Source organism: Macaca nemestrina, chromosome 16 (assembly GCF_043159975.1).
Source record: "Macaca nemestrina isolate mMacNem1 chromosome 16, mMacNem.hap1, whole genome shotgun sequence".
Taxonomy (NCBI): domain Eukaryota; kingdom Metazoa; phylum Chordata; class Mammalia; order Primates; family Cercopithecidae; genus Macaca; species Macaca nemestrina.
In genome coordinates this window covers 23,649,886-23,721,974 of record NC_092140.1, presented here as the reverse complement: position 1 = coordinate 23,721,974, position 72,089 = coordinate 23,649,886, and the positions used below count along the sequence as shown (strand labels likewise).

At 35.5% G+C, this 72,089-nt stretch overlaps 1 long non-coding RNA gene across 2 annotated transcripts; it reads left to right on the top strand.

Annotated features, from left to right (window-relative positions):
• Nucleotides 1-18,847: 18,847 nt before the first annotated feature.
• On the top strand, nt 18,848-67,777 carry LOC105477063 (uncharacterized). 2 transcript variants are annotated; one of them, XR_011614688.1, is made up of 6 exons: nt 18,848-19,020; nt 20,969-21,021; nt 40,231-40,302; nt 41,419-43,235; nt 48,143-48,250; nt 67,655-67,777. It is a non-coding gene; the product is annotated as an uncharacterized lncRNA (long non-coding RNA). The 2 variants fall into 2 exon arrangements; XR_011614687.1 differs by lacking the exon at nt 67,655-67,777 and adding an exon at nt 59,886-62,103.
• Nucleotides 67,778-72,089: the final 4,312 nt, after the last annotated feature.

The window sequence follows — 72,089 nt, the reverse complement described above, 5'->3', positions numbered from 1 at the left end:
AAAGTAATCCTCATGTATCCTCATAAATAAATGTGCAATTTAAACAGAATGATTATAGCAAAACAAATTTCCACTGGGAGCTGCAGCAACACCAGAGTAGGAAAAGAAATGCTTAGTTATATCAATCATAAAGCAATGCCCACAGACACAATTACACTCACAACTGTTGCATCATATTTAAGGTAGCTTCACTTTAGTTGTGAACAAAATAGAAGCTAGGGTTAAAATTTGTCTCAATTCATGCTATGAACTTAATCTTCTCTTATTGTAAACACTCTCTGAACTTAGAAAAGAGATGTTGATTTATGTTCAATCAAGGATTAATTATCACTTTAATTAAAGTGCCTTAATTAATGGAATTAATTGGAAATTTATGGTCTACCAGAAATCCCCCATGTTTCAAATCGTGAGCTGCCAAAATGTAATAGAAATAATTTTTTTTTGCTGGAGGCCCTGCTACCCGAGGATTCCTTTAGTACTTTAGGATGCCTATCTGTCCAAAGCTAGTCTACGAAAGTAAGTAAGAAAAGACTCCACTGTGGGCTTAGATTCTCTCCTCAGAGTGCTCTCTTTTTTACTCTATCATCAATTCCTGTATTGAAACTAGAGGTATTCAGAGGTCCTTTATGTGTTAGTATGTAAGTAAAACTAAATGATCAACCACACCATAACATCTATTTGTAATAATAGCTTTAGGAAATTTTATGTATTTAATAGGTTAAGGCAGATCTTTGTCAGATTTTAGAGAATAATTTTTTCATTATATCTCTTTTCAGAAATTTCTAAAATAAATGACTAGTACATAAGGAAGTGTGAGTAATGTTATATTGTCATTGCTCTATTGCTAAGGTATGTCCTGTTTATGAAGAGGTTTTTAAATCATTTGTTATCTCACTAATGATTATTTACAACAATGGGTTTTGTACATATCTTTTAAACCTATGTACATATTCTCATCTACGTAGGTACTAATAGTATCATCCTTGCTTCCTATTATGACTTTCCAAATCATTGACTGTTTCTGGAAAATCTGCTCTATTTGAAAACCGTTAGCTCCATTTGAAAAAGACACTTTACACTATGCTCCCCACGTATTTCTGACACGTGTCAACTTCTTTGTGACTACTCTTCTTAAATGAAGACTTTTATTCCTGAGTCAAATGCTCCATATTTTCTAATTCTGCATCATTCCTAGTGATTTTACACTGTTAAATATACACGGTAAATCATCCAATATCCTGGACTCTGCTTTTTGAGCTCATCATTATTATGATTACTCTCTGATTACTATAGTCTGTCATTAAGTTTTTCCTTCTACAAACCACTAACTTAACTTATTTTTTCTAAACTACTTGACTTCACTTTTTTTGGTCACTATTCATCAGCCTTCCTGTGTTCAGCACTCTTCTTGTCCAGACTTGATTCACTGCCTATCGCACGACTCACTCATCAGTCAGTGCCCTCAAATCACCTGTGCATTTTTCATTCCCTTTCCCCACACTGAAAAAAAAAAATGGATTTGTCACAACAAATGCCTCTCTATTCTGTATTTGAATTTATATTGGTTAGGAAAGATAACACAAGTGAAGAGACTGTTTCCTCTTTTATTTCAGGAGAAATTCTATTACTTTGTTTGACATTTTCCAATTCATGATATTAAATTATTATACAAGCTTTTCTATCCCCTTACTTCCCATTCTCTATCCACTACATCTCAGAAGATATCATCTTCTCTAAGAAAAAAGATGAGCCTAGTTGTGCCCTCGTTTGTCTTCCCACACCCAAGACTACTGGATTAGTTTCCTTTTCCTGCTGCCTCAAATTGCCAAATACATAATGGCTTTAAGAATCATAAATTTATTGTTTTACAGTTTTGGACATCAGAATTTCAACAGTGGGCCTAAATGGAATAAAATTAAAATGTCAGCAGGACTTCATTCTTTCTGAGACTCTAGAGAAGAATCTGTTTCTTGTCTTTTTCAGTTTCTACAGGCTACTACATCTCTTGGTTTAAGGGCCCCTTCTAGCAAGGGGATCACTCTTACCTTTGCTTCCATCTTCATGTGTTCTTCTCTAATTTGGATTCTCCTGGCTCCCTGCAAGGACCATTGTGATCACATCTGTACCTATCTAAATAATGAAGGGTAATCTCCCATCTCAGAATCCTTAATTTGCTCACATCTGCAAAGTTCCTTTTGCCATCTAAGGTAATGCATTCACAGGTTTGAGGAATTAGAACATGAGCACCATTGAGGGGTGGGAAGGCATTATTCAGCCTACCATATCTACAAGACAACATGCATGTTTACCATCTCTCTTTCTTCCCTTCTATTATAATAGGGGGAAAAATTGTCCCTTTACCTATCAGAAAACAGTCACCCCACTTCCACTCTCTACTTTGGATCACATTTCCTCCAAATTTCAGACGGACATTGCTCCTTAATTTACTCTTATTTTCCTTGCAACAGCCATCACTATTTAACACAGAATTAGTTCATCAGTTACCAAATTTAATATAAAAATAATCCTTCCTTGATAAAACAGAAAATTTCAAAACAAAACTCTCTTGACCACACATCCCATTAGAGATACTGCCCCTATCATCTACTCTCTTTTCGAGCATTGTGTGTTCATGCTATTGTGCTTCTTTACTTCCCTTTCATTCAACTTTCCTCAAACTGACATACGTGCCCAACTTTTCTACTGATATTATTTATGTTACAATCAAGAAAACCCACCATTTGTTTAATGATACTAAATGGAAATAAACTAAATTCTCTTGTCTTACTTAGCCAAGTAGTACAAAATCAGCTTTCTTTGATTTTAAGAGCACTTCCTACTTGTTTTCATGTGAACTCACTGTCCACCCCACCTTAATTTTGTTTTCCAGCTCCCTACTTTTCCACTTGATCCTATCAGCATTCTCCAGTGTTTTCTCCTTGACTCTATCCTATATCTGCACCATTTCCCTGACAATATTATCAGGACCCAAGGGTGAGGAATTTCCAGTTGTAATGTCTATCTTAACCACAGGTATTTTTATATGAGTCCTCCAGATTTTGGTATCAAACTTCTTGACATCTCTATTTGCCTGTCATCTATGTGCAAAACAATACAAAGACTTATAGAGACATACTTGCAAAGTTTTCAACACTACCACCATTATTATTTTTGTCAACGCAAACATAATTTGCCTCCCAGACAGTTAATTTGCATCCTATCTGGCTTCCTTTCTTCTACTCTCCACCCTGCCTTCATACCAATCAATCACTTCTATCAATGGTCAGCAGAGTGATCCTTTTAAAGTTTAAGTTATGGCATGTTCCTTCTCCACTCAAAATTATTTGATGTCTTAATATGCCAGAGCAGACTTAAAATTTCTACATAGCCTATAAAACCTGACCATACATTCGCTGGTGTCGCATCTCATCTATTACTGAACCTATCATCACCAGAGGTTTAATGCAGGTCTCTTGGCCTCCTAGCTTTTGCTTGAACACCCTAGTCTTCCACTTGCTATTTATCTGCCTGAAATGTTATTCCCCCAGTGCTATAGTTTGAATGTTTGTATCCTCTCCAAAATTCGTGTTGAAACATAATTGCCAAAGAGATAATGTTAAAACGTGGGGCCCTTAACAGGTGATTGCATCATGAGAAATCTTCCCTTTTGAATGGTATTAAGGCTCATATAAAAAAGGCTTCCAAAATTTTGGGGCCCTTTCCCTTACGACCATGTAAGGACACAATACTCAACATGCTACTACGGAAACAGAGACCAGGGTTTCTCAAGACACCAAACTTGCCAGTGACTTAACCTTGGATTCCCCATTCTCCCAATCTATAAGAAATAAATGTTATTAAAAAATAAAATAAATATACCATTTGGGAGACCGAGGCGGGTGGATCACCTGAGATCAGGAGTTTCAGACCAGCCTGGCCAACATGGTGAAACCCCATCTCTACTAAAAGTATAAAAATTAGTCAGACATGGTGGCAGGTGCCTGTATTCCAGCTACTCGGGAGGCTGAGGCAGGAGAATTGCTTGAACCAGGGAGGTGGAGGCGGCAGTGAGCTGAGATCACACTATTGCACGCCAGCCTGGGCGACAAGAGCAAAATTCTGTCTGAAAAATAATTAAATAAATAAATAAATAAATACAATATAATAAATAGGTAAATAAATAAATAAAGGTAACAGTCTCAGATATCTTGTATAGCAGCAAAAATAGAATAAGACACTCAGGTATCAACAAGCCTTGTTCTTTTAATTCCTTATCCCTTCTTTACTTTTTACTCCTTACTCTTTATTACCACTTGCTATATTAGCTGTTTTCCCATTTATTTTATGATACTTCCTGTAGAATTATGATCAGTGATGATAGAACTTCCTATCCTCAGTGGCCTGGCTTAACATATTTGGTGAATGAATAAATGTACTCATATCCCAAATCTCTGGCACCTATTACCTGTGTAACTGTTGATATGTTACTTAACAGGTCTAGGCTTAGTAATCTTACTTCTGAAATTCAAATGAAACTGGACCCTAGTATCATAGAATTCTAAGCAGGATTATGCAAGATAAACTATATAAACCATTTAGGCCAGTTAACCAATTTTAGCTCCCATGACTTTTTCCTATCATTCTGGTCTCCTATTCCAACTATGCTTAATGTTATCCTTCTGTATCATTTATAATAGATATATTCTAATATATTCTACTTTCATTAGTGCAATTCTTCCAAAACCAATGCATCTGGTTCACTCATCTAGTTTCAGGAAATTTAGTATAATTATTAAGAATAACATACATGGTTTAAACAGTTATTACTTTTACCTCTCTCATTCACTCACTTTCGCCTTGCTTTACCTATAAAGCCTCTCATATATAGGACTTTACACACAAAACATATAAAAACATTGAAAAGGTACATCCTTATTTCTCTTTTTTTTTAGAATTTCATGATAGACGGTAACCAGACACTTCTAGTCTACCTTCAAAGTTTAAATTATTTCTCTTAAAATGATCTGTCACCTGAAGCTTCCAAATGTCCAATGTCTTCTTATGTCTTTAAAAGACTGCTTGAAAATGATAGATGAGTAGCAACTAAGATAATTCTTCTATTATAATGTGCATATTGCACAATCAACCACTTGAACTGATAGTATTCTCATTTGACAACTAATTTCATTCACGACACCACAATGTACTGTAAAGATTGATTACTTATATCCCAAATTTCTAGGAAAGAAAAAGATATTGTCAAATTAGATTTTTTTTCATAACATGACTCCTATCAAAAGTAAGCAGAGAAACATAACTAAAGATGCATGAAACAGCAAACAGCAAAAGTTTATCTGAAGTAAAACATAAAATAAAGCACATAATTAAAATAATGTATACAATTTACTATATGTATCAGGAGAAATAAATTCCATAAATCCTAAACCTGATGAAAATTTACCATCTTATTAAATATCCCACTCCATATTCTTAACTCATTTCAACATACAAATTAAAAGGCAATTTCAGTCTTAAATTATGGTTGCTGATACTTTAAGACAAGAATGATACTAATGATTAGTATAACAAGATTTCTGTACCGTCTTAGTCAAATAAGTGTACTACAAAGAGTCCCATAAGGGGTTGATAAAGTTGCTGGTTTTGTATCAAAGAAAAGTTGCAATTATTTGTTATCTTTAGTGCCACATTTTATGACAGTAAATATTTCAGATAATGTTTACTGCTTCAAGCAAAATAATTAATTTACTTTAAAAATTTTGCACAGTAATATTTCCCAAATGTAAGTCATCCTGCTGAGTTTTTTAAATAGGGTAAAAAATTGAAGCTTTATGATAACTTTATGTTTCTTTGTTTCACATTAGTGCTGACTCTGGTTTAGAAATCTAGATGCCTCATTAGCAAGATAAAAAGAAACTAAGTTTTAATATTCCTATTTGTACCTAAATTTTGCATGAGGTGAAAAGTACATTGACCTCTTGGAATTAAACCCTTGGCCCAGGAAGAATATCAGGTTCTAAGTTTCTAGTTTTTATAATTGCCAATAAATCTGCTTTGTATGGAAACTTTCTTCTTATAATCCTCTACATTTAAAGCTCTGTGGTTCAGGAAAATCAAACCATGAAGAATTATTAATGAAGTAAGGATCAATATGTACATCCATGAATAAAAAATGTAAAATTGACTAAGTCCACATTATTTATGTATTTTTCTGTACTTACATTTTTTTTAGCTCATTTCTAGATCATGGACATTTAGTTGGTGGCAGCCAGTTATGTGAGGTAGGCCTTTTTGTGTAATAATTGAAAGGGAATTTTGGTAGGTTTAGTAAGAGTTTAATGATGTTCTTGCCCCAATAGTGGAAATCTACATATGTTACTTGCCATAGCAAAAAAAAATTTACAGACGTGATTAATTTAAGAAATTTGACATAGAGAGATTATTTGAATGTCTGGACAAGTCCAAATGTAATCACAATAGTTCTTCAAAAAGGGAGGGAGGAAGGTTAGAGTCAAAATATTGAGATTTTTAATGTAATATTTGATGTAATATTTAGTGTTTTTTCAAGGTAAAAAAATAAGTATAATGATAGAGATTGAAAAGAAAGCGAGAGAGAGAGAGAGAGAGAGAGAGAGAGAGACGGAGAGACTTGAAAATGCTAAATTTGGCTTTCAATGTGGAGGAAGGGCCCAAGAGCCAAGGAAAGCAAGTGATCTCCGGAAGCTAGAAAAGGCAGAGTTGGATTCTGCCCTGTAGTCTCCAGAAAGAACACAGCCCTGTTGGCCAAAATTTTTTTTTTAGGATTTTTGAACTCCAGGATATGAAAAACATTAATTTGTATTATTTTAAATCACTATATTTGTGTTATTTTGTCATAGTAGCAATGGAAAACTAATACAGAAAATATGGGTGGATTAAATATGAAATAAATTATAATAGATAAATATGTTAGAAAATAACTTCACTTTTAAATTACTGTATCAGATTATAGCATAAGTAATTGAATTAGTTGCTATAGATAATACTTATATCCCCTCAAAATCATATGTTAAAACCTAATTCTCCCCAAAGTGGTGGTGTTTACAGGTGAGGTCTTTGAGAGGTGATAAGATCATAAGGTCAGAGCCCTCATGTATGGAATTAGTGCCTTTATAAAGACTCCAGGAGCTTGACACAATAGCTCATGCCAATAATACTAGCATTTTGGGAGGCCAAGGCAGGAGGATCACTTGGGGCCAGGAGTTTAAGGCTGGCCTGGGCAACACAGTGAGACCTTCATCTCTACGCTTTTTGTGTTAATAGCCAGACATAATGGGACACACGTAGTCCAAGCTACTCAGGAGACCGAGGCAGGAGCATCGCTTGAGCTTGGAGCTTGAGGCTATCACCTAGGAGTTTGAGGGTGTCGCAAGCTATGATCTCACCACTGCACTCCATCCTGGTACTGGTGACAAAAGCAAGAAAGATATTGTCTCAAAAAAAAAAAAAAAAGGAAAGAAAGAAAAAGAATAGAGAAGTGTTACTGATGGTATTTTAATGAAGCGGCAGGAAATGTGACCAGTATCAAGGCTTAGACTTTACCTCTCCAGAAACAATCATATATGAAATCTTCTCTAGATGTGAGAGAAGAGGGTGCACAATACTGAAAAAGTAGCTTCATTCACAATAATATGTTAAAATATATAAAATGTATGTTAAAATGTTTACAGAAATTTTATTTCTTAAAAATCTCAAGTCACAAAGATATTGTAAACAGTATTACGATGTAGATATATATATGTTCTGATATATATGTCTAAATGTGTATTTTATATATGTACACATATATATCAGAATAAGTCTCTCAAGTCAGAGAAAAATGGTAAATGTGATTTGTGATATCTTAAGCAATCACAACTTCTCTCTCTATATATATATGTATGTATGTGTATGTATCAGGAGTATAGATACCATTTTAAAATAATTTTCTCTTAGATATCTAGAGGATAAAATAAGAAATCATATTCATGATATTGTAGTTTATTAATGAGTAAGGAATTTCATAATAAAATTCTATAGATCTTTTATAGAAGCAAATCAAGCAATTTAAAACTTCTTTGCATATTTCTATAAATAAAACGATTTCTGTAAATCGTTTTGATAATTTAGGACGTGATCATTTGTTTTCAAGACATTTCTGCTGTTCTGAAAATTTTTGCCATCAGGAACTTTAAGTCAGTTTTGGCTCCAGCTCTTGTGCCTTGGGGTGATAGACTGTGGGTAACCATCCAACTGCATCAGCAACATCTGGAGCCCAAATCTCCAACGAGAAAAAACAGCAGGGAGGACCAGCAGAAATTATGCCAGATGTGCTATAATTATCATATTTGTGAAATAAGTTGGTTTCATGTGCTTTATCAGTTTTAACACTTTTTAAATATCTGATAAATTTGGTGCTTCATTTAAGGTCTTTGATAGTATGAAAAATCTCTGTGAATTTAGTAACAAAAAGATAAATAATTTTACTATCACTTACTAGATTTGAAAGGAAAACCTGGTAAATAAATAGCGGATTGTTAGATACAGCTTAACTCAACACATGATCCAGAACCACTACTAAGACAGACTAATGGCACGGTCTTCTTGTTCCTTTGTTTTAAATCAATTGTTATTAGTGCCTATGACCAGAACAGGAGGGTAATTTTTATGACAAAGCACAGGAAACGTGATTCAATTTAATTCAATTTTCAAACTATTTAACAGTACTAGGTAAAATAATATAAAAAAGTAAATTAATGTGCCAGAATCCTCACAGAGTCTAGGAGCTAGAAATACTAAAATATACAAGAAAGAGTATAACACACCATGGCAGGCTCAGTACACTGCCTGGCCAACATGGGTTTACAAACCCCTCTTTTCCCATTGACTTTGTTCCAGGTCAACTTTGCTCACTCAGTAAAACTTAAGGTCTGTAGGGTCCAGCCCCACAGGGTTGGTGGTTTTCTTCCCCCGTGTGTGGAGACGAGAGATTGTAGAAATAAAGACACAAGACAATGAGATAAAAGAAAAGACAGCTGGGTCCCAGGGACCACTACCACCAAGACGCGGAGACTGGTAGTGGCCTCGAATGCCAGGCTGCACTGATATTTATTGGACACAAGACAAAGGGACAGGGTAAGGAGTTTGAACCATCTCCAATGATAGGTCAGGTCACGTGGGTCACATGTCCACTGGACAGGGGGCCCTTCCCTGCCTGGCAGCCAAGGCAGAGAGAGAGAGAGAAAAAAAAAGAGAGAGAGCGAGAGCTTACAGCATTGTTTCTGCATATCAGAGACTTTTATTACTTTCACTAATTTTACTACTGCTATCTGTAAGGCAGAGCCAGGTATACAGGATGGAACATGAAAATGGACCAGGAGCGTGACCACTGAAGCGCAGCATCACAGGGAGACTGATGTCAGGCCCTCCACAAGAGGTGAAGTAGAGTCTTCTCTAAACTCCCCCGGGGAAAAGGAGACTCCCTTTCCTGGTTCACTAAGTAGCAGGTGGTTTTCCTTGGCACTGAAGCTACCTCTAGACCACAGTCTGCTTGGCCACAGGTGTCTTCACAGACGCTGGCGTTAACACTAGACCAAGGAGCCCTCTGGTGGCCCTGCCCGGGCATAACAGAAGGCTCGCACTCTTGTCTTCTGCTCACTTCTCACTATGTCCCTTCAGCTCCTATCTCTGTATGTATGGTCTGGTTTTTCCTAGATTATACATGTAGAGCAAGGAATATTATACTATTGGAATAAGAAGTAATTGCTACAAGCTAATGATTAATGATATTCATATATAATCATGTCTATTATCTAGATCTGGTACAACTCTTGTTGTTTTATGTATTTTATTATACTGGAGCAGCTCGTGCCCTTGGTCTCTTGCCTCGGTACCTGGATGGCTTGCCGCCCACACAGGTGAAGTCTCCTGGGATGTTTTTGGTGAAATTTCTACTTTCTCACAAAAGTGAAAGGCAGAGAGTTTTACCTTCTTACCTTTACCATTTTATTCTATCTAATATTTAGATTTGATGTTAAGGATTGTGATAGCTCTATGGTAACCATAAGGTGATGAATATAGGACGACAGTAAAACAAAATCCTGTATGATTTTTGTTATGCACAAATAGATGCCAGCATCCACCACCCTCTAGCCTTCTTGGTAAGTGGGTTAATAAATTTCTGCATAGTTGAAGCCCCTATTAATTATGGCTCCTGTTTCCTTCAGCAGACTGCTTTTTCTGATGGTAAAGAAAATATAACTATCTTGTAGTCAAAAAGGGACTAAAATAATTTATTTAATTAGTGAGAATTTGTAAATTAATGAAATAACGTGGATATGTGTGTGTGTATTTCAGTAAATTTGTATATACACATGCACATATATACATATATTATATATGTAAATGTCAGTATATGATAAGTATTTTGAGAAAAACTTAATTGGATAAGGATATTGAGGTGTCACTTTGCATGAGGATTTTTCTGAGGGCATGACGTTAAAGTCACATGGATGAATGATATACTTATATTCTGTGCTTTTAAAATTAATTTTATTGTTCACTTTTAATCTATGGATCAGGAAATAAATCATAGCGGAAGGGCTGAACATTTTTCAAGAATAATGGAAGAAAATAGAAAACAGAAAATAGAAAATATGGTAAGAAGCAATATGATCTAAAAGCTATAAAAAAGTGATGACAGAAATATAGACATAAATATAAATAAGTAAATGTAAATATGACACACGTTCTTTGTTTACACCTGTTTATATTCAGTGATCTTAAATCAAATTTTCTGCCTTCCAAAATGATTTATTTGTGATAATCTATTTTTGACTAAAATGATTTAATAATATACATATTATAGAGTTTACGTGTTCCCCTGTCTAGGAGAAAAGATATAAATATTATAATTTTTATATTTTTTGAGTATACAATGAAATTATTCTTCATTGAATGTTGCTATTATTATTATTATTTTTTTTTTTGAGACCGATTCTCACTCTGTTGCCAGGCTGGAGTGCAGTGGCATGATCTTGGCTCACTGCAACCTCTGCCTTCCAGGTTCAAGCAATTCTTCAGCCTCAGCCTCCTGAGTAGCTGGGATTACAGGTGTTCACCACCATGCCCGGCTAATTTTTGTATTTTTAGTAGAGACGGGATTTCACCATGTTGACCGGGGGGTCTCGAACTCCTGACCTTAAGTAATCCGCCCACCTCCACCTATCAAAGTGCTGAGATTACAGGTGTGAGCCACCACATCTGGCCACAAATGTTACCATTCTTGAAAATAGAGCTACATATTACTTATAAGCACTTATTTTAAAAAATTCAAATAGATTATTTATCAGTAATTTGACACCTAATAATATAATTATCAAAATAGAACTTTGTAGTGTGCATCATAATTATCCAATATGTTTCATCATGGAGTCCTTTTAAATGTTGTTCAATAATTTTCCCTATTTGAAGGAATAAATCAGAGTTATGAAAACATCAGTCACCATAAGGTATGTATTTCTACTCTAGATATGACTTGTTTACTTACTTCTGTTCACTTTTGTTGAATATGCCACTTGATATGTGCATACTGTGGTCTAGGGCTAACCTGTGAACCTCTGAGTTCATTTCTCTAAACTTTTTTTTTTCAGAAACTTTGTGCTCCATGACTGGGGTTCCCATAAGATATTTTTCAATAGGTCACTGCTTAGTGTTACCTTCTCTATATTTCTCCCTTATTCCGAGCAAAGTTTATTACATCTGCTCCTTAGCCTCTCGCATTTTGCTGAAAAATCAGTGAAAGAAATGATTTTTAAGATCTTGTATCTATTACATAGACCATATTGCATCTGTATTTCAGATGTTTCTGGAGAAAATGTATGTACCTAAAAAGTGGAAGAAATTTCAGTCAATACAGCAAACCAAATGCAGAATATTTTTTATGGCAAGACATCAATACACTTACATGTACACTATATATGCAAAGTAACAGATTTTCTAGAAATAGTGAATAAAGAAATAGCAAATAAAAGTGTTATCTGAACCTCCCTTGACTGAATCACAGTTGGTGACTATATATTCACCTACAGTTAGTGATGCATTTCCAATGTAGTGTTCTTGAAAATAAACACTGGGCAGGCTAACAGTAATAAGAGCAAACCATTTTGAGGGCTTATTACAAACCACACATCGTGTTAAGTGCCCTACCTGGATTATCTCATTGACTCCTCAAAAGCACGCTACTTAGCACATGATATCTGTATTTTCAAAGTAGGAAAACTGAGGTGTATAGAATATAAGTGACTGAGATGAGGTCCAAATGCACTCGCTGTGATTCCAAAGGTCATACTCTTAACCTACATAACATATCCACATTCACATCTAGGTCACACAACATTGGCATAGAATTGAGCAGAAGGCTACATAAGGAAAACTCAACAGTTGGGGAAATGTGCATAGGGACAGTGAGAGAGGGAACTGGTTTGGTCAACCTACCAAAAAAAAAAAAAAAAAAACCTATAAGAAAGATTATTGATATTGGTTCACTGGTACTAGAAACTGCCAAATAAATAAACATGGTGATACACATGAACATAAAAGATGCCAAATTGCAACAAATTTACTTTGATTTGCTACTTGCTGACTTGGATTCCAGAAGTTGGGGTGGGATGGGGGTTATATGGAAGCACCATCACTTAATTTTTCCTGCAGTAGCTTGAAAGTTTTATTTGTCAGTGGGCATAAGAGAGTATATTATTCATATAATGGCTATTTCCAGTTTAAAGTGTCTGGTTTTATCACCATTATTTTATAACCAAGTCCTCAGCTAAGCATAGATGGATGTTGATAGTGCTTTTTTCCTTTCCTCATTACGCACTCTGAGTGCAATACACTGATGAATCAGGCTGAGCAATACCATGTCCTTTGAGCCAGTGTGAGGGGGACACATTTTTTTTTTTTTTTTTTTTTTGAGACGGAGTCTCGCTCTGTCGCCCAGGCTGGAGTGCAGTGGCCGGATCTCAGCTCACTGCAAGCTCCGCCTCCCGGGTTTACGCCATTCTCCTGCCTCAGCCTCCCGAGTAGCTGGGACTACAGGCGCCCGCCACCTCGCCCAGCTAGTTTTTTGTACTTTTTAGTAGAGACGGGGTTTCACCGTGTTAGCCAGGATGGTCTCGATCTCCTGACCTCGTGATCCGCCCGTCTCGGCCTCCCAAAGTGCTGGGATTACATTGGAACACAGGAATAAAATTTAAATAGAACACCATCTCTATTCCCTAGTGAATAAGTTTATATTCTTCCATGAAAACTGATAAATGTCAAAGTCCCCTTTGTTGATTGAAGAAAAAGAGCACTTTTTTTTTTCTTCACTGTCTTGTCTTTTCAGTGTAAAAAAGAAGTTGGAGAGAGAACTTGACAAAACACAGATAGATGCTCTGAGTCTGGTTGCAGAATATAAACATTCAAAGACTAAACAGATGAAATAAGTTGATGAATCGTTGCTAATATGACATAGAGGCAGACAAACAAAGATGCTGTGAGCTCCCAAGCTGAGTTTTGGGATACAGAGAAGAACCAGGCCACTAAAGGACAACCCAGGATTTTGTATTTGGAATCCACAAAAAAATTACATGAACAACAGTGTTGAATACCTAAAGTTTAGTATTTGTGGTACATTAAAACATACGCCACACACAAACACACAAAACCTTATTTTGTCAGAGTACCAAGTTGCTTTCTAACTCTAGGTTTGTTTTTTTGTCCACTATTTGTTTCAGCAATACTACAATGATTTGACTTACATCCATCTCTTTCTCAAACTGCTATTACCTTGTCAAAAATCTTATGGAATAAGACACGTTCCTGATAATATTTATCACTATTTTGCTATTATCTGATAAAGCTTTCGTACTATTACCAGAAATATCATTCTAGAATATTATTGTTATCATTTTTATTTTTTGCACATTTTAGTGACCTCCAGTGACCTGGATAATCTTTGAAAAAGAAACAAATTCTACAAGGTCCTATGACAATGATTACATTGCCATACTATTTCCAGCCTCTTTGACAACCTAACCTGGTACTGTAATTGCTCTGAGCATACCATAGATCTCCTCCAATTTATTCACTCTAATTCCTTTCTTTTTTCCATAAATATTTATTGAGCATCTACTACGTGGAAGGCATTGTCAAAATTGTTGTGACACAGTGAAAGAAAAAATCTTGCCATTTTGAAGTCTACAGTCCTGTGGGAGAAAGCAGGAGATAAATATGATAAATAAGTATATTACACTGTATATTAAAAGGTGAAAGGGCTGGGCGCAGTGGCTCACGCTTGTAATCCCAGCACTTTGAGAATCTGAGGTGGGCAGATCACGACATCAAGAGATAGAGATCATCCTGGCCAACATGGTGAAACCCCGTCTCTACTAAAAATACAAAAATTAGCTGGGTGTGGTGGCGTGTGCCTGTAATCCCAGCTACTTGGGAGGCTGAAGCAGGAGAATCACTTGAACCTGGGAAGTGGAGGTTGCGGTGAGCCGAGGTCATGCCACTGCACTCTAGCCTGGCAACAGAGCAAGACTCTGTCTCAAAAAAGAAAAAAAAAGTGAAAGGTGGTAGGAGTAAAAAAAATACTGAATAGGAGTGTATGCTGTTGTAGGAGGGGCTTCAAGAATGCATTACATTGGGGAATATATATTTTTTCTATCAATAATTTTGTTCTACAACTAGAATTAATAGGCCTATCTTTTCCAAAGAGAATCTACATATAATATCCTGCATCTGCAGAAAATACTCTGAAAACTGCTTTCTCCCTGAAAACTGTGTTCCCAAATCTGAACACCTTTCCTCCCTAAAGCTGCGTTTGTAGCATTTAAAAATTGATGTTTAACAGTATCTCCCAAGGCTCTCTTATACATTATATTTTACATTTTTGCATTTCTTTTGGGAAAATCATTCACTCTCAGGGCTTCAGGAATCCTCATTGGGCAGATGACATTCACATTTATATACTCGCCAATGGCATTTATTTTGTGGGATCTGGCAGTAGCCTGCAATGCAATGGGGCTCTCTCTTTGTCCCCAGCGGATCGGCAGGTCGAGAAATACCAGACACACACAAGATAGTGAAAGCTGGGTCCAGGGGGTCACCGCATTCTGGTCCCGCGATGCCGCCAATGCACTGGTTATACCAGCATTTACTATTGAATTTTGGTGAGGGCGGGCGTAGGTTAGTGAGGGATTTAGCGTCGTTTGATTATGAGGTGATATGGTCACATGGGGATGAAGTAATTCTTTCACATAACGTCTGTATGCAGAAGTACTGTATACAGAGATACGAATTTACAATATAGTGTGTGCATCAGTAATTTCTAACAGAGCCTTAAAACAGAAACAGTCTTTCCACAACCTATGATTAGCAAGATATTAATCAGCAGTAACAGCTGCAGCAAAAGCTAGTTACAAACAATCAATAGAAACAGGACGTGAAGCTAGACAACTGGTTAGACCAGAAATTCTCAGAAGGGAGTATGCCTTAATCCTGAAGAGGCCTAGAAGAGCCATGGCAAAATGAGGGCGTTTATATTCCTATCTTATCCATAGGAACTGGCACCCCTCATGCGTCCATTTATAGGCTCTCCACAAGGGTCGCATTCCATTCCCAGAGCTATGAACATCTGCTTTTCTGGGATAGGAGTCTTGGCGATGTGAAACCTCCCTGACTGCACGTCTGCTCATAGGCTCTCTGCAGGGGGAAGCAGATCACATGCTGTTGGCTCATTCTGGCAGCCCAACCTGGCATTGTCTTTCCACAATCCTGCATGCAGTTCTGTATTTACAATAATCAGGAGCATTTCATCTTTTCTTCTGTAGCAATAGTTTCAGGGGGTCTCCCTACACACTTCCTAGAATACTAGCTCATATACCTAACTAGCTACCAGAGTTACCCATCTGAATGTCTCAACAATACCTCAGTTTTTAAACTAAATTCTGATCTTTCCTGTGAAACTAGCCCCTGACCCCAAAAAATGAAAATTCTGGAATAGGTGCTATTCATTTTGAAGCCCAAGTCAGAAAACCAGAAGTCATTCTTGATCCATTCCTTTGTTTCACTAGCCACAGCCAATGTCTTAGATTTTTCTCTATTTCTATTACTAAACTCTTCATGCTCCTCTTGGCTGGTCTCTATGAATCTACTCTGGTACTCTGCAAACCATTTTACACATTAATACCAAATATATATACACACATATACATATGTATAGCTATGAAATACATACATATATGTATATACGAAATAAATATATGTATATATAAAATATATATAAACATCACATTCTACACTATATATACACATATACGTGTGTGTATATATATATACATATGCTGGTCTCTATGAATCTACTGTAGTCCTCTCCAATCCATTTTACACATTAAGGACAAATATATATATATGTGTGTGTGTATATATATATTTGCCTAAATCTGTGAATGTATATATAAAATACAATGATTATAAAAAATACATATATTACATGTAAATATATTTGGCCTTAATGTGTAAAATGGATTGGAGAGGACTAGAGTAGATTCATAGAGACCAGCATACACACACACACACACACGTATATGTTTAGATATACATAGTAAGGTGATTACTACAGTTAAGCAAATTAACATACTTATTATCTCATATAGTTTTCTTTTTTCTTTCTTTCCCTTTTACTTATTCTTTTATTATGCATATATTTGAAACTATATAACCATTTCCAACTTTAAGTAACTGGTAAGAGTACCTAAAATCTACTCACTTGGCAAATTACCAATAATAATATTGTACAGTATACAGTACAGTATTAACTAGAGTCTTACTTTTTTTTTTACGGTAGCTCTCTAGACTTATCTAGCCAATATAACTGCAACTTTGTACTCTTTAACCTATATCTTCCCAGTTCTTCACCCACAGCTCCATCCAACCCACCCTAGCATCTGCTAGCCACCAATCCACTTTCTGTTTCAATCTATTCCCTTTCTTTTAAAGATTTCGCATATTGAATCTGTGAAAGGTGATTATTCAAATTGGGCCATTCTTGTCATTCTAACTAAAACAGAGATGAGAAGCCAGGGGGGAAAAACACTCAGGGTGCAGAATATTGCTCTAAAAAATATAATTGACTGCAAGCCCTGAAGCTAAAACTGCCTGCTGTAACCCTAAACCAGTTTTGTCAAATGGCTCCTAAAAGATCTGCTGTAACTCTAAGACTAGTTTTGCCCACCACCGTCACTTACCAGTCACAACTTGCCTCCTCCTCAGAACCTTACTAGCACCAGTGAATTTTCTCAAAGAGCAATATGTAATATTTATCCTTCTTATGACCTCTACCCTTCCTGTTCTTCGAACATATTGAAGACAACTCGGTTTGCGTGTATGCCCTGAATTGCAATTATTTTCTCCCAAATAAACTATTTTAATTTCAGAGATTTGTCTCTATAGCTTATTTGACTTTAATAAATAATAATAAAAATACTGAGACCCTGCAGTATGTCTTTCTGTGTCTGACTCCTTTCACTTATAATATCCTCTAGGTTTATTCATTTTGTAGCACAAAATGTTTTTTAAACTGATGATTTTATTCACTTGGTTAATATTTCTCTTAACTTTTTATCGCTCTTTGGAAAAAAAGCACAGTTCTTCAAGAGGTTTAAAGACCCACTAATGTAATCGCTGACTCCCTTTCTAACCTGGTTACAACTAATCTGCTCCTGGGTTTTGTGCCCGAAACTTCCTGACCTTGTTTCCGTTTCACCAGTGTTCCATGTTTTCTCCTACCATTGACATTTTGCACATTATTTCCCTTCTTCCTGTATTATTCCATTCTCTTATAATCAGAACTTCCCTAATCAGTATTATGCTATCTTTACTCAAACGTCAGAATTTAGGACATTCTGACTTGATCATTTTATATTATATGCATATAACAAAATACTACAGGTACTCCATAAAGAGATACAAATTTTATTTATCACTAAAAATAAATACATTAAAAGACTTAAGAAAAGAATTTAGGATAGCTATAAATTCCCCCAAGATACTATTCCTAATCTTCCATTCAAATACAGGGTATTTTTCTAACTTATTTTTCACAGAACCCATTTGTCTGCCTTTACAACACATCTCAATCTGTATTTCTACATTTATTGTTGTTTCTTTTTTTTTTTCCCAATGCTAGTGTACTCATCATACCAAAAGAACCATAGCAAGCAGGAACTATGTATCTTTTTGCTCACCATTTTATTCCCAGTGTCTTGCCGTGTTCCTAGTACACAGTAGTGTTACTGACACACCAGGGATTCGGTGTCAGTCCTGCTGTTCGCCACACAAAAAGCCCATCACTGGCCAGGCGCGGTGGCTCATACCTGTAATCCCTGCACTTTGGGAGGCTGAGGCAGGCAGACCAGAGGTCAAGAGATGGAGACCATTCTGGCGAACGTGGTGAATCCCCGTCTCTACTAAAAACACAAAAATTAGCTGGGCGTGGTGGCGCGTGCTTGTAGTCCCAGTCCCACCTACTCGGGAAGCTAAGACAGGAGAATCACTTGAACCCGTGAGGCAGAAGTTGCAGTGAGCTGAGATGACACCATTGCACTCCAGCCTGGTGACAGAGCGAGACTCCATCAGGAGGGGGGGAAAAAAAAAAGCCCATCACTGAGACATTGAGTATTGCCAACTAAAAAAGCTTTTATTGGATGTTGCAGTCAGAGATGAGAGCTCAGTCAGTCTCAAATCCAACTCCCTGACTAACTGAAACCAGAGGTTTATATAGCAGGCAAGAAATGTAACAATGTGTAAGAAAACAGAAACTTGGGAGGGGCAAGGAAGCAACCGTGTGGAATGAGGGGTGCAATCTGGTTTCAGTTCTTTGATACTTTTGTGAGAGGCCTGAAGGTCATTTCCTGAGGAAGAATCTCAGATAAAACAACTGTAAGTATCAAGTTTTTAAGACCAGGAGGGTCAATTTCTATGTTTATCAAAAAGGATAGTCTATTGGGCAACTGGGTGAGTTTCAGTGGGAAATCTCAAATTTGTGAAATGCGTGAGGAAACACGTAAGTCTGCCTCTGGTACTTTATGAAAACAATTTAAACTATTTTGAAAAGCTTCCGTAACTTCTTACTGCAACTCTGGATTAATTAGAAAGATATTGCTTTTATAAAATTGAGATAATTTCATTTTCAAATAGAAGGACATGAAAAGATATAAATACTTTCTTTGAATTTTGTTGGTAGTGTTTACAATATTGCAGCTTCTAAATAATTCTTAAATATTATACTTAGTACAGACATAATTTGCAAGTTACACATATTAACAACTTGACTTATGCTTTGAAAATGCCCTTAAAAATAACAGAAACTTATTTATTTGAAATATTTATTATGACTTATTCTGTCTATAGATTTTTCCACTTTACATAACTGATGAGTTCTACATTAGCAATACTATAACAAGTACTGTTTTTTAAGTAGAGGTTATGAAGCATCTATAACTCTTAGAACCTTTGTGATTTTTCTTCAGAGTACCTTCTGAAGTCAAAGGTCTCCAAAAGCAAAGATAAAAGCTATAGATGGACTCTGTAGGGAACAACTGCACAGAATGAGTTGAATGATACCCTGGAGCCATCTTTTGAAGACGGATACTCTCTCTGGGTCAGGTTGGAGTACAGTGTTAATGTCAAACGACCATCACACAAACCAAGCTCCCCTGTGACTTTAGCAGTGATGTATACTCCCAATAAAGAAGTCATTATGAGTTCCTCCAATGACTGACCCCATTTATATAGTATCTAATCTATTTCTAATGAAAATACACTGGCTAGATGCACTTACAGTCTTTTTAAGGAATCATACTCTGCATGTTATACATTCTGGAATGCCCATTTCACCAAGTCTTTGCAGCGTATGCAATTGCCTGCTATAGAATCATGATTTTGAATTAAAAAAATAAAATAAAATTCTGATATTGAATGGCCTGTCTGAATCTGGAAACAGACCCTACATCTTCTTTATCAGAAAACATGCTATTTAAAAACTAAATGCAAAGAATCAATGGAAGTACTTTAACCTAAGGCACTCCAAATAATAGAGAGATGCTATCAAAATATAATGTTTCCAATCCAAATAAAGATTAGCATCCAAGAAGGGGAATAAGGAAAACATTAAATGCCTTACAAATTACAAGGATGTAGTAGTTGGCGATTTAATTAGCTAATGATTTAAGTCATCTGAGTTCTTAGAGAAGAAGTTCAATATGAAGGCTGAGTTACGACTATTATAAGCCAGATAACTGATACTAAGGAAACGATTTATATGAATTAAAAATATTTTATGAGCTTTATATAGTGGTGATGGTAGTACATAATTTCAGTATAGCTAGAAAGGAGAAAATATTTATTATGCTTATTAGAGAAGAAAGATAATATTTTTTGCTTAAGAAAAACAATATAAAATAGACCTTTCATAAAAGCATATTTTAATGCACCTACATTGTTATTCTGTCCCTGTGTTCCATAATTGTTAAGTCTAGTTTCCCAGTGCGGATGATCCATCATATAAATTGACTTGGAATATAATTGATGTTCTCCTCGTATCAGTATACTTCAATTTATGTCTTAGCCATTAAAAATATATATTCAGCATTTCAGCACTGATTAAACACTATAATAAATTTGATTTTACTGAAAAAGTCAATGCAAATTTATTTTTAAAAATTAGAATATATTAGTTGTCTCTGAGTTTTTTTATAATCATTTGAACATTTGAAAAGCAGACAAAGCAAAAATACAGACTAAGGAAATATCTGTATTATTGCTTGAGTATTTTGGTAAACTGTTTCTGTAAACGTTTTATAAATAAACTCTTTATCCTTACTGGCAGCCTTGCAATTGTGACTGACAGTTTTCTTAGGATACTTGGAAAGTTTCCTTTAGGTAAGTGAGTTTTACATTCTACTTACTTGCTCATAGTTCTATAAGTATTGCCATTTCTACTCAAAACCACCATTATAAACAGATAACATAAATGTCTTGCTGTTAGGTCCTGTGTTTACATTGTTATAGCTCCTTTCATCTGCCTAGTACCCATCAAAGGCTTCTCATTTTATTTAGAGTCAACTCCAAATCCCTTGTCATAGCTCAGAAGACTCTGTATCATTGTCATGATTTGTTTTATGTGTCAACTTAGCTAGGCTATAGTACTTAGTTATTTAGTTGAACACTAATATAGATATTGCAGTGAAATCATTTAATAAATGGGGATAATATCTGAGATAAATCTCTTTACATGTACACATATGTACATATACACACACACATGAACATACTTTTCATTCAATCACATGCACACTAACTTACATGCACATATTCTGTTGGTTCTGTTCTCTGGAGAACCTTGACTGACACCAATCGTCCATCTCTGTGCTATCTCACCAGCCTCATTTCCCACGAGTGTCTTCCCTACTTAAACTACTCTAGGCACAATTTTCTTGGGTTTAATCTTTTTGAACCAAGGGTGGTGGGTTTTGTTTTTTTTTTTTTTCTGGTGCTCAGTGTCCTAATTTGGCCGTTATCTTATTACATTTCTTCACCTGTTTTAGGATTCCATTTTCTTTCCTAAAAGCTGTCAGCCAAAAACCTTACTGCATATAGAATTTACTTCTCATGATATGGAATTAGAAATTTCAGATTTTCTTTCTGCTTTATTAGTAACCTCATTTGTCATTCATATTTTATTTCAAGATTTTCTTTTAGAATGCTGGTGATATATATATTTTTTACTCAGGGCAAAAATACAAAAGATTTGGGAAATAAATCACATTTTTGAAGCAAAGTTCCTCAAAAATATTGTCTATTACCTCAGTTGCCTTTTTATCTTCTTGTGTGTATATGTGTATCTATGTATCTATCGCTATTGTGTGCACATTATTTTTAAAAATAACAGTGATCTAATTGAGAAGAGAAATGTTGGCACAGCCTGGCCATGGATTCTACTCATTCTTGTTTAATCTAGTTTATATTATGAGATGGGTGAGGTGGAAGTATTCAGATTTCTGACATCTAGTTTTCACATATCCTGGTGGAGCATTTCATTCAAGTAACTATAACCATTCAAAATTAACACTCACATTCATACATACTATCTGTCATACTTAATTAGCAATGTTTTGATTTGATCTTTGTCGTGTTTTCCGTTCTAAAAGTATTTGATTTTTTTTTCCAAGACAAAGGGGAACTTCTCCAAATTATAGTCCTCTGTGATTTTTTTAAAAATTCAACAGATGACTTACTTCATAAAACTATTTTCTTGCTAAAATTAGCAACAATTTAAAAAAATCATAAATGGTTATAACTGAATCTTTCTATTCTCTGTTGTTCCCATTTCTTTCTAATTGCAAACCATTCTTCCTGAGAAATAGTATATTTACTCCTTAATAGCCTTTCTCCTCCTGCTGTTTATTCTTTAGCTAAAGTTATAATCTCACATATGTGGCATTATAATCATCTCTACAGTCACTAATTGTTCTAAAATGCTACTTTAGGTGAAGGTATACAGCAGGGAGTCAGTAAGCTATGGGAAAAACAATGATGCAGTTCTCACCTGTGCACATTTCTTTGTGTGATGAAGGGAACAATTATCAAATAGAGGTTGATTTCCTGCAATTGCTTCAAGTTATGTTGTTTTTTGAACTTTAAAAAATAGATCATGTTTCCTAAGTTAGTTACTTTTTAGTGCTAACGTATTATAATAGATTTTAAATCACTTCACCTGTTGAGCGAGTATAGTTAATTGTTTTGCATTTATTTTGCTTTGTAGAATCCAACCTATGTTTATGCTTGCTAAAAGATACAACATTCCCAATTATTTTCTAAAGATAATTTTTGGGATTATTTTGCGTGGGAAAATCTAGATGAAAACAAATTATGAAATAAAATCTGTGAAAGTAACTTGTACTTTGAAAGCACAATTATATTTAAAGAAAATCACTTATAAAATGTTAGATTCCTTTTTGGTTCTGTCACTGCATAATGAAACATCTATATTAATTTAGGTTCATTTAATATAATTTAACATAAGTACAAATCTGACTCAAAAATTAAATAATTTATATATGTATGTGTGTATATACATATATATTTGTAATTTAATGAAGACTTCATATATATTTAATGAAGATTTCCTTAAAGGGTATTTGTGAACTTTTACTTAACACACTTCTCAGCAAACTTCTGAGATTTCTTCTGCAGACACTTTCCTCTTTCCAAATCTCACAATTACAAAGGAATTTATCATTCTTTCCCGCTGTCCTATCAGTGTGCTTTTTTGAGAGTAACACATCTCTCCTCCTTTACCCTTTCATTTATCTTCGAATATCATAATGACTGCCCACATACTAACACTGAGTTCTTCCCTGTTGTCTGAACTAAATGAGCCAGAGGCAAATTGTCCTATTATATTGTTTCCGCCTATGTACATATCACGGAAGTGTGATATTTTCTTGCATTACCTTCCTTACAAAAACACTCATGGAATATTTCTGATGCATAATTGTTGCCCTTTTTATAAGGATCAAAATTTCTTCCTCAGTGCATTGTTAATATAAACAGTGTGTCATTTTATCAATGACATACTTAGAATAGGTTATTAATAAATATTTACCTATCCATTAATACATATCAATAAATATTTACCAATTTAGGAAACTAATTTGACCCCAACCTTAATTCTACCTTTTTATGAACAACAACAAAACAATCTGGGAAGATAATTTCACAAAGTGCCAAGACACAGTACCTTGTTCATTCGTTGCTAAAACATTAGATGTTTTCTCCTGTAGCAATTGCTTTCATTTCTATAAATTGAACCATTCACCTGTTCAATGAAGCAAATAACTTCATTATATCATATTTGTATTGAGGTTTTTGAAACTCTGATGAATTTGATTTTCTAGATTGGATTTTTAATGTTTGTGCAAGTTGTATTTTTTTCTACGCCTATGAATATTCTTTTGGAAGCTACTCTAGGGGCCTGTCCTTTAGTTCTCTTGCTTTAGACACTCTGAAAAAACAAGGCACTGCTGCAGTGGGAGGGCTCCCTTTCATTTGTTCTTGGTGTTGTATGCCCTTAGAGATTCAAAATCACTTTTCGGTTTTAGCTTAGTGGAATTGAAAAGATTAACTCCAAGAGGGTCAAATCATATGACCTTGGAAAGAGGATTTAATGGAGATATACTATTGATTGTTTCTGAATATCACCTGCCTAAATTTTTGTAGATAGCAAATGATAAGTAGAACACTGAGTAAAAGGCAAAACTTTTAGAAAACTAACTTTAAAATTTCAGGTTATTTTTCCTGTTTTGAAAAATATATGTTTAATATCTCCTTACCACCTCTTGCAAGTAATAGTTTATCTGTTCATGCATAGCAAATTACCTCTCATGTAGCTTAGAGAAATGTGTGAACTCTTTATATAAATGAAAAGCAGATTGCTTCTTAGAAGAGTAGGTACTACTTCTGGCTCTGCTACCTTCTCTTTTGTAACCTTGCTTAAATTACTTAAAATTTACTAATGTGTAATGATAGAGTGCTACAATATGTGATCTTTAGTATCTTTGCATATCTCCATAAGGCAGGACCTTAATACCGGCCCTCTGTTATTATATTGAGCTCTCTGTTTATATGTGTGTGTATCACAGCGTATTTTTGATTCTGTAACTGACATTTTAACATGGTTATGTTAAAATCATGTTAAAACTAATCATGATAAAATGTTAAGTTACATAATTGGACTTGCGTTATCTATCTTGCATTGCATCAGTCACCCAAGTTCTAACTACCATATGTTCCATTACTAAAATACAAAAACATCAGCAGGACAAGTTATTTAATATCAAAAACTCCCTATGGGTCTTTTTGTATTTCTATCTTCAGTATACTCACCTGTTTTATGAGCATGTAATCTCAATAGAACTCCATAATTATATTATAAATCTATGATAATTTTTAAAATAATAGATGAAAATGCTAAAAATAATAAAGAAGAATCAAGATATTTTATAGACTCATGTTTTTTATTTTAGTATTGGAAAGACCTGAAAGAAAACACCACCTCTTATTCCTGAATCATTTCAATAAATGGTCATTCAGCTTCTGATCGCTTCCACCGACCGGGGATCCAAAAACTTCCAAGCTGCCCACTTTGAATCATGGACAACTAACAATACTTCCACGTAGTGAACTAAGCTTTACCGCTTTGGGACTTTAATTGTTATCACTAGCTCATCTCTTTGAGGTAGTATGGTCTAATTTTCCAAGGAAATTTCTTCAAACACTTGAGTATAATTATTATAGGCCCTATAGTATTTCTATTTTTTAGAATAAACATTGCCAGCTTCTTTAATTATTTTCACAAACTCATAATGAATGGTCTTAACACATACTTCTGAATATACAGAAATCTATCTATCAATTTAGTGTCCAGGAACAAACATACAGCTGCAGCTGTGAGAATTTAATCCTGAGTCAATTGGGATCTCACATTCTTTGACTGCATATCATCTTTAATTAAAATTGTTTAAAGTAAAGACACATATTTATATCAGCCCAAGCACACTTTTAGTTTTAATGCAGACAATTCTAAATTTGGAATATTCTTCAGAAATATAACCATTGCTCGAATTATCTGCATTCTGATTATTTCACAACTTTGGTAAGTTACTGAATGTAATTTCAAAATGTCCATGTTTGTATACGCATATTTAATAAAATTGAAAGTTAACCATTCACTAAACTCTGAATAGATTCAGATAATTTTTTTGAGTAGTAAAAATGTGTACAATGGGTGTCTTAGTCTGTTAGGGCTGCAAGAAAAAAAAAATCATAGATTGAGTGGCTTTTAAACAACATGACATGGGTAATCAGCAACTATCTCAGGAAGATTTATTAGAGAAAGTATAAACATACATTTCAAGGAAGCAACAGGCAGGCCAGCAAGTGAGGAGCTGACTGCAAAGAGACAAAGGCTTGCTGGGGTTTTTATAGGATGGTGTCTGTGCTATGTGCTGAGGAGGGCTTTGTGCAGTATTGATAATGCCAAGGTTGTAGCAAGTTAACTTGCAGTTATATATATCACCTGAGGGTCTGGCAATAACTGGTCTGGGAGATTGTGAGTTATTTGTGCAGGAGGGCTATGCGTTCTGGAGCATGAAGAAAGGCAGACTTAGCTTATCTGCATTCTTTTTTTCTTTTCCTTGGTGTTACCAGCCTGACTCCTTTTTGCTAATTAGGACTGCGCACAACAGAAATTTATTTCTCACAATTTTAGAGGCTAAGAAGTGCAAGATTAATTAAGTGCAATTTTAGAGGCTGAGACGTCCTGGGCAGGACATATTTCCTGTAGATAGCAGTCTTCTAATGTAACCTCACATAGTGAAAGGTGCAAGGGATCCCTCTGGTGTCTCTTTTGTAAAATCTCATTAATAAGTCCTCTGCCGTCATGACTTAATCACTTCCCAAAGATTCCACCTCCTAATACCTTGGGGGTTAAAATTCCAATATATGAATTTTGGGGCAACATAAATATCCAATTTTTTGCAATGGATAAACAGACTCTAACTACAAATGAGGTGACAGTCTGTCATTCAAATAATAGTTGAACTAGGGAAACGTTATAGGAAGAATAAGAACAATACAGGGAATGAATGAGTAATCATGGTAATGTATTCCCTAGCAAGATCAGTTAGTGAGAAGCCTTACATTAGTGAGTCAAAAGGGGCACTAAAGCAGACATGTCTCTGAAAGAGAGTTGAAAATCAGTGCAATAGAATCTACGAAATAATCTATTTACTATGTTATTAGTAAGGGTTCTTAAGAGGGACAGAACTAATAGGAGACACATATATATATGCATGTATGTATGTATATGTAAAGGGGTATTGATTAAGTTTTAACTTACATGATCACAAGGTCCCACAATAGGCTGTCTGCAAGCTGAGGAGCAAGGAGAGCCAGTCCAAGTCCCAAACTGAAGAAACTGGAGTCCCATGTTCGAGGGCAGGAAGCATCCAGAATGGGAGAAAGATGTAGGCTGGGAGACTAGGCCACTCTCTCCTTTTCACATTTTTCTTCCTGCTTTATATTGACTGGTAACTAATTCGATTGTGCCCACAAGATTAGTGGTGAATCTGCCTTCCCTCGCCCACTGACTCAAATGTTTATCTCTTTTGGCAACACCCTCAAAGATGCACCCAGTATCAATACTTTGTATCCTTCAATCCAATCAAGTTGACACACAGTATTAACCATCACAACTATTATCACCTTGAGTTGAGCCTGTGTGGTAAACTGTTCTGACATTGGGGAATGAAAGACAAATAATGCACAATTCAAGTTCCCAGAGTTCACAATCTGACAAAGACCATTAACTCATGAACTTGTGTATTATTTGTTCTCAAGCTGCTATAAAGAACTGCCAGAAACTGGGTAATGTATAAAGAAAAGAAGTTTAATTGACTCACAGTTCTGCATGACTGGGGAGACCTCAGGAAACTTACAATCATGGCAGAAGGAGAAGCAAGCACGTTCTTCTTCACATGATGGCAAGGAGGAGAAGTGCAAGAAGGGTAAATGCCAGACACTTATAAAACCACCAGATCTCATGAGACTATCTTATTATCACAAGAACAGCATGGGAGAAACCACCCCCATCATTTAATTATCTCCACCTGGTCCCGTCCTTGACATATGGGAATTAAGGGGATTACAATTCAAGGTGAGATTTGGGTGGGGACACAAATCCAAACCATATCAACTTGCTATAATAAAACGTGCTGGGAATGGAATTACATAGTAAAACTAAGTCTTGATATCGATAAAATTACATAGTTTCAAATATGTCCATGTAAAAATGTAGGGTAGCTAAAAATAGAATGCAAATATAATATGATGTACATACTACAAAAAATACAATTGACAAAAAAAAGCCTAACAAGCATAAACCATTTTATGAAATAGCAAAAATAAAAACTAAAATCTTATTTACCACCTTAAACATGAATGTGTTCTTTTTCCTTGTTAAGGAATCAAATTTAGCAAATTTAAACTTATCTTTTCGCTATTTACAAGAAATTTTAACTAAAAATAAAATTATATCTAAAGATTGAAAGGAAGAAAAAATATGTATTTTAATGAGTTAATGTTAACAAAGGCCAAGCATAGTGATACTAGTAACAGAAATATCCACAGTCATTATTCTCAGAGCTTGAGCCATTTGTTGCCTAAAAATAGAAATGCAGTTTTAAATAAAATTAAAAATAAGGTTGATTTAATTTAAAAATTAATATCACTTGAATTTTTATGTATGCAATTAAAATGCATTGCGCCCTTCAAGTAAAAAAATAAAATACATAAATGAAACATTGTAGCAAAAGTAAGAATTGGCTTACAAAATAGAAAAATATCTATAAATATATACATATTCCAAAATCAGAAATCATACAGACTGTAACCTATAATTAGAATGCAATGAAACTATATTATAATGAATATAAATAAGCAATTTAAAAAAATCTGGTTTTATTATTTTATTCAGTCTTCTAAATAAGTCTTAATCACAGATAAAATATAAAAGCAAATATGTATAGCATAATAAATACATTCATCATTAGATAAAAATTATTTTAATTTTTTGTCATTAATAAATAGAATTGTGTATACCAACCACCACTGTGAAAAGTTGAAAAATAATTAAAAGTTAGCTTAAGGGATAGAAGAAAAACATTGATAATGAAAGTGAAAATCTATGAAGTCAAAATTCAAAAAAAACTAAAAATCAAAGACTTTGAAATGACCAATTTATTCAACAAGAACTATTAATACTTTCACATACAAAACATTACAAATATACCCACATATACACACACCCCACAAATACACATCCACCATGAAGAAATAGAAGTAAATATAATAAAGCTAAAATAAGTTTCAAAGTAACAAGATGAAATTGACAATTTTGTAGTGGCATACATATTGGTAAAAATTAGGAGTTACAGTAAAACCAAGAAATAGAAAACCTAAATAGAACATTAAATGCTAAATATATTTTAAGCATTGTCTAAGGATTACTCCAAGAAGAACTTTACAAGGAAATTCTATTTTAGTTGAATCAACTGGATTGTCCATACACACTTAATTTTAAACATAAGGCAGAAATTTTTCCCAAAATAGTTTTAATATGCAATTATAATTATGATTTGCATTTGGTATATTAATATACATGTCTATTTCTATCATTTATCAATCATCTATCTATGTGTTTATATACAAGATCAGTCATTGTTGGCAATTCGATCAAAAGAAGTGAATAATTTAGAGTTTTTAAAATATTCTGACATGAATCTCCTATTTAAATGTTTATATCATATAAGTTAATTTAATAATGGAAGGTAAATATAAAAATTTTAACTTATAGTCAAGACATAAGTTAGATCATTTTGGACTCAGGGTACTAATGAAATAGGGGTTAATATAAAGATTTAAAGTCAGGTGGTCTTGTGATGGATGCCTTAGAGGTAGAGGCTGAGTCAGAAATTGAAGTGCACATAAAACTTCAAGGATTTATGGGTATATATGTGAAGGAAAAGAAATGAAATGCACATGCAGCTTTAAGTCCTGTTTAGGAAAAACTTGTAATGAGCGAAATGAAGCAGAATAGAGAAAATTAGAGAGACTAGCATGGTTGTGCTCTCCATTAAATTCTAAGCCTAGGCTACTCTAAGGGTAGATTCTGCAACATAAAAATGTACTTCAGTTGAATCAATGGATATAGTTGTTTGTACCTCTTATAATTCATAATTAGCTGTGGGTCAACTCTTAAGAAAGAAAGCATGCTACTCTTTGCAAGGCAGTGCCAGTTAGGTCAGTTCTCTGGAGAACCGAAGCAACTGTGAGTTATTAACTGCCAACACTCAATAGCAACTAGAAGACAAATAAACTGACCTGGCAAAAGGGATCTGGAGGAGACAACTTGAATCTACTGTCTCCAACCTTTGTACCATTTAATTCTTTTTTTTTTTTTTTTTTTTTTGCTTCTGGAGAAACTTAAAAGAAGAGGCATAACAGAATGAATTGCACTCCCTGTTGCTAAAGCTATTTCTAGTTTCAGGACTATTACTCATCATCTCCATCCTGGAACATCCATTCAAAATGTTTCCCTCCCGTTATATATAGCACTTCTGCTGATCTAGGTACCCTGTCTGTTGGGATAAAGCAGACTTTCATTTCTGAATTGTCTGTGTCCCTGGTTTCACATGCGCTTACCCAGCTGTGGTTGCTATATTTGTTCATTTATAATTAAAACGGAACCTGGAAGTACAAAAAGATACACCTTAGCACATTAAACTAAGTTCCAGGCATATTCCCTTCCTATACCATTGCAACAGTACTAACTTCTCATAAGTTTATTTCCAATAATTCTTCCAGCTTGATATTTCTTTCATGCCTGTTGATCTACTGATACAAAAAGCATCAAATGACCAAGTGAAAGCTGGGGTTTTAAGTTTGGAGATAGAATTAATGTGTTTGTGGTGCCTCTGCTCAGAAAACCAGGATTTCTAATCTCACAGAGCCAAAATGTTTGGGGATGGATTGTACAAAGTTACCATATGAGTCACAAGGAGTGATGATTGATAGTGTCATTCCTATTTATATTCCTTAGTTCCCAGATCCATTCTACCTATTGCAGACACAATACCAGATAATGGGTTTCAGTTTAAAATATAAAAGGATTCTGAAGTGTCACTCACCATCTGATATGGTTTGGATATTTATCCCCCCAAATCTCATGTTGAAATGTAACCTCCAATGTTGAAGGTGGGGCCTGGTGTAAGGTGTTTGGATCATTGAGGCAGATCTCTCATGGCTTGGAGCTGTCTTCAGGAGAGTGAGTGATTTCACATAAAATCTGTTTGTTTAAAAGTGTAGAGAAATCTCCCCCACACTCTGTCTTGCTCTTGCTTCTGCCATGTGATATGGTTGCTCCCACATTTTTTCCCATCATGATTGAAAGCTCCCTGAGGCCTCTCTGGAAGCTGAGCACATGCCAGCATACTATTTCCTCTATAGCCTGCAGAACTGTGAGCCAGTTAAACCTCTTTACTTCATAAATTGCCCAGGCTCAGGCTCAGGCTCAGATATTTTCTTATGGAAATACAAGAATGGCCTAATACATCTTTTTTTTTTTTTTTTTTTTTTTTTTTTTTGAGACGGAGTCTCACTCTGTCACGAGGCTGGAGCGCAGTGGCACAATCTTGGCTCACTGCACCCTCCACCTCCTGGGTTCAAGCGATTCTTCTGCCTCAGCCTCCCGAGTAGCTGGGACTACAGGCGTGTGCCACCATGCCTAGCTAATTTTTACATTTTTAGTAGAGACAGGGTTTCACCATGTAAAACATCATTCTTAAAGGGTATCATCTTCAAGCTGTCATATGATCTTTATCGTCAGTGATATGTATTCGAAGGGAAGGAAATCAGTATGTTGATGAGATGCCTGTTCTCTCACGTTCATTGCAGTATTATTCACAATAACTGAGGTACAGGATCGAACTCAGTGTCCATCAACAGAGGAATGTATAAAGAAATTTGGTACATAATAGAACACTTTTCACCTATAAAAATAATGAAACTATATCATTTGCAGCAACATGCATGAGCCTAGAGGACATTATGTTAGGTGAAATAAAGCAGGTACCGAAAAAAAAAAATACCACATGATATTGGGGAAGCTAAAAAAGTTGATGTTGTAGAAGTAGAGAGTTTTTAGGGATTAGGGAGTTGGGGATAGGGAAGGGTTTGCTAAAGGATACAAGATTACAGCTAGATAGGAAGAATAACTTGTAGTGTTTTAAAACACTGTTGGTGACTTTAGTTAACAATAATTTATGGTTTATTTCAAATAGCTATGAGATAATATTTTGAATATTCTCAACACAAAGAAATTATAAATGTTTGAGGTGATGAGTAAGTTATTTGCCCTGATTTGATCATTGCATTCTGTATAAATGAAATGAAATATCACTCTGTACCCCATAATTATGTACAAGTGTAAGGTTATGTGCCAATTAAAAACAATAATAATTTTAAAGCAGAGAAAATACCAAGTATAGCTGAGGATGTAGAGAACACTTGTGATTGCTGAAGTTAATATACAATGGTGCAATGTTTATGAAAAACTTTATGGCAGTTCCTCAAAAAATTAAACACAGACTTAACATATGATTTAGATTTTCACTTCTGGAAATACATACCCCAAAGAAAATAGAAACTCAAAAAGATAGTGTTAGTATAACCATTCTCACAGCAGCTTTTTAAAAAATAGCTAAATGTTGGAAACAACCCAAATGCCCATTGACAGTTGAATGGATAAACAAAATGTGACCTGTGCATACAATGGAATATTATTCAACTTTAAAAAGGAAGGAAATTCTGACACATGGTACAATATGGCACAACACTGAAAACATTATTCCAACTGAAATAAGACAATCACAAACAGACAAATATGGTATAATTCCACTTATATGAGATATCTAGTATAGTCTAATTTGTGATGATAGAAAATAGAATGGTTGCTGCTAAGACAGGGAGAAGGGGCAATGGGGAATTATTTTTTAATGGGAATACAGCTCCAGCTTGGAAAGATACTGAAGTTCTAGAGCTGGATGGTAATAATGGTTGCACAACAATGTGACTATACGTGATCCCACTGAATTTAACAAATAAAAATTGTTAATATGGAAAAAAAATCATTTCACGATCCTGTCAGGATGGCCAATGCACCTGATGGTCTTGCGACTACTGTCTCAAGTCCTCTTCCGCAAAACTATTATCTTGGCATCATTGTTTTTCAATTAATTGCACACTCCATTAGTGCTTAGATAGTGTGCTATGGGAAGTCCTGAGGGGAGAGAAAATATATAGCCAGGATATGTATGAATCTTGTAGATATTCACAGAATGAATAGCTCCCCACTCCAGAATGGAAGAGATCTGATACAATCAACCTGCCACCCAATGGCTACTGAGCATCCTGAAGCGTGAGGCTATTCTGTGGGCTCACCAACAGCCTTTATTGCTTATAAGTAGTACATTTTTCAGCAGTCATCACTAGAGCAACCTTGGAAAGCAGGATCTCATACTTTAGTCCAACGCAGAGCTTCCATTTCTGCTACTCAATTTACTTTGTACATAGGCCTACCACACAAAATGACCAAGGAAAGAGTCATGCTCACATCAACTGATCAAGTCACCGTTGGGTATCTCATGTCTTTTTCTTAGTGTTCTCTTGTGTGTGCTGGTGAATACTATAAAGTTTTCACACTCTGGTCATTGCACATGCCTCTACACTACATATCCCTAACCATCCAATCAGCTAAGCAATTTCCTGCAATTTGTAATTCCATATCTATTCTTACTGGGACCACTTCTCTCTTCCCACAAGGTAGACTACTGAGTGCACTACCTAAAATAAATTTAGAGTCATCTTTGGGTGAGGGGATAAAGATACAGCTGCCCATTTGTGGCATGTACAGCATATTAAACTGTCTCATCTCAGAACTCAGCTCTGATTCCTTCACTTTAGCTAACTTGGTCATTGGGATCCCCTGTGAGGCCACAGATGAGAGCTGAAGAAGAGGTGTCAGTATAGCAGGGATAGGTGACACAGGATAGGGGGCTAGTTCACTTTACACAGCTTATGTATGCCCTCTGTCCAATGCAGGCAAACTAACTTCCATGCTACGAAAGATTACTTTCTGAGCTTGAGAGTTGGTGGGTTTGACAGCAGCCAGCATATGACGGACAGGTCTGGCTGCATGGTCGTGTGACGTCTCATGGTCAGATATTCTGCAACCTCCAAGGGACTAGTAGCATGTCAAGAGCTATTTTATGTTTTACCCTAGAAATCTGGAGGTCTGTAATGTGGCTTTTCTTTTGCACTTGACAGAAATTTCAAATGACACTCTTCTACCATAGATATCTATCATAGTTTGGGTCTGCCAGATCACATAGCCTAAACTGCTGAGTTGCCAGCATAATCAGCTAGACCTGCTGCAGAGCCATTTCTTACTCTGAACTCAATTCAAAATTACCCATCTTCTGCACACCTATTAAGTAGGTAAGAACAGTATTCTCAAAAGTATATTCTAAATCCTAATGGTAAGAAGATCTACCAACCGCTCAGCTTCTTTCTTAGAGACAGACAAGGACTGCAAGGTACTACAACCTGTTTTTTTTACTTTAAAGGGGATGTCCTGGAATGTCCTCAGCAATTCACCTCCTAAAATCTCAACCCAAGTGGCAGGCCTTTGAATCTTTGGAGGGGTTATATCCAACATCCAGAGAGCATGTATCTTCCCAGGACATTCAGATTAGATGCCGTTCTGTTCTCATCAGATGTAATTATCATGATGGCATTGATAGAGTGGATCTATGACGTGTTCATAGGAATGCCAGATGGTCTAGATTCTGTCACACTGTACTGTAACAGAGTGAAAACGAATGAACTTAGCATTGGGTCAAGACTATAGAGTTGTCTTTACAATGTGAATGCTATAGCATGTAATTTTCCACACTGATGGGTATGGAAAACACATTTGTCCAGAAAAAGTTTTATTCTAGTGGCCAAGATTGTGTTGGTTGGCTCTAGTAAAAATTCCTTATCCAGCACAGCAGCTGCAATTGGGACTACTATTTGATTAAGTTTGTGGTATCCCACTTATATCTGTCATTGTCCATCTGGTTTTTTGCAAGTGCCAAACTGGTGAGCAAAATGAGAATATGAGAAGACAAGATTCATGCATCTTTTAGGACTTTTTGGGTGAACCTAATTTATGTTATTCCCCTAGAATGCAATTATTTTTATTTTACTCATATTATAGTGAAGACAGTACATTAGTAAGGTACTCTATTTAGCTTTTTCTATTACGATAGATCTAACTCTTCAGGTAAGGAAAGAAACCTCAGTCATTTTCCGATATCTAGGTAAATGCATTCTAATTATATATTCAGCAAATTACTACCAGGTAGGTCCATGGATCTAGTGGACTCACTGTGAGATGAACCTGCATAAAGACTCCCTTAATACCTGACTCCCATATATCGTTAGTCCAATAGGGAAACTATGCTAGCACTTTGGATTTCCAGTTATTGGTATCAACTCTACCCTTGTAGTCAAGGGTTCTCAAAAGATCCGGAAAGTTCCTTTTCCTCAGTGTATAGTTACCTAAGAATATAGTTTTGGGTCCATTTCCAGCAGAGTTCTTGCATCTCTACTACATTTGGAGAGTTATTGGAATAATCAATACTGCATGCACTTGCTACAGTGTTTAAAGGATGTTTCTTCATGAGAACCCAATCTTGGACTAGTTCTCTCTTTCAGTCAATAGGTCTGAAAACTGGAGAAAGAATTAAGACTACCATTGTAGCAATTGAGTGCAGTCTTACTCTCATTCATTATTAACCACTTGTGACTATACATAAGCAATACTGTTATTGATTACTTATTTATATTGCTTACTGGAACACCAAATTATACTATCCATCTCTGTAGAGTCTAGCAAGTCAAAAGCCCCAGCTATCATTCTGAACCTGTTGTTCATTATGGTAATTATACCCACCTTATTTCTATTTGTAAATGCTGCCACCTCGCCTTTGAATTGCTACATCTGATCATACCATTTGCTACCAAGATGACTAATTCTGTAATAGCATCTCCTACCATTAGTTCTGGTCTACCAAGTAATAGGCATGACAAGCCTACTCAAGGAAGTTTATGCTTCTCTCGCCACTGTGTTTGTTTTTACCTTAGGTAAAGAACACCTAAGGCTTTCCTGATATCCCTTTAACTGTTAATAAATACAATTTTCTAGCATAAAAGATTTTAATCTTGGCCAGGCATGGTGACTCACGTCTGTAATCCCAGCACTTGGGAGATCAAGGCGGGTAGATCACCTGAGGTCAGGAGATCGAGACCAGCCTGACCAACAAGGCAAACCTGCGTCTGTATTAAAAAACACCAAAAAAAATTAGCTGGGCATGGTGGTGCATGCCTGTATTCCCAGCTACTCAGGAGGCTGAGGCAGGAGAATCGCTTGAACCCAGCAGGTGGAGGTTGCAGTGGGTTGAGATTGTACCACTGCACTCCAGCCTGGGTGACAGAGTGAGACTCCAACTCAAAAAAATAAATAAATAAAATAATCTCAGCAAAGTTGGAGGCTTTTCCTTACAGAGTAGCCCCATGATAGCAGTCAAAACGATCAGAAACTTTTGTGCTCTTCCATAGTCTTTCATGACAGTTCTCATACCTCTACTTCTTTAATGTGAGCCATTGCTTTTCTTAAAATTCCCAGAGCTACTCCACCTGTAATAGAACACACCCTGGGATTTTTGCAAGGACGTTAAACCCTATGTCACAGCAGAGTGACTCTATATTAACAAACATTCTCTCATTCACCTTTACATTTTACTTCCTTAGGAGGCATACCTAGTTCTACTCTCTCAGGCACATGATAGCCAGGTCTTACAGCTTCTTCAGTATACGATCCTTATCTTTCTTTAGCAAATCCAGAACCTGCCTAGTAAAATCATGTAGAGATTTAACCCTAGTTATTGGTCTAAGAAAGAAGAGATGAAGGTAGATTCCAAGGAAGGAAGCATTATCTTACAAGATACTTTCTTATTGGACATTTGTATAGTTCTTAAGCAAGGCAAGTTTCTACATTTGAAGTGAGGAAGGGAAACAGTTAAGTGAATTGTTCTATCATTGATATTATGCAAATGCATCTAAACTTGATTTAATATTTATGATTTTGTCGATACCCTAATCTTGTCATTTTCTCTCTTTAAATGTTAGAGATATGGTTTGAGACAGGGCATTCTTTTCCACCTGTGTTACATTCCAGATTAACACAGGTAAAGGCTTAGCAGCTACACTCCATAATGAGCGATGAGTAGAGATGGGGTTCATCAGCCAGTAAGTAACCCAACTCTAGAAGCTCATCCATAGAGCTTACTTTGGAAAACCAATTTTGTTTTTCCTTCCTTTATCCAGCACTCTTGGAATCCACTCCTGTCCTACCCTCCCAGTTCCTGCCTTTACAAGTTGATCAGTTTTGCAGCTCCTTTGCCATGTAATCTATTTCCTTAATCTTGCCCAGTTGCTTCCTAGTGATATAACCCTAGATATTGGTGTGGCAGAGGGAAGGAGAGAGTACCAAATGTCTTAGTTTGGGTTTCCAAGAAACAAATTGAGAAAAGTATTCAAGTGCCTGTCACTTAATAATAAAGTGTGCTTCAGAAAAACCCGCAACCGAGGAAATGAAAAAAATAGGGAAGGGAAAAGAGCTTGGCAAGGATTCAGTTTCAGGTAAAGCCTTGCTAGAGTTGCCCCCACCTGAGAAAGGAAATCTAGGCTCTTGTATGTCCATATTAGTGAGCCATTAGCTATCCCTCATCCAAGGAGTGGGGGTTGGGTAAACAAAATTTCCCAGACTAAGGTGACTCTCATTAGTTGTGGCTAATTCTTTAGTGAAGCTAGGATAGGTTTGGAAGAGGATGAGGAGCTGGATATGATATTCATTTCTTATAGCTTCTGGGGGTTGGATGCAGTTATCCTTTAAAAAAGATCCTTAAAAGAAAAATATTTTAAACATGTAATTCTATTTTTTTTGTACTTATATTATCTAGCAATGTAACATAAAACTGCTTTACTTCTTTTTAGCTCTTGTATCTAGAAAGTAGGGGAACAGACTGAATGCTAGCTAGGGCTTAGTTACATCTAACATTCTTTTTCTCAATATGGAGAAAAAAGTACCTTACTTAAGTCTTCTTTTAATGAACTTACAAGATCATGATGTGAAAGATAGCATTTAATCTATTAAGTTGTATACATATGCAAAATATTTCTAATTACATAATCATTAATTGAACAAAATATTCATTATCAATTTATACTAATAAGTAATACATAAAATTATAAAGTTGCAACTGTATTACATGGGTCTGCATCTAGACATGTTATATGGAGGATTATAACAGAGGATGCATATGTTAATTACAGCAAGATTTCTCAACCTCAGCCCTACTAACATTTTGGTCCAGATAATTCTTTGTTTTAAAGAGTTGTCCTATGCTTTGTTGGATGTTCAGCAACATCCTTAGCCTTTACCCACTTGATACTCCCAGTTGAACATTGTTGGTTTAGAGCAAAAGCATAACAACATATGTCACCTGCTTCTGTAACAGACTACTTGGGTAGTCAAAAGAGAGTCCAGACTTCCGTGTGAGACAATACTAAAGAGTTCAGAATAAAATGAAAATGTCTCATTTTTTAATTATTTGAAATCCAAATTAATACCTGTTCTTAGTTTCCATGGGAAGCCTAACTAAGATATATATTAATATGCATTTTTAATTGAGAATTGCTCTGGATTTGAGCTGAAGTAGATATACTAAAGAGATTGGTACTGAGATTTCAGAAAATGTGTAATTCACAATGTCTGTATTGTATTTCTCAGGGTGGCATGAAGAAGCAGAAGGCCTGAATGATTCAACAGGTCACCCAAGTAATGTGGAGATATGCAGTGGTAGGCTGATAGCCTAGGGATGGCAGAACTAGATGTGCTCCAGCAACTAGCAAAAAAAGAGGAAGTATGCCATATTCTGAATAATGCTGAAATTCTCATCTATTGAGTTCTACCTTTCTTTGAAAGCCTACTACTTAGAATAGACTAAAGGTGGTGGTGTTCTAATGAGCTAGAATTTGTTAATTAAGTGGGGAGTTTTTCGACACCAACTCTCCAATGTGGCCATTGAAAGGATGGAAGCATATGAGCTATGGAGAAAAGTCACTGCAACATACAGACTTTGCAGAGCAGCAAAATCAAAAGTAATCCAAGCAGCTTATTCAGAATCAGAAAAGATAGGAGAATTAGGCACCTCAATGAGCTGACTCAGAAACAGGCAAAAATTGTAACTCTTTTCTCTAAATATTCTAGGAAAGGAAGAATCCTTGAAAGTCTGTGATTTCTTATACCTAAGGGAATGTGTATCAGGAGAGAGGTGATGGTGGTGGTTGAGGTTGACAGGAGACAGATGCTTAGATTAAAGCCGTTTTCCTTGAAATCCATTATCAACAGATACAAAAATGCCACTTTTAAGATTGTCTGTTTCATTTTGGGGCCAGTCCTCCTCTTCAGTCAAAGTTTGTACCCCTGGGCTGTATGTGCTGACAGTTGTCACACCCACCGCTGATCCAAACAATGTCTGGAAGAGCTCAATTTAATTCTGTAATTGCAGCAGAAAGAAAAAGATGAAAAACATAGAAAATGCTTGGTGCCATTTGCCAATTTATGGAACTACTCTGCTATAATATCTACTGTTCAAGCAAATACTAATCATCTATGTATCTGAGTACTAACTTAAAGAAATGTACTCTTAAGTTTCTGATAAAACCGTTATGAGCACATGTCACATTCTTCTGCTTGACTTTATGTCACATCTCTTCCTTTCCCATTATATTTTGACTCAGACCCATTCTTCTCCCTCAAGGCAGAGGATCAGCCTGACCTATTTTATTTAATTGCCATTTGGATTTCAGGGGATTTTTCATTTTGAAAAGTAGAATTTTTCTAACTGAAGGTATTTCAGTTAAATGTACTTTGAAAATTAAACAATTGAGGTGAACTAGTTATATAATGAGTTCCACTAAACAAATTCTGAAATGAAAAACAAGCAAAAGTGAAAAAAGAATTTTCATCATGTATCACAATCTAAGCAGTTTCAATAAAGCTAATTAAAAATCTTTCTCATTTTCACAGTGGGTAATAGTTTCAATCATGACTCTAATAACTCTTTCAAAAAATTATTAAACTATAAATGTGTTTTTATACCGTGTATCAATTTTCAGGTTGAGTTAGCTACAAAAGTGTATGATTTTAAAGTAAAAAGTTAATTGCTCATCAAATGAGTCATAGTAGAATCATTAACACACAGCCTCTTTTAGATTAAAGTATATTCAAATATTATAGTTTTAAGGAGAATTTTGAATACCTATACAGGATGCTAAATTAGATGTGTTTTATTTTTGTTGTAGGGATATCAGATTCTTACATGTGTTATATGCCACTACCACACCATGGCCACTGTGCACTGAACATGAACTCAGGTAAACACTGAGAGGTGGAAACCTCTAAGCACATGCTCCCTGGGTTGTGTTGATTTAGCCTTCATTGCTCTCAAATTCTCATTTTAGAACAAAACTTCCTTGTTCATTAATTGTGAGCAGAACTTCCCAGTGCTTCCTCTGAGTTGGTTGTTTTTACTCTGTGCTTCAGTTTCTAACCTCTGATAATCCAACCTCTGGTGATATTATGAAGGTTTAATAGTAATAGTTTAATAGTTAGGACATTTCTAAATTTTCAGAAGATTCTTTCTTATATTGTGCTGAAATAGCTCACACACAGTAGCTACTCTTCTCTTTTCTATCCCTAGTGTACTTTAACGCACTCATTCATTTCAAATGTATTTATCAAAGATGAACTCTATACTAGGTGCTGTTTAAAGAACAACATCAAATACTGACAGAGAACATTACTACGTGTCATCTTTTCGAGTATTTGCCTATTTTTTCATGTTAAAGTTGAAAGTGTTTGCCAACCATATTCTATTGATTTTACCTCTTAAACATCACTAATTCATGTGTTTATTTATCTTCACCTCCACAGTCTTAGTGAAAGCTTTCTGGTTATTCTTGTTTATACATAAGGTTCTCTAATTATCCATTCAATAAGGAAAGTAATCCCTAGAATTTGCAAAGCTGATAAATTTTCTCCCTGGTTAGCCTCTATAAACAGATTTTCTTTGTAGCACAAATATAAGCTATAACTTTTATAAAATGTTGTACAAATAATCTGCTTGTTCTGACCCTTGCATACATTTTCAACATCAATTTCCACTACTCTCCCTTCGGGCATACCACTCTTCATTCAGATATGAAGCATTCTGATCTGTTTCCTGCCTCCAGGTCTTTGCACATGCACTTTCTCTCTCTGGTTTTTCACTTCATCCTACTCTCTTCTGGGAAAACTACTCACCATTTCTCAGGAATGATCTGAAAAAAAGCTGACTCAAACCATCCCATGGCAGAAATTGCTAGCTGTTTACCAAAATCCATTCACTCTTTGGAACTATTTGCCAGACATGTAACTGAGTGAAACCGAAATGGAAGGGATGCGTGTTACTATAGGGAAAAGGCTTTTATGAACTAGTGTGTCTCTTACAGCTCTCATTTTCCTCTCCCTGGATTCATGTGAAAACAAGGCCCAGTAGAATTGCAGAATCACTTGGAAACCGGATCAGTGAGACCTGACTGAATGGAGGAAAGCCACACCTTAAAGAGTACATCTTCCATGGACAACCAAGCAAGTTTAGTGCTACAGTTTTTTATGATCTTCCGTTGCCTATTTTCATTTCTTATCGATTTTAAATATCCATAATTGACATTATTATTGCCAAGCACAGTTGAAGACAGAACAGAAAAATAAACAGAGTCACAAGACTTGTGTTATGCTTATGGAGGGGTAAAACATAAACAAACCAACACATATTTACCATTACTGGTATAAAAAGAGAAGAATAAGGTGATTAAGAAAGCTAATTACGGAGGTAATGTTACCAAAATTGGCAAAATGGGAAAGTCCAGAGCTCAGTCCCTCCTCAAATGTAATTAATGAACTGGCAAGAATCAACAGAAGTGACTTTCCAGAACACTGGAATCTATTTGAAACCTTACCACAAACAGGGGGTGTCTTGAAAACAGAAGCTGTTGCTTTGTGCACTGTCCTGGTTTAAATAGCCTGACTACCAAACTCCACGCACAAGGTTGATAGCAGCAGTGAGGATGGCAGCTGGAATTCTATTTCCTCAACCAGTGCCAGAGGAAGCAGACTCTTTTTTTTGTTTGTTTTTAATTATACTTTAAGTTCTAGGTTACGTGTGCACATTGTGCAGGTTTGTTACATAGGTATACATGTGCCATGTTGGTTTGCTACATGCATCAACTCGTCATTTACATTAGTTATATCTCCTAATGCTATCCCTCCTCCAGGCCCCCACTCCCTGACAGGCGCTGGTGTGTGATGTTCCCCACCCTGTGTCCAAATGTTCTCATTGTTCTCACCCACCAATGAGTGAGAACATGTGGTATTTGGTTTTCTGTCCTTGTGGTAGTTTACTGAGAATGATGGTTTCCAGTTTCATCCATGTACCTGCAAAGGATATGTACTCATTCTTTCTTATGGCTGCATAGTATTCCATGCAGTATTCCATCCATGGTGTATATATGTCATAATTTCTTAATCCAGGAAATAGACCATATTCTGAAAGAATTGTACTTGAAGCGTCAGTCTGCCTGGTGACTCCTCAAATCCATGTGCAAAGTCCTCCCTTTGCTTTGCCTGACATGGAGTCCTCCCAGGGCTGGACAACTTTCTGGGCAGGTATGGCTAAAATCTTTGAAAGATACAGGTATTGGCCTCACCAGCCTGGGGCAAGAAACATCATTTTTTTATTTTCAGAATTATATTGGCTATTCAAGTTTATTTTCATTTCCATGTACATTTTGAACCAACTTATTGATTTTGGCCAAAATACTGATAGGATTTTAGGGAAATTGTGTTAAATCTTTACATCATTTATGGAAAAATTGACAGTGTTACTTCTCATAATGACAATGGTGTATAGCTCCTTTTATTTAAATCTCCTTTAATTTGCTTTATTGTCCTATTATAGTTTTTAGTATGAAGCTCTTGAACACATTCTGTTGGATTTGTACCTATATAGTTCATTTTGTATTACCTTTTTTTTTTTTTTTTTTGAGATGGAGTCTCACTCTGTCGCCCAGGCTTTATTTTATTATCTTTTTTTTACCTTTACATACTTTAAAAAATAAAAACAATAACACTATACCTTGTTGTCCTCCGTATTTGTTGCCCTTTCACTTTCTATTTTAGGCTTTTGTCTTCAGAAGCAAAGAGTTTGGTCAAGGCTTTTTGCCTCTTCCCTTGTGGCGGCTGCTACCTTCTTCCAGGCCTGTACCAGGTAGGTGGTCTTATCCTGCCTTTTACTCATTGCTCAGACTAACTTCTGTGTGCCTTATGGAGTTTCATGATGAATAGCAGAAGAGTGCCTACAAAATCTCCAACATGTCTGCAGCTCTCATGTTAAGCTACAGTCAGTCTTTAGCAACAAACTGAAAATTGTAATGGAAATTTTTTTTCTTTTGAAACGGACCTATTAAGGCCATCAAAAAAATTTTTAAATTAACATAGAAATCGACATTTCTAGTCTTAAAACTTGAAAAATGCACTTGTTTTATCTGAGTTCTTTCCTCTGGAAAAGACCCTCAGGACTCTCAAAAGGTATCAAACAAGTAAAACTCACCAGCTTATCACATCCAGACAGTGAGATGCCAGGCCCTGCATTTGTCATGATTCCTTCCTACCCCTCTCGAGTGCCTATGTTCCCACACATAGTTACATTTCTTCCCTGCTATATAAACCCTCTAAGTTTAGTCAGTCAGAGAGATGGATTTGAGACTGATATCCCATTTCCTCTACTGCAGCCCCTGATTAAAGCCTTCTTCCTTGGCAATCATCACTGTCTTAGTGATTGGCTTTCTGTACTGCAAGCAGCGGGACCAAGACTGAACCCCTGGGTTTCAGTAACAGATTTTGGTTCCCTGACAGAAACCTGTTGCTCATGGCTCAGCTGCCATGGGCTGGGAGCCTCAGAAGCCCTCCTGAGCAGTGTTTTGCGTCCAGACAAGATCTGCTGCTCTCAGTTTGGAAAATTTTAAAGGAATTTCCACTTGCAGGCTAACAAGCCCAGCTGACTGACAGAGAGAAGCACTCTGACTGTTTCAGTATGGACACTTGGGGTCTTGTTCGTAATTGTGTGTTGTGTGTGTGTCCAGACAAGTGAGTGTGTTTTGTGGCTACCACACAGTGCTATCTGCTTCTCTGAATTTGGAAAATTCTGAAGGAATTTCCATTTCAAGGTTGAAAAAGCCCAACATATTGAGAGGAATGCACCGTGACTGTTACAATTTGGACACTCTTGGGGACTGTCTGTTGCTGCAGAAGTTGAACTGTGTTTTGGTTATTTTGTGTGTGTGTGTGTGGGTGGGTGGGTGGGTGGGTGTGAATATAAGTTATGGGAAATTAGAATTTGCTAAACTGATATTTGTTTTGTAATGCTGTTTGGCCCCAGTATTCTTTGGAGTTTGGAGTTTGCTGTTGAATTAAAAAGTGAGATGAATTTCTATGTATTCAGGTTTTTATGTTGCTGTTCTAAGCATGGTTGGGCCTCCTTGTTAGGGTCCAAGTGATATCCTTCTGTGGTGCTGTTTGGCTCCAGTGTTCTTTAGAGTCTGGGGAAGTTTGGTCATCAAAAATTAAACGGCTTTACTAAAAAGTGGAAATGGCTTTACCAAAAAGTTTGGTTCACAGCCTTCATTGGATTGCCTACTGGGGCAAAAAAAAATATGTAGCTATGTAAACTGGTGAGTTTGTACAGCTATCTCATGGCTACAGTTCTGAAATAAAAGCCATTGGATCTTTGTTTTTATGTGTGTATACATTCTGTATGTATTTATGTATGTACATTTATTATGTTAAATGTTGTATCTACCAAATTGGCTTACAAATGAAAGAGCACTCATAAATTAAGTGAGTCCAAAGTATTTTTCAAGTCCCCATGACATAAGTAAACCTTTAATAAACAATCTGGTTTTAAAATTATTGATAAAATATAAATAGAACTATCTTCAGAATTGTCAGCATACATCTTTGTCTGGGTTTATATTTGTCTCTGCTAGATATTTTAGGTATTAAGGTTTGGCATAGAACATTATAAAATGATAAACCCAGCCAAAATGAACTAACCTTGGTGTATGTCACTTCTTTGACAAATGAGACTAATTTAATGCTGTTAGCTGAATCTTCTGCGTTATTGCCAAAAATACCTGTGTAGTTAATGTTAAAGTTCTTAACTAGGTGAGTATTTGATGTTCACTGACTATTAAAAAAAATGGTTAACAAGGAAATAGCTAACTTTAAATGAGGACAAGCTGTGTCTAGTATCACAGTTTTCAAAAGTAACTAGAACTTAAAAATGAATAAAATGAGTACATGTAAGTGAGATAAATGTTGTAGGTAAACTTTTTGTGTAATATAAGTTCTTAAACTTGTTTTGGATTTTTTTTTTTTTTTTTTTGAGGCAGAGTCTCGCTCTGTCACCCAGACTGGAGTGCAGTGGCATGATATCGGCTCACTGCAAGCTCTGCCTCCTGGGTTCACACCATTCTCCTGCCTCAGCCTCCTGAGTAGCTGGGACTACAGGTAACCACCACCATGCCTGGCTAATTTTTTTTGTATTTTTAGTAGAGATGGGGTTTCATCATGTTAGCCAGGATGGTCTCAATCTCCTGACCTCATGATCCTCCCGCCTCGGCCTCCCAAAGTGCTGGAATTACAGGCGTGAGCCACCACGCCTGGCCTGTTTTGGATTTTATGATAGATGCTCACTGGATATCTGGGACATTTACAATTAAGAGAAGTTTATAATATTGGGAAATATGTTTCTAAAAATTGTGGAATGGTTCCCATCAATAAAATGCTAATATTGAATAGTCAGTTCAGGATTTCTTAATTCCTAGGTTTTAACTAAAATTTGAGGTTACTAAGGATAAGAATTATATATTCTGGTTAATATATAATTATGTATATAAAATATGCCAAAGATGTGTTTTTATAGAGAAAAAGAATCATTTTACTAATTTGTAAGTTATCAAAAGTTAATTCAAATTATGTATTAGAAAAGGTTATTTACAAAACAGGGCAGCAAGGAACCAGTAAATATTGAAGAGAGATGTAAACATAGTTACGGATATGAAGATGTGTTTTTGGTAAGGAAGGTTATAAAGAAAAACTTATAGTTTTGCATGGGAAAAGATCATGTGTGGTGAATTATTCTCCTAAACTAAAATGACTGGATGACTGGTTGTTTATTTAAAAAAAAAAAAAAAAGAAAGAAAGAAAGAAAAAAATAAAAAGAAAAGAAAGAAAATTTAGGACAAAACAGAAAGTTCAAGCATATCATAGATGGTCTGTGTAAGTCATATGCAGTTTTTACCCTGTTTCTCCATGTGTCTGTATTCATGCACGTACAAAGAAAATAGAAAGTGGAAAAAGTTTAAGTAATAAGATATTATTTAAAGCCTGATAGAAAATTGGATAAATTTGGTTGATTAATATTGCTTATAGTTAAGGCTCTTTGTCTTGATGAAGGTAAAATAAGAAATATAATAAATAAATGAATACATTGGCAGTTTGGCATTCTTTTTTAATATAATTAAACATGCAGCTAGATTTAGAGTGGCATGCGTCACCATGCCCAGCTAATTTTTGTGTTTTTAGTAGAGACAGGGTTTCGTCATGTTGCCCAGGATGGTCTCGATCTCCTGACCTCATGATTCACCTGCCTCCACCTTCCAAAGTGATGGGATTACAGGCATGAGCCACCACGCCCAACCAATTTGTCTCTTTGCGTTACAGTGCTCTCTTAGTTCCACCATCCATGGACAGCAGTGTGTTAGAAAGTCAGTAGGCCACTTGCCTCATTGCATGGGGTGGCCACCCTCCACCAGCAAGGACAAAGGGCTGGTGTGTTGGCCTTCCTGGATAGCCAGACACAGGAGTTCCTGAGCTCTTGTCTGGTGTCCATGAAGAATGAGGTTGCACAGACAATTGAAGGGCAGAGAATTTTATTAAGCAATGAAAATGGCTCTCCATGGAGAGGCAAGCTGCAGAGGATACTGGATGGGCTGGTCATTTTCCCGCATAGTCAGGTTGTCTCTTCCATAGCCCAGCCATCTCTTCCCTGAAGCCCAGCCATTTCACTGAAGTCTGGCCATCTTCCCCTCTACCAAATGAGTCTGGGGTCTTCAGAGGCACAGGTTGGGGGTGGGTGGGCTGTAGGTAGTTTTGGAAAAGGCAACATTCAATTGGTAAAAGTACACTATTTAGGGATATAGTGTGCAAACAGGAATAGCATTTCTCACTTTGATGTTTCAGTTTCAGGCATGGATTGAAGGTAGGGTTTCACTGGGGACCCAACCTTGTCTGCCTAGAATTTCTCTGCCTCTTACCTCTATCATTACTTTGATAAGATGGGCAAAGAACCTGTCAATTTTTGATGCTTTTGGTTACAGTTCTGTCACTAAAATGCTAGCAGTTAGACATATGCAAGGAGTAATCTAACCGCTTTAATACAATGAAGTGCTGCAGGCAGTCACCACAGGACACTAAATCATAGTGTTTTAATTTGTAATATAATAGACAGAATGATAGGATTTTCTGTAGTATAAATATCCTATGAACTAATCCTTGTGCTATTAAGTTACAGGGCTTTGACTTCTGGGTCTGAAAAAGTCACTGCTATATCTTGACCATTGACAGTAGTCGAATCCTTGTCTTCAGACCTGGGAAAACATGACAATCAAAATGAACAGTTTTCTTGAGACACAGGGTCAGAAATTAAAACTATTCAGTTGAGGCCCAAGGACTATTGTAGAAAAGGTGGGCATGTGAGATTGTAAGAACCGATTGAGGGCTAAGATTAGTTCAGAATTTTTCTATGAATTAAACATTAATATCAAAAGCACACTGATGCGAGGCCTGAATCTGGGCTCATGTGTCATAATGATAGTGTTTTCTTGGAGTATTGATCTACTCTTTAATAAAGAATTGTAAAAGCTTATAAAAAGTTTACGGATATCTTACCTTATGATCAAACTGATTTTAATTAAATAGACATGCTTATAAAATTTATTAAAATAACTTTCACATTAATAATATATCATACAAAGGTAACATTTTTATTTTCACTTTTGAACATGATGTTGTGTAATATTATTAAGAGAGAAAATAGTTTTGCTTACCTTTTAGGTGAACTGCAGGGAAAAAGTGGAGGAGGGAGAGACAGATTCATTTGGCCTCATACTGTCTTTATTAAGTCTTATTGTTTGGGAACCTGAGTCTCCTCTCTATCAAAAGGTAAACATTTCAATTTTATCATTTTGGCTAAATGAATGACTATTTTATTGTGACCTGTGATCCTATTTTGTGATTTCAAGTGTCTTAATACTTTTATATTCGTCAATCTTCCCAAGAGCAAAATTTCAAGTTCTAAAGCCAGACTTTTTTACCTCAGAATAACTATTTTGGATATTAGGTTTCCTGAAGTCCAAGGAGATATAACTTTTTCCTTTTGAGCTATTTATAACCTTTAACAATTGAGTATACTATGATAAACATAATTTGAGGCACATTTCTCCATCTGCCTAATTTCTCCAGAATTTGTAAATTATTTGTATTTATGAATATTTTGAATTCATACAACTTTTTTGAATAAGTTCAATAAGAATCTATTTTCTAACAGGACACAAGTGGAGGTACTGGTTATTTGCTCAAGGCTTTAACTGAAATGGTTTTGTGAGAGGTCTAGCAAGGCCAATTTAGGAGAACCTATGTGGACAATTAGTCTTGCTGCATTTTGTGTGGGTAATTAGGCCAAGTTTATGGGACTGCAGCTTACTTTGCGGGTAGGTTGATCCTGCTATGATCTGCCTTTGGTGGAAGTGGGGGACTGGAGAGAGAAAGATTGTGTTTCAGAAGAAAACTAGTCACCCATGCTATGGAGCTTCCCATGATTCCCCTCCTCAGCATGAAGAAGACAGAAAAATTGACAACAGATTCACCATGATTGAAGAATGGATAAATAGAAAAAAGGGGCTGAAACCAACCCAAATGTCCCATAGACTCTTTGTTTTTATTTTGATAAACATAGAAATTGACTCTTCTGGTCTTAAATCTTGAAACTTATGCCAGTTTTATCTGGGTTCTTTCCTGAGAAATGGACCCTCAGGACTATTAAAAAGTATCAAAGAACTGAAACATGCATCCAGGCAATAATATGCTGGGCCCCGCATCCATGATTGCTTCCTTACCCCACCTGAGTTCCTGTTTTTTTCATGCATAGTTACATTTCTTCTTTGCTAAATAAAGCCATAATTTTCGTTCATCAGTGAAATGGACTTAACACCCATTTCCTTGGGTGCAGAACCTGATTTGCTTGCTTGCCTATTAATACTCATCATTTTAGTGATTGGCTTTCTGTGCTGAGAGAAACAACATTTCAGTGACTGGCTTTCTGTGCTGAAACCCTGGCATTTAGATAACACTTTAATGACAGTATTATTTTCCTTACCCTCAGAAATCAGTGAGCCAGTCTATTTCTCCTTACATGCATCTATTACTATTTATTTATTTATTTATTTTTAATTTTTTTTTTTTAGATCATCGTACCTTTGATGTTATTTCTGTAGAAATAATACCCCTTCCAGCTTTATACTTGCATTACTCAGGGCTCTCTAGAGGGACAGAACTAATAGGATATATGTATATATATAAAAGGGAGTTTATTAAGGAGAATTGACATACATGATAACAAGATAATCTCCCCTGATAGTCCATCTACAAATCGAGTAGCAAAGAAACCAGTGGTGGATTACTTTGAGTTCCAAAACCTCAAAGGTAGGGAAGCCGACAGTGCAGCCCTCAGTCTCTGGCCGAAGGCCCAAGAACCTCTGGCAAACCACTGGTGTAAGTCCAAGAATCCAAAAGCTGAAAAACTCAGAGTCTAATGTTTGAGGGCAGGGAGCATACAGTATGGGAGAAAGATGGAAGCCAGAAGACTCAGCAAGTCAAATCCTTCCAACTTCTTTCTGCTTGTTTTATTCTAGCCACGCTGGCAGCTGATTAGATGGCGCTCACCGAGACTGATGGTGGTTTTGCCTTTCCCAGTCCACTGATTCAAATGTTAATCTCCTTTGGCAACACCCTCACAGACATAACCATACTTTGCATTCCTCAGTCCAATCAAGTTAACACTGAATATTAATCATTACACTACACTACTTCTTAGGCAAAAGTTGGAATCCTGATTTATATTTTAATTTATATAATTTCATTGATTGTGATAATATACTCCTTTGGGTACTTTCTTGTAGATTCCTTCATTTTAATAATGTAATTTATATTCTAGGTTTCCCAAATTGTCAACAGTTTTAAGAATCTTTTACAACAACTTCCTCTCACTCACTAGTATGATTCCCATAGAGAGATAATCTATCAGTCCAAAATACAACTCAATTCTTGATGTGTTTTCTTTTCTGTCTAATATCTGTAGTGAGTGTTTCATCTTATATTCCTTCCTTTAGCATCCTAAGTCTATAAATTTGCCAGACACGTGGATTACAGAAAGAGCTATTTATCCTTCCAAAACTAGAATCATTGAATTCATTTTAAATTCCCCTAATAAGGCATAAAGTAGTCTGTGCTGATGCCTTCAAATCTAGACATATCCATGCTGAATGGTTTTCTGACAACTCTCAGTATTGATTCTGCCACTGCAGCTTTAAAAAGTTCTGTCGATTTTCATTCATCAGAGCTACTTCTGGGAAAGACTTTTCAGTTTGTTTACAAACTCTCTTTCTCTCTTATTCGATCTATTCCATATTACTCTGTTTTCTAGCAACACTCCAAGATTTATTATAAGTTTAAAATTTACCTTTATAAAAACTGCTTATTTGTAGAAGGAAATAGCAAGTATATTTAGAAGCAAAGATAGAACTAGAACAAGAAAGACCCAACTTTGCAAACGTACTGTAAAAGCTGGCTAAAGTCAGGATAATAGATGGATTCAAAACTTTTGGGTGTAAATTTACTGATTAATGATGTATTTAAAAGAAAGAAATGAACTTTTGCAATGAGCTAGTTATGGCACTTAGTATCTCATTCAAGTTGTCAAACAGTATCGTCAATAGTGGTAAATGATAATTAAGATTGATCAATTAATGTGGAACTATTTTAACAGTTTTTTAAGTTTGAGGAAATTATACTATTGTTTTTAAAAAACAAAGATAAATAATGGATACCATCATGTTGAAAATGATTATTCCACATGACATTACCTAATCAGAGCATCAGCTTCTGAGTTGCCTTTTAAGACCATAATACAAGGTGATGGTGGGAGTGGATGCTTTATGCTCAATAGTTATGCATCAATGGTAAGGAGAGGGCTATTTAAAGTAAGAAAATGGCAAGTGGAGCATGTAATCATAAAATTGATCCACATTTTATGCTCATGCTTCTCTTGTAAGGTGTATTTTTTTAATTGATTAACAGTAGTAAACCTGCTGTGTGTATGCATATATATGTGTATACACATATATTTCATTTCATGATTTCATTTCATTTCGTTGTATTATATATATATGTATATATACATATACAATGAAAGTGGGAGAAACAGTTTTTTTAAACCAAAAATGGAAAACAAACCCCAAAATTGAGCAAATTTTATGATGTGAGTCTGAAAATATATCTAAGAGAGTGTGGGCAAACTTCAAGAGTTGCATCTTCAAATGATATGGTATATGTACGTGTGTGTGTATGTGTGTGTGCATATGTGTATTCATATATATTTTTTCTTCTCTCCAGTTCTTTTCTTTCATTCTGAATTCCAATTACACAGATTTCAGACTCTAATATTATCTAACTGATTCTATGGCTCTGTTCATTTCCATTTATATTTGTGTGTGTGTGTGTGTGTCTGTGTGTGTGTGTGTGTGTGTGTGTGTGTGGTGGTGATGGTGGTGGTTGTTTTTCGCTTATTGCTCTTCCTTCAAGGTCACTTTCTCTTTCCCTTGTAATCTCCATTAAGGTTTATGTTCATCTAGCGAGTTTACTATTTCAGAGATTGTACTTTTCACATCTAAGTTACATTTTACATTTGCTTCTCCTTATAATATGTAGATATATGAACAATTCCTATCTTTCCTTAATTATAAGCATATTGTGGTGATATTTTTTTATGGTAGTTATAGCTGCTATTTTAACATTGATGTCTGCTATTTACAATATTGAAGCTATCTTGTCATTGGTGTCATTTTTTTCCTTTTGAGAATGTTTCCCATGTTCCCAGTTTTTCTTAAATAGAGTAATTTTAGATGGAGTCTTCAGAATTATGAATAGAAACTTGGAAAGACAGAAGATTATGCCATTTTTCTCCCTGAGAGTTGTTTCTGTTTAGCATTCAACTATCTTCACTGGACACAAATCAAACCTGTTTATTGGCCCCATCCACTGTCTCATTTTAGATATATAATTTTTTGCTGAATTTTTTTCTTAAATCTATTCCATACATGCATAGTTCAAGGGTCAGATAGAGCTATAGTAGAGATAATTTGCCATCTTTTTTTTTTTTCTTTTCTCCAATTTTCAATTTTCACAAGTTTTTCCTCTTTTTGCAGCAACCACTGATTCCCCATTTTCAGTTCTCTAATTTTCCAGGCAACAATGATGGGATTTCCACTGACACCTGGTATACTATAACATGCAGACTCTCCAGATAAAATCCACAAAAAATTGAATCGTACTTCATAAAAATCCCCTTCTCTTACCATGTACCTGCACCAAAATATGACAAATTCTTTTGTTAACCAGTGCTGTCTTGTATCATATCAAATTTCATAGTGGTTTTCTGAAGGCAGCCATTTCGGTGAGATCTTATTCATTAACAGGTTATGTCCTGTCAATATTCTTTTCTGATTACATGTTATATTAGACTGATTGTGGTTCAGGCTTTTAAAATGATTCCTTGGCCAGTAATGCTTCAGACCTTTACTTTGATGGTGATGTATGTCACTGAAACTAATCTTCAAATATGGTTGCATTGTTCTTTTGACCAGAATATTCTCTCCTTTCTGTGATCAGCAACAACCCCATTGTACATCTAGCATTGTTTTATCATCACTATTTGCTTAACTATTTATTTCAGTAAAGCATATGCATCTTACAATTCAGAACCACACTTTAACATTTTTCTTTATCACCAAGGTCTATCTAGTCCTCATTCATAAAGAGTAGTTAATATATGTACATTGGGTGAATGAAATGATTGAGATGAGTAAAATTATACTACACCATTCTGTAATCTCCTCTGCTGCTCCCTTGCTGATAGGGAACTTACTTGGTGTAAGTCTTGCCTCTGGATCTGAGAAAATTTTGAATATTATTTCAAGAAAATAATCATGGAAGCTAGATGAATGCTAAAGTTAAATGGAAACATATCAATAAAGTGAATTTAAAAAATAGTTGGGGAAGGTGACTTTCCTGAAAGATATTCAAAACTTGTAAAATGTTACTAAATGTTTCAACGAGCACTTCAGTTATCAAGAGAAGTACTCCTCTGGTAACTTGAAGAAATATGCATCCTTCAAGTGCTGCATTATTCACATGGGAAAAACAGCTTAATAAATAAATCACAAGGCAGAAATGCAGACTTTTTAATATATGATAAATAAGGATGTTCTGCACATTCTATAGTAGACACACATCTTTTTGGTGCTGCCTAGCATTTTGTAAAACATCTGACTCATTACTTGTCCTAGAGTCTCAGCCTTGAACAATGCAACATAAAAATAGTTCTTTGTAGAGACTTCTAGTTACTATCTCAGTCTAAAGATCACTAAGGACTTAAAAAATACAGTATTTAAAGTTATTTCACCTTTAATACTTCTCACTGAGATGTGTATTACGTGGTTGTGAAAACGATCATTATTACCTTTTATCTAATTATGTTAATTTGAAGTATATTTTAAGACATCCTTCTGCCCTCTATAAAAATATAGTAAGAAAAAGTAATAATAGATTCAAATTCAGTATATAGTTGTGATACTCTGTGCTAGGTACTATTGTAGATATTAGAGACTTATAAAATATGACCTTCACTCAGGGGAATTTTAATTGATTCAGAAAATACTATAGAACACAAAATATGCTCCACTTATATTAACAATAAAGACTACATTGACAAAAAGATTGAAAGTATTGAAGGACTTGATAGGATAATAGATATCACCAATAATCCCTTTTGTTGAGGAATGTTAGCACTCTAAATCATTTTTCATACCAATGTTTTCACACAAGATAAGTTATGTATGGGCCGTATAACATTTTTTCATTTTGTAACTTATTTCATCTAATTTTTATGTCCCAATTAGCCTGATTATTATACATTTTATATTATACAAATATCAAAATATTACACATACCTCAAAAATATGTGCAACTATTATATATCCATTTAAAAAAGAAAAGTGTTAACTACATATATTTATGTAATATTTTTTGAAATGTTATCTCTGCCTTTGTAGCTTGTCTAAAAAATATAATATTCAAAATATATTATTTTTTAAAATATAGAAATTATTTATTTGTCAATATAATTATATTTTCACTGATAATTATGACATGTAAGAGGTAAAAAGTAATTTTACACATTCATATAAATCAGATATCCATTTACAAAAGTTATCTAGTCAGAGCAATATATCCTTTTCTTGGTCCCATGATTAAAAAAATAAAAATAAAAAATTGACGTATCTGCTAAGGGGATCAAACTCCATCATTACGGTCAGTAGTCACACTTGGCCCTACTTCTTACCACACTCATACAAGATAGCTTTAAGGATCTAAAGTAAAGTGACACTGGTGGTTATGTTGAAGAAAAAAAGAGTGTGATCATAATATGTTGGTTTGCTTCGTGTTAAAAAAAAAAAAGAAAGCTAAAATTTTTTTGCAAATAATTTAGGCAGGAGTACATGTCAAACTTTTGCTTTATTTTGCTGTAAGGTAATAAAGGCCTTAAGCAAGCAAAGTAAATATATTACTCTCATGAGGGTGATTTTTTTAAGACAAGATAAAGCCAAAACTTAGTTACTACAATTACTTGCTAGTACCATAATCTCTTTATCAATATAAACTTAAATTGTATGTTTCAGTATTTGTAGCAAATATGTGGGAGACATAGACTAAGATTAGTCCCCTCTCTAATCTATACTTTGGTAAGTCCTCTGAAGTTCTCTTTAAACAAGAAACCTACAGTATATCACGCAGTCATATCTCCTGACTTGTGGAGAAATTCTACTAAGAAAATGATTCTGACATCTGAGATGTGTGAAAACAAGGTGTAAAGATAGTGTACAATGTTCAAGTCCCTCACTGCAGTTGTCACTATGGTCAACCCTACTCTGGTGGTTCAGTGGCTCAATGACCTAAGCCATTCAATTCCCTCTTCCCTTTTGTTTTCTTAAAGTGTGTTTGATTTAACTTTCTTACCTTGAGCAGCACAAAGTCAGAGATAACCAGGTCCAGGCAGGCTTGTGTCTTTCCACAATGTCACACTTTTATTGATGCAATTTCAATCCTAAAAGCAAGCCTCATGGGGTTTGCAAGGATGTAGTTCTTCTTAGTTCATCCTGTTCACAATAGTCGGAGCTGTGAGCACACAGGCTCAAGCAATTCCACAAATCAGTCAATATTGTAATCCATATACAATAGTATACATAGTTAATATAAAAATATTATAAATTAAACAATCCACAGCAAACAAAGTATACTAACATTTAATATCCAGAGAAAAGGGTTAGGAAAAAGGGTTAATGAATCAGTTCATGGAAAGCAGCATGGACAAAAACAATGTCCTACCTTGGCCCTGTACAGACCATGAGCATCAGCGACTTGCAAGGAAATGTCTTTGATGTTGTAGCAGAGCCTTAGGCTGGGGTTGCCAGGTGCTTATCACAAGTGACAGCAAGACGTTGTCTAGTAAAATGTATGTTTAGAGCTGAAGAAGTCCTGCTCTTTTTATGGCCACAGAATCTTCTGGTGAGGGCTGATAGTGGAAGAGTGTGCTTGGTTATGTCCTTATCTGGTTGGATGCAGTCTTTATTGATTAGGTAAAGCATCTTGTCTCTGTTGGCATGGTGCCTATTGACATGTAAGATGGAGCCTTTTTCTAAGATGGAGTTACTTGTGTACGGGGTGCTGTATAAATCTCTTCTATTAGAAACAGAAGTATCTTGATTATTACGAAAAAAGATCACATAAAATGTCATGGAAGTTTGACAAGATTCAACATAGAAAGTTTAGAACACCAAAGGAGAAAGCTGTGAAAACAAAATGGGAAAGCGAAATGAAATCATGGCATTATGAAAGTGTCTCAGTGATGTTTTGGGACCCAAAAAGAAAAATATTAGAAATATACTTTATACTTTTATGGAGAAGAAACTGGAAGTCATTTTTGTCTTATTTTCTCTCCTAAATATTATGAGCTCAGTTGGCATTACATACATGTTGACAAAATTTTAGTGTGTTTTAGGCACCAGAAACCTTGACAAACATTGAAATAAACTGATGAATATCAACTAATTGTTAGACTTATTGTTCATAGCAGTTGAGGCTTCCTGAACTAGAGGCATTTTTAAGAAGATTGAAATATCATTGTGCACAATATGGGCAATAGTATGAGAGTGCTGATGGTACAGAAGAATGGAAGTCAATGAAAAATATTTGACTTAAATGATGCATTAGAAAGTTAGACGTCTTTAAGTCTTGATTGAGCAATATCAAATCTATTGCACTCTCATAATTTGGGGATTATTGGAGATTCCTGGATTGTTATATTTCAAAGATATTCTGGAAATAAAATGAATCAAGAAGAACTGAGGTGAGGACATGCAACCAAATCCAAGAATGTCTAAATTTATAAATATTTTTCAAAGAATTTGAAAATATGAGTGTTTATATTAAATTTTTAAGAAGCCTTTAAAAAAGTTAATTTCTAACTAAACAAATTTCAGGTCTGTCATTACTGTATTTTAAAAATGTCTTTAAAATAAAATTAGCTCTGATTTATAAAAAGTACTTGTTGCAGATCTTCGGTTTAAGAACAACAAAAACAAATTATTTTGCTGTGTTGACCAGATTCCTAATAAGAATTGTTACTACACCAAGCAAGTTAACTATCTTAATGTTTACTCTAATAAAGTTAGCTTCTTAAATGTTGTACTCACACAGCCTTTCCTTTAACCTGCCCTTAAACTTAGGTTCATGGAAAGGTCACTGCTAACAATGATACACTTTGAGTGCCTTAATGATGGATTTTTATTCAGTTGCTCATCACCAGGGGAGTTATATATCTAGAAAGAAGGGAGCAGTAATTAAAAGCACAGACTGCTTCGGGGTTTCTACTGTAAGTGTAACTCAGGCTTGCTAGGGATTAATGCAGATTCTAGCTGAAATTCCTAGACTGCTAATGCATTCAATCACTCAGATAGTGCTAAAATATTGCAGAATAATCCTTAGAGAAATTTTGTAACAATTTTTGTGTTGCATCCTAATAGTATGTTCAGAGACAGAAAGCAATTTTTAACATCAATTACACATTATATGAAAAGCTCTCACTAAGCTCACAACTGCATGCACAGATATATATACATTGATAGAGTTTAGAAGCTCATAATAGTTTGATTTTACAGTACTTTAAAGTGTTAGGGAATAGTAATATGTAAAAATTCATTTGATATTCAAAAAAATCCAAAGTAGAAGTGATGAATAAATAATAGATTTTCAGATAATACTTTAAAAATTCTTTGTACATGTTTATGGAAAACCATTTGATACCTTAAAAACATGATAATTACATTTGTGAAAAACAAAAACATACTGATATAATCCTAAACAGTATAATTTGTATTTTATTTTTGTATATGAAAGCCATGTATGTTTTCACTTCAAAACCAGCAACTTAACTATGTATTTATAAATATTGAGGAACTCCAATTTTATGTTTTGTGATCACAATTACAGAATAATTTAAATAACATGCATATCAAAACAAAATATGCCCACATGTTTTTGTAATGTTTAAAAGCACATTTGAAGAGTTCTAAATGTGTTTCAATTTTGTTTGGTCAAATTTTCAGTTGGCTTAACCATGATGTTCAAACATGGAAATAAAAGTTTATTAAAAATGGAATAAATATGGTCTTGTAATAGCTCCTTAAAAATATCAGACTTAGCTTCAATATTTTAAAATCTATTAAAAAAATACACATATTAAATAGACCCTATTGTATAAATACATACATGCCTACTTTGTACACAAAATCAATCTTCCTCCATAGAATGTAAACTACAGCAAAGCAGAATTTTTTGTTCGGTTGTTTTCTCTGCTGTAATTTATTTTCAATTTCTAGAATAGTGCATGGCACTTACTGAGTTCACAAAGAATATTTTTGGTATAGACTGCAATGGTTAATTTTATGTATCAACGAGGTTGTGTCACAGGGTGCCCAGGTACTGGGTTAAACCTTATTCCGGGTTTGTCTGGGAGGATGTTTTGGATGAGATTAACATTTGAATTGCCAGACTGAGCAGAGCAGATTGCTGTCACTACTGAGGTAGCCTTCATCCAACCAGTTGAAACCTTGAATAGAACAAAAAAGCTGACTCTCCTGTAAATAAGAGGAAAATCCTCCTGACTGAGCAGGAACATCCACCTTTTTCATACCTTTTGATTCAAGCTGATACATGGGCTCTTTGTGGATCTTGAGTATGTCAGATTTTGAACCACACCATTGGCTCTCCTGAGTCTCTAGCCTGCTGACTATTGATCTTGGGACTTCTCGACCTTCAAAATCATTTGAGCCAATTCCTTATAATAAATCTCTCTCTCTCTTACCCTACACACACACACACACACACACACACACACTATTGGTTCTGATTCTCTGAAGAACACTGATTAATAGAGGTAGCAGTACATTTTAAAAATTCTATTTTTTCCAAAAAGACAAGAACTTTTGGATTTATTAAAGCCAGGATGAACAGTCAACTGTAGAAAAATAAATACATTTTTAAAACTAAATGTTCATCAACCCATATGAAAACATGTGTACTTGTAGAAATATTGTCAGAGACTCAGCAGGGTCTCAGGATGCTGGTGAGACCTCAGCCCCAGCTGATTCCCAGACCCTTGATATATTTGCAAGAAAGAATTCAGGGATAAGTCAAAATGAAGTAAAAGGCAAGGACTGTTACTGCAAAACAAAAGTACACACTGAAGAGAGAAGTGCAGGCATGCTCATGAGAACGAGTCACACACCACAGAGTTTGGGTTTCTCATTTTATGGGTGTTTCTTTAATTAGAGGGTGAAATAATCATTCGATATTCTGGAACAACGGAGGATTTCAAGGATGCCCCTCATTGCTATCCCCTTTCCTCCTTATTTGGGCTTGCCCAGAAGAGTTATGGACATGTCACCTTGACTGAGATTTTGGCCATTTACTCTCTCTTATTTTGGGTTTTCTGTTATCCTGTGGATTTATTTTTGCATAGTTCCTGTTTTAGCTCTTGTTTGGATTTTTCCATCCTCTTGTGACTACCCAGTGCTATTCCTAGCTCAGAAGCAATTATGTGCTATTCAAATAAAGTACCAACATTCAAACATTTTCTCTGTTTAAAGGGTTGTTCATTTTTTCTATCATTCATTGACTTTTCCAAATTTTTATTTGTATTATTTCAGCCATTAAGTTGTGGTGATTTGTTACAGCAACAATTTTTTAAAAAAATTATAAACCCTTCTATCTCAATGACCACATTTTATTAATCTCATTGGCTAATCTTTCTGATCTCTTCTTCTATGTGTCAGATGGGAATTTTAGGAGCTCTCCTCTTTCTTACCTAAATTCACTTATTTTTATTTATTTATTTTTTGTCCAGTCTCAGAACTTTGAAGACCAGTGTTATGGGTTGAAGTGTGCTCTCTCCCTCTCCAAATGAGTTGAAGTCTTAACCCACCGTGCCAGCGAATGTTATTTTATTTGGAAATAGGGTCTTTACAGTCCCTTTCCAGACTTGATTAACTTGATTAATCAACTTAATTCGAGTTAAGATGCTGCCATTACGGCGGGTCTTAATCTAACATGACCAATGCCCTTATAAATGAGAAAAATGTCATGTAAAGAGAGAGACACACTGGAAGAGTAGCATGCAATGACAGAAGCAGAGATTGGAATGATGCAGCTGTCAGACAAGGAGAAGCAAGGATTGATGGCCACCACAAGAAGCTACAAAGAGACAAGGAAGGATTCTGCCCATACTTTCAGAAGGAACATGACCACGATGAGACGATGATCGTGGACTTTTAGCTTCTAGAACTATGAGGAAGTTGTGTTTGTTGGTTTGTTTGTTTGTTTCAAGCCATCTAGTCTGTAGTACTTTGTTATGGCAGCCCTAGGAAACCATCTATGATGCTACTGCTCATTCATTCCCAGAAACAAACTTCTCTATCTGATTGCTTACTAGATATTTTGATCACGAATTTATATTGGATTATATTTTTCCCGATCTGGCATGCCCAGTACCCCCTCTGGAGGTCCCTTCTGCATGGTGAGGAACAACTAAGAGCATATCCTGGTGTCTACTGCCCTCTATGGTTCTTGTTAGGACTGTCAGGGGGAAGGTTTCAGTATCTGGATAGCAAAAGGAAAGGAACACCATTATTCTCTAATGGAAGTAGCAGCCAGACGTGTGGGTAGGCATGAGAGTCACAGCCCGATACATGAGAACTTGAGAATCACCTGATTCATTGCTACATACTGAGACAATATGAAGTTTGTCAGTCAGTCTTAAGATTTGAAAATTTCCAGAGAACACTTGAGAACTACGGGCTTCAGTGCTTTGGTGTCTGCTTCACCTGTAGCTATGATTTCCCTGACCTTCGGTAATGATTTCCCTGATCAATTACCTGGATTCCCAAATCATCCAACATTGGTATGAATCCTAATTTCTTTATCCAATGGAGTTTTAATTTCTTTTTCAAATTTATTTTCCTGAACAAAGTCAAAGCAAAACCAAAGAGCACAATAAGCATCTCAGCTTTACCATGCCCAAGACTAACTCCTGCCCTTTGCTGTCCTCTCTTCTGACCCCAGACCTGCTCCTTCCAAAGTATTCCCAGCTCAGTCCATAAAAACTTTATCTAGGTGATTCAGCTATGACTATTATAACTATCCTTCATTGCTATATTTCTCTCACATCCCATTCCCAATTCATTAGTATATTCTATTTAAAAATACACAAAAATCTGACTGTCTCACTACTTTTTCACTACCACCACAATGGTCTATTAACAGTTGTCTGAATTCTGATTATTGTCATAGTCTCAACCAGTGTTTCTTCTGCTGTTACTCCCTTACAGATTATTTTCAACACAGAAGACCATCCATTGTACTATATAGAACTATATTATATTGTCTGAATGTATTAAAGGCACGGTGGCTCATACTTTTAATTCCAGCAACTGAGGAGGCTGAGGCAGGAGAATTACTTGAGGCCAGGAGTTTGAGAGTACACGTAAATGGTGTTGTATAGTGACTGTGAGCACCCTCTCAACGTTGATTCTATCGACACCACCTATTAGCTGGGTGGGCTTAAGAAAGTGATGTAATCTCTGTTAAATACAATTTGTTCTTCTTGAAAATAAGCTCTAATACTTTCTCGTAGAATTGTTAGTATAGGACCTAATAAAATGTGCTCTGAAATGGTGACAATAATTACTATCATCAGAAAAATACTGGATCCCTTGAACTGTAAAATATGACCAAAGTTTATTCTTACTAACCTCCCATGCAACATGTATCCAAAGGCATAAATACAAGAACATAAATACAGACATCTTTTCATTCCCAGGAAGAAATGTCTCTTTAGGTTTGGCAGATGGTCCCTGAACAAGTTTGAACTATTTAGGGGGATCATTAACTCTGAATTAGTTAAGAAGAATAAGCAAATCTTGCATGTGGGAAACTAGTCCATTTACCTTACAAAGCAATCAAAGCAAATTTCTTATGGGAAAAGTAGTGGAACTGTCAGCAGTAGGATACAAGAAAATATCCTTAATACAGAAAGAAAAGACGATGGTTTGTTTTCCTTCTCTCTGCCTCTCTCTCTCTCTCTCTTCTTTCTCTCTCGTTATCTCTCCCTCTCACTCTCTCTCTCTTCCTCTCTCCCTCCCTCCTCTCTGTCTCTCTCTTGCTCTCTCCCTCCCTCCCTCCCTCTTATCTCTTTCTATCTATCTATCTATCTATCTATCTATCTATCTATCATTTATCTGTTTATGTATGTATAGGTGTATGTATGTATTTATCTCCATCCATCCTATCTATCATCTATCTATCTATGTATCTATCTATCATGTATCTATGTATGCATCAATCTATCAATCTATCGTCTGCTTTCTGGAAAAAAAATTGACTTTTACAAATGTTATTTTCTTTACCTCTCAATTACCATCACAAATTATAAACTATTATCACTTTTAGTCCTTATGAAGTATCTTCTAATGGATACATTGTTTTTTTCTTACTCAGTTAAGTTAAAAAATAATTTTCAGAGAATTTAATGAGAACCATCTGTCCAATTACTGTCTTAAAATATTATTCAGCCTTGAGGCACTTGGTGGTGTGGAGAGAAGGTTGAATGATGTGGTTTTGTTTGTTGTCTGCCTATGTGATGCCAACACCATATATGGCCATTTTTTTTTTTGCCGCGTTCTCAACTATAGTTATAGGCAGGTTACTAACTCATTGTATGAAACAAGATCTCTTTCAACTTATTTAGCTTATATCGATATGTCAGTTTTTCTGAATACTTCAGTTGGTATTTGAGCACCAAGGATTAATAGGCTGCTCCAAGATCTCATTGGTTTGCAGGAAACTTACTGAGTGTCTAAAGCATGTAACATACGTAACATACTATCCACTGTGTATTTTACACATTTTATCTCCCTGGAATTCTTTTTACCTATAATGTGGGCTCAAGTCTCCTCTACACTCTCAAAACTCCTAAACTACTGGGTGAATTGCTTAAATTTCAACCCACCCAGGAATCTACCAATATTGAAGTCTTTATAGTTCTCCTTATGATTTTCTAGCTCCACATACCTAGAGAAATATGAGCAGATTTGTAAAGTTTAGGTTGCATTGTATCTGTCAGATAAATATCATGCCTTGTGTTTCCCTCAGCCTTGCTATCCCTCCAAAAAAAACAAAAGGGATAGTTTTTCCTTTTTAAATGTCTATTGTCTAAGGCAAGTCAGTCTTTATAATCCAGTCATCTGAATGCAGTAACCATCAAGAAACAGAAAAAAATCAGAAAATATTTTAAAATATCTTCATACTAGACTTTACGTTACACTGAATCTTTCAATTTGACTTCTGCATTCTTAAAATATGTCTTTTATTTTAGCTAAAAAATATTTCAGTTTTCAGGACTCTAAAGGCTTCTCCAGGTTTAGAGTTGACTTCTCTGGGTTTTATGATTAGACCCAGATATCTTAAAATGAACGCTTTAATTTTTTGCCATAGTAGATAAAACATTGTTTACTACATTAATATTTAAGGTTGTCAAAGTGTATGTGATAATTTAACATGAAACTAATAATTTTATTATTACTATAATTAAATGTTTTCTAGTTGAGATGCATTTTGTGGCTCCCTGATACAAAAGAATCACAGTAAAACCCATTTATTTTCTTGTTTAATAAGTATACATTTAGAGAAAAGCAGCTAAATTATAGGTCAAAATACATTGCAAAACTCCAGTTTTGTAAATATTATTGGGAAGTTATATTCTAAAAAGTACTTACATGAAATTGTTCTATGGGTGAAAATTTAGATCATTTAATGTTTTTGTCATCATAACCTCTGTGTATATTTTTACACACTTTAAGATAATTTTATTAAATACATTCCCAGAAGCAGATATGTCAGGGCAAAGACACACACATAAAATGTCAGTATATAATGCTGTAAACCAAAAATAAAATCCTAAGCCCCCCAGCCAACTGAATGAAATCTCCTCTTGGCCAGGAGGACCCCAGAGAAACCTAAAAACCTGGATTGTTGGCCATGATGGAAGGAGGGTTGGACATTTCTCATTATATCCTCTCCTTTTTGGAGTTCAGGCATAACTGGTCAGCGTTAACATTGAAATAGAGAGTATAAGACTGACAAAATAGTCTCTGTGACAATAAGTTACCAAATTCCAACTTGAATCCGGTATAGCATCACATGCAAGATAGCAGACCTTGAAGGAAATAAAAATATTTTACCTCAAAATAAATTTGACAGATTTTGAAATGGCCCTGCAAAACCATCTCTTGTGGGGAAAATTTGCATCTGTAGAGAATCTCCATTAATGCAGCAGGCCTTCCCTTTGTAGGTATATGTCTTTCCCAGATCTACTACAGATTAAAAGAGTCTAACCTTTAAGGTCTGAAAAGAGACATTTATCATTGATTCTCTCTAAAGGCTGCTACCTGGAGGCTTCGTCTACCTTATGAGAACCTTGGCCTCCACAACCTCCCCTTATCATAACTCAAGTGTTTACTTGAAGTATTTAGGCAAAGCTTAACTCTTTCAACCAACTGCCAATCAATCAGAAACTCTTTGAATCCACCTATGACTTGTGAATCACCCTACTTCAAGGTATTCTGCCTCTTTAGGCTACACCAATTTACATCTTCCATGTATTGACTTATGACTTACCTAAAATGTATTGACTCAACGGTTTTAGCTAAAAGGTATAAAGCCAAACCATACCCTGGATAACTCAGATACACTTTCTCAGGACTGCTTGAGACTGTTCCCCGAGCCATATTTACTCATATTAGCTCAGAATAAACCACTTTAAATATTTGACAGTTTTGTTTTTCTGATAACAATGCCAAATTATTCCCCAAAAGTGACCACAATCATCTTTCAATCAAAGGTTATACATGGTTAATTTTCCTAAATCTAGACCAGTGTTTATAAGCAATGATTTTAATTCTTCTTTAATATAGTAATTGAGAAATGGAAATATAGTAATTGAGAAATTAGTTTTAATGTTTCGTATAATTTCACATATTTATTGACATTGTGCTTTTATTTTCTTGATTTGTCACTTTTTTGTACCATTTTCTATATTATGTTTTTATTAAACTTTATGTATTATAGATTATAATCTTTTCCCAGTTCATGTTCCAATTTTTGGTTTGTTATTGTTATTATTTTTAAAACAATTGATTAACTTTTCTTTACTATTGTATAACTTACTCATTTCAGGTTATTCTTTTATTATAGTAACTGTAAATTTTATTTTATAGAAATTATATTTGCCTCTTTACCAAATCTAGCTTCTATTTATATTAGTGCTAATTCTTACATTTTAGTATCTGTTAGAGTCTAGCCATAATATTCTATATCCTTATATTTTTATTTCTTTTTTTTCTTTAATGTCCCTGAGGGCATTTAAACATAAAGGTTTGAGTCTCTTTCCGATTGCTCTATTATCTTTAGCTCTTGGCATGTGAATTTGACAGCTCCTAGATGTACAAATTGTCAGTTGCTACCGAGTGCTCACTATTACTAATAACTTACCCAATGACTTGGTTTGACTGAACATTAGTGGATTTTCTTTCCTCCCCATAGTCTCTTAAATTTTGGATTGACTTAAAGCTTCAGCAATCAATATGGTGCCACAGAGAAGAACATTTCCTGCTAAATTAGCAGGCAAGGGTGAACAGACAACCTGATCATGGTGTCTTCTCCCCCCTACCTGCTTATCCTACTTACCTACAAAGTTCCTGCCAGCCCTGTTTGTCTGTTTGTTATTTTGACCGTCACTTTTCCTGACCATTCATAGGTGTTAAGTTCCACTAATTGCAAGGTGATCGCTTTGATGTTTTCAATAATGACTTGGGACATAACCTGCCCCACAGACTAATCTAATCAAATACCAGCACTTCGAAGGGAGAATTCCTGAAGTCAGTATTTTAGATTTGTTCTGACCACAGGAGGACTTTTCCAGCCATCTCTCTCCCTGTTAATCTTTGGCAAATTAACCAGCTTACATTTCAGACTCTGTTTTAAACAAACTGACCAATTCTTCCCAATTTCCCTTCATCACAACTTTCACTGGTTCAAGAGCTTTCATAGGCTTGAACACCTCCGTGCACTGTTGCAAGTAAAGTCAATTTTGAGGGGAGGGATGGAAGTTTTGTACTGTGACCTGCTTCCCCCAGGGCAAATTCTCTGAGCCACAGTGTCTTTGCTGTGGGTGAGGACGATGGTGTGCTTCTGTCTGAAGACACTCCCCCTTTAGGAACTGAGCTGTCAGTGGATAGGGAAGGCAGCCGCACTAGGTCTACTTGACTTGCCTCTCACAGCAATGAGTCACAGTAAAGGCAATCAGGACCCCAGAATTCTCAGAGGCATGGGTTAGACCCCCAACACCACATCTCAGGAGCAGGAGCTCAGTGGAAGAGTAGTCTCTGCCTCTTGGCCACACTCACTAGGAACTTAGCCTCCACAATAGGTAGCTGGGGGAAGCATGAGAAATGCTGTCTTGCCTGTCTTTGGAGAATGGCCTTCTTCTTGGGACCTGCAGGGAGAAAGGGAGCCCTGTGTTCTTGGCTGTACCAGTCCAAAGTGGAGTTTTCATCTCACACAGCTGGGGGAAGGTTGGAGGGCACGCAGTCAGATACTGCAGACTCACAATTCTTAATGAGTTTTCATAGATTTTCTTGAATAAATATTTCTTCATTTGTTGTATGCCCTTAGGGATATTTCCAGATACTTTAAAAAATACCTTACAAAAATTTTCACTATTTATGCTGAGGAACTTCTCCTGCTGTCAAGTGAGAAGTGGTTTGCTATGTTGACTTTTGATATCATTTTTTGTCACTTTGATTAAATAGGTAGCCAAGTATTGTTTCTCACAACCCACGATTCTACTTAATCAAATGCTCAAACTTTCCAACAACTTTTAACATTTTTCTCTTCCTCAAAGCAAGTCCTAAATTAAAGATATATTTTCCACATAAAACTGTCTTTGAGATTTTCCAGAGAGTCCGTGGAAAATCACAAAGGATTTGCTCTTTCACCTTGTAATGACAGAGGTGCTAGAAATGATTAGGGTTATTTGATATATTGTAAGTTTTATGGGAAATGTTGTCAAGTCAAATGAAATACTTGGCCCTTCCTAGATTAAATAGGTATAAATAAATTATTAATATAAATATTTTAGAGACTGTATAAGGCTCCTAGTAATGTATCAATGCTCTCACTGTTCTGATATATTTGTATTCATCAAAATTCTGTCCTGTTTTGCCTGATGTTTATTAGGCAAAAAAGTATAGTGTTATCAGTCATAACTTCAGTAACCTTTAACATATTGGTAACTGTTAAATGTCTTTCATTTGAATACAGTAGATTCTAGGTCAGTGGTTTTCAATTAAGAATTAACATTCCTTATTATGGAGTTTTTTTATTTATTTAAGTTTTTTTCTTCTTATTCTGATTTTTGTACATGACTAAATTCTTTAGTGGTGATTTTTGACATTTTGGTGCACCCATCACCTATAGTCTTTTCTCTCTCATCCCCCTCCCACCCTTTCCTCCGAGCCCCCAAAGTCCATTTTGTCATTCTATTTTTTGTTGTTGAGACAGGGTCTCCCTCTCTCCCCGAGGCTGGAGTGCAGTGGCGTGATCTCGACTCACTGCAAGCTCCCCTTCCTGGGTTCACGCCATTCTCCCGCCTCAACCTCCCGACCAGCTGGGACTACAGGCTCCCGCCACCACGCCCAGGTAATTTTGTTTTTGTATTTTCAGTAGAGACAGGGTTTCACTGTGTTAGCCAGGATGGTCTTGATCTCCTGACCTCGTGATCCACCCACCTTGGCCTCCCCAAGTGCTGGGATTACAAGTGTGAGCCACCAAGCCTGGCCAGTCCTTTGTATCATTCTTATGCCTTTGCGCCCTCATGGATTAGCTCCCACTTGTAAGAAAGACCTTATAATGTTTGGTTTTCCACTCCTGAGTTACGTCACAGAATAATGGTCTTCAGTTGCATACAGGTTACTGTGAATCCTATCATTTCATTCATTCATTTTTATGGCTGAGTGGTAATCCATGGTGAATATATGTATTTTTTATAAATATATATTTATAAATATTCTTTATCCGCTCATTGATTGATGTGCATTTGGGCTGGTTCCATATATTTGCAATTGAGAATTGTGCTGCTATAAACATGAGTATGCAAGTATCTTTTTTGTATAATCCTTCCTAAATAATTCTGTGAAGCCAGCCTCACCCTAATACCAAAATCAGGAAAGGAGATAATCCAAACAGAAAACTGCAGACCAATATCCCTGATAAACAAATATACAAAAATCTTCAACAAAATACTTAGTAACTGGTCAAGTGCGGTGGTTCACGCTTGTAATCCCAACACTTTGGGAGGTCAAGGAGGGCAGATAACCCGAGGCTAGGAGTTAGAGACCAGCCTGGCCAATATGGTGAAACCAGGTCTCTACTAAAAATACAAAAAATTAGCTGGGCATGGTGACAGGTGCCTGTAATCCCAGCTACTCAGGAGGCTGAGGCAGGAGAATCACTTGAACCCAGGAGACAGAGGCTGCAGTGAGCCAAGATCATGCCTTCGCACTCCACCCTGGGCAACAAGAGTGAAACTCTGTCTCAAAAAAACAAAGCAACAACAACAAAACCCCAACAACAAAATACTCAGTAACTGAATCCAACAGCATATCAAAAAGACATTGCACCATAATCAAGTTGGTATCATACCAGGGATGCAAGGATGGTTTAACATACTCAAGTCAATAAATGTGATACCTCACATAAATGGAATTAAAAACAAAAACCACATGATCATCTTAATAGATGCAGAAAAAGTATTTGGTAAAATCTAGCCTCTCTTTATGCTTAAAACACTTAGCAAAATTGGTATAGAAGGGGCATACCTTAAGGTAACAAAAGCCATCATCTAAAATTTGGCTCAATCCAGAGTTAAGCAAACACTAATGTGCAGAACGTCCTCCCTTAACAACTCATTTTCAAGAGTCAACTGACAACAGAGAACATTTTCTACTAGACTGTTCCATTGATGCTTCATATTCACTCCCATACCTACGTTTCACCCCTACATGGGCAGGATTTGCAGGAATTTCCCCACAAAGTTCCTGTATACCCTGTTTAAATCTCCCTATACAAGAAAGCTCTTTTTCTGTGTGATTTTGAGAAGCTTGTTACAGACGCTGAGGTCAGAGTGCTTTCTCTATTGTAGTAGTCTTTTCAAATAAAATCTCTCCTTCCTTAAGTCTAGATTTGTTTTTTAATTGAGAGTTGGAAATAAGTTTCTATGTATGCTTTGTGATTACTGCATGTGAGCTCATTAACCAGGGCCTTATTTTCTCCATTCGTAGGTAAGACAGGCTTTGCTCAGCTCCTTGAGTTATAGAATTTATCGGGTTTAGCTGTAGCCATGCATTGGTCTTAAGGCCTTGACTCTGATCTTCATACTAGTTTTAAAATCCAAGCCTCTAAGCCATATCCAGTCAAAATATACCCTGGGGATAATGCAACTTTGATTTCAGTCTACCACTGTGTTTTTTGAGTTCCTTTATGTTAACTGGCACCTAGGTATCACTCTTTTTTGTTTTTAAGCTCATATACATTAAAATTGCTTTTGTATTCACTATTTCATATGTTTGAAGTAGTAAGGCATTATAAAACATCAGTTAAATACATCATAGTAAAAGAAATTACTCATTGGAAATTTTGTAGAATAATTTATTCAACTTTATTTTATGTCTTTTAAAATAAATGAGCTCTATCCTTTGGAATAGGAAAAATACCTAGTTTACATTGTAGTGTTAAGTAAAGCAGTAAATTAACAGTACTATTCGTATGATAATTCCTTTTTGTTAAAACATGTTTATGGCATAATGGTATTTACATAGACATAAATGATAATTCTTAGAAGGATATATTTAATATTATTAATAGTTAGCATTAAGAAGTAGGATTGGAATAGGATTATGAGCTCTTCTCAGAAATCCTTGATTGATGGCTTTTTATATTGTTTAAATTTGCTCTTCCTTTTTCCTTTTCTCTTACAAACAATGTATCAGTGAGCAATTTTGTGAGCACTCTAAAAGATAAATTCATAGACAGTAGTGCTTAAAGCATGAATTGTAGAAGTCTTTCAGGAAATTATATTATTAATGTGTGTTCTCTATAGGACTTTAGAATATATTACTAAATTGTTTAATAGCATTAAATATGCACCTATTTTGTGACTAAATATAATTTAGTTTAAATTTGTTTTTTATTCTTGGGTAAGGAAACTAAGTGACTAAAGATTCTTAAAGAGATCATGTGATTTTTTATTCCATAGAAGGGAGAAACTAAGAGAAAGTTGTATTGAGGTAGGAAAAATAATTTATTTAGTTTTTATTTCATTTTTGTCTCTTGTTAGAAAAACAAAAAGGTTTATATGATAAAAGTTTCATCAATTGTGAAACATTCATTATCTCACAAAACTCTCTGGCTATAAAGGAATAAGAAATAATCAACAGAAATGCATAATTCCCTAGGTCTTGTAAGTGGACCACCAATCTTCACTGGTCAAGTCACACCATGCAGAGCAAAAGCTTCAGAGAATGAGAGGCATGCAGGAACAGGGAGCTTCTCTGACTACCTTTTACCTACTTAAGAGCAGTGTTTATCAGTGGCACCAAAGGGTCAACATATACATTTACACTGTTGTTGTAATTATTAAATGAGGTACCTAACATAGTTTAACAGCTGGAAATATACTTCATTTTCTCCCGGGGTATTAACCCTATCTAGGGTTGAGCTGTGAAATTTCATAAATTAGTAATATCTGAATTGAAGGTTCAGGGATGAGTCAAATATTGTCAGATGAACTCTAAACAACTTCAATGGACAGAAAGAAAGTTGTGCAGATGGAAGTATGTGTGAGATGATATGGAAACTTTGGGAACACTTAAGATACACGAAATTCCCTGAAGAGGGCAAAGGAGGGTTTAGCTTGGAATGTCAGGAGATGAAGATGAAAGCAAACATGGCCCAAAAGGTAATCAACCTGTCATGACATGCTAAGAATTTTTGTACTTCATTCTCAGTGGCACTTAGTTATATATATATATATCTATATATATATATAATAATGCATAGAAAATGAGTAGTAGATATTCTCAAAGTTTGTTATACATTGGTCTAGAATAGAAATCAGGAAACTACTTGATTAAATAATGCTTGTAAATTGAAAGAAGTACATATGTGATAGATTTATTCGTATATTAAACTAAGTTTTAAGTTAAATGACCACTGTAAAATTTATAATTTAAAACATAAATGAAAATATATTTAATGATAAGTAAATATAACCAGAACTATTTAGGAATATTAAATAGAAATATAAAAAAAGAACACAACTGTTTTCCAACATTCACTATGTTTATTAAAAGCCAAGAATGGGCATATAAATTTGGGTTAATGTTCTAAATAATTTTAAACACTTTCATGCTTCTTAGCACTACCTCTATTTTGCTTTCATGAAAATCTGTATTTAAAGAACCCTGATATGGTTTGGCTCTGTGTCCCCACCCAAATTTCATCTCAAATTGTAATCTCCACATGTCTAATGAGAGATCGGGTGGGAGGTGATTGGATCATGAAGGCAGTATTCCCCATGCTGTTCTCATGACAATGAGGGAATTCTCATGAGATCTGATGGTTTTAAAAATGTCAGTTTCCTCTGAACACTTTCTCTCCCCTACTGCCTTGTGAAGAAGGTGCCTCCTTCCCCTTCACTTTCCACCATGATTGTAAGTTTCCTGAGGCCTACTCAGCCTTGCAGAACCATGAGTCAATTAAACCTCTTTTCTTTTTAAATTCCCCAGTCTCCAGCGGTATCTTTATGTAAGTGTGCAAATGGACTAATACAAACACAAACACAGATGGTAGTTTTGGTGTTACTTCGTTAAAGAGATGCAGCATTTTCCCAATTTTGTGAGTATCAGGTCTTTTGCAAATGATTCACAAGTTTTTTTTT